General features: G+C 36.2%; 2 protein-coding genes across 3 annotated transcripts; one reads left to right on the top strand and one right to left on the bottom strand.

Moving 5' to 3' along the window:
• Positions 1-29539: 29539 nt before the first annotated feature.
• On the top strand, positions 29540-53144 carry irs2b (insulin receptor substrate 2b). Its single transcript, XM_056464752.1, has 2 exons — positions 29540-32914; positions 49099-53144. The coding sequence occupies exons 1-2, from the start codon at positions 29737-29739 to the stop codon at positions 49101-49103; spliced, it is 3183 nt and encodes a 1060-aa protein (XP_056320727.1). The 5' UTR covers positions 29540-29736; the 3' UTR covers positions 49104-53144.
• Positions 53145-67683: 14539 nt separating this feature from the next.
• zgc:153499 (uncharacterized protein LOC791752 homolog) lies at positions 67684-71491 on the bottom strand. 2 transcript variants are annotated; one of them, XM_056465380.1, is made up of 8 exons: positions 71455-71491; positions 71207-71281; positions 69012-69056; positions 68807-68936; positions 68610-68716; positions 68497-68541; positions 68295-68424; positions 67845-67950 (listed from the first exon to the last, which is right to left on the bottom strand). In XM_056465380.1, the coding sequence occupies exons 1-8, from the start codon at positions 71480-71482 to the stop codon at positions 67845-67847; spliced, it is 666 nt and encodes a 221-aa protein (XP_056321355.1). In that variant the 5' UTR covers positions 71483-71491. The 2 variants fall into 2 exon arrangements, with proteins under 2 accessions (XP_056321354.1, XP_056321355.1); XM_056465379.1 differs by lacking the exons at positions 71207-71281; positions 71455-71491 and adding an exon at positions 67684-67754 and having other exon boundaries at positions 67849-67950; positions 69012-69050.
• Positions 71492-72089: the final 598 nt, after the last annotated feature.

The raw sequence follows: 72089 nt of genomic DNA, 5'->3' as shown, positions 1-72089 counted from the left end.
AGACAGTGAAGGTAAAAATCTAAAAATTCACATTAAACTCTGTTTATTTGTATTGTCCCAGGTATGTTTGTAAGGCTTTTGTAGATGCTATATATTGAAATGGGAAAAACAAACCAACAATAAGTCATTGTATGAATGGTGTAATGTTTAAATTATCAAGGTAAAAGCAAGATAAAACTATGGGATTGGAGCGCACTTTTTCTTATGTTTGCATAAGGTCTAGGTGATCAGCATGACAAACTTCGTTTCTTGTGGACGTTTACTAGATGGATGTGTATCTGAAACCTACAGCAAAATGTACCCAAAGTAAAGCATTTCAGATTAGCAAATATGTAGACATCATCCTCTAGTGCAGTGGTCCTTAACCTCATGGCCGCTGACCGGTACCGGTCTGTGGATTAATTGGTACCAGGCCGCACAAGAAATAATTAATTATTTTCTGTTTTATTTACTATCTGAGTCTGAAATATCTTTTAATTTGAAAAATCTTTTTATTTAAAAAATGACCGTATTCTCTCGCTTACATCTCGGTCACTTGAGCACCCAAATTTAACCCAAAAGGAGCAAAATGAGTATAAAAACAGGCATCTTTCGAAAAGTTTCTTTGCTAAGGGGGAAAATTTCCAGTGAAGGACCCGCGAACTGCCAAGGAATAGATCAACAACCCATTTGTCAACTTATCAGGTGAATCCACCATGTCTGTGCAAGAAGATCATCTGCTGGAGTTCACATATCGCGCCTTTTCTAGAGTTAGCACAAGTTTGTTATTTCCAATGGAGGTGCCATCTAGACGCACTCAGTTGAATCAGTTGAGTCACCTGATAAGAACGGACCGATAAGCTTCAGCTTGCATGGAATAAATACATATCAGTAGACTAATTATCTCAGACAAACACAGAACACCCAAACACTGCAGTGCTTTTTAAATTTTCTCCATAAATAAAACTGGTATCAGAGTGACAGCAATGTTTCGTCAGCTTGTCATCCTCTGAGAAAACGGTTAATGGTTGCCTAGCAACCTATAGACCACCCACCCCCCCCCCCCACATTTAGTAATCATTTCAAAACAAATTGTCCAGTTAATGTTAAAAGGTTTTTCAAAAGCAAATGTTGCTATATGTTGGCTTATGAATGTATCGTTGCAGTTTGGAAATCAAAAAACTAGTTTGAGTGGTCCTAAAAGGTTATTTTGCCTCGTGTTTTTGCATTCTGGATTTTGCTGATGAGCCTTTTCCTGTTGAGCCTTTTCCTGCTAATATTTAAGAATATTGGCAGATTTTTGTCTTTTTGTTGGGAAAACAAAGTGAAGCTATTGCTTTTAACATTTCACTTTCCTTATTCCACATTGAAGTAGTTTATTTTATATTGTATTTGACTAAAGCTTTTTTCCATTCTTAGCGTTAAGAAACCTGTAATTTGCCTTTAATGGCAGATGTGTTCACTATTGTCAACCATTCTCTAGCAAATGATATATTAAATAAATTACTATTGAAATGTCAAGCAGCTAATTCATCTTAACTCAAGAGGCCTGTCTGTAAGAACATACATCATGCTGGATGGGCTTTATTCAAGTTTAATGTTAATTTTATTATCAGAACACTGATGCAAACTGAGTTTTATTCATGAGGTGAAGCTAAAGCACGAAATGTAGATGAGGGCAGGGTCTTAACAAGGCTCTTCACCCCTATAGTCCCCCTTCCCCCTCTGCTCTTCATTCCAGTGTTCTACAGCAAAAGCTTTTCATCTGTGCAGACCCCCAAACATATCTTACGCAATGGTACATCATTCAAAAATGCTTAAATAAACAATTAAAGGCAGAACATTATTGTTTAGATGTGTTTTATTTTCAAAACATGTAATTCCAAGTATCAAAGTTATTAACTAAAGCATGTGTTTAAAAAATGACAAAAAAGTGCAACGGTTTTCTGATATGTATAGTTTTATCTTTACACCTGACCCTGAATTTGCTAAATTTGAGTACTCTCATTCTCTATTGGATTATAATGTGTCTATACAAAGCACCATAATTCATGGACTGATTATAGCTAATAGTGTCATTCTAAAACAGTGGAAATCAGATTCTATTTCTCAATTTAAGACATGGTTAACTTACCTCGCTAAAATATTGCACATGGAAATAGTCCGTTATGGAATTATTGATAATCTTGATAAGTTTTACAATAAATAGCAACCATTTCTTGAACACCTAGACCAATATAATGCAGATTCTGAGCAGCAGTGTAATGCTTAATATGCTCACTACCCCTGTTGACTGCCTCTGTATTTTCATTGAAACCATTTATATGCCCTAATTGTTTTTTAATAATAACTTTTTTTTTTATTAATATAATTATTATTATTACCATTATTTTCCTTGTATTATCATGCTTTTTTCATGTATTTTTATTGTTGTTGTGTTGTTTGGTAATTATTCACTGGATTTATTAAACAGATAGTTCACCCAAAAATGACGTTTCTGCCATAATTTAATCAGACTTTACTTGATCCAAACCAGCTTGAGTTTGACTTCAGAACACAAAAGACAATACTTTAAAGCATGTTGGAAACCTGTAACCATTGGCGTCCATAATATTTGTTTTTTCTACTATGGAGGTCAATGGTTACCAAGTTAAATTCCTAATAAACTAGTTTGGATCAAGTAAAAGGTGAGTGAGTGATGGCAGAATTAAAATTAAATTCATTTTTCCCATTTATATCCATTTAAATATGGGTTTGAGTAAAATATTAACTTTTATCTTTAAATAAGGGTATGAAAGCATTTCTTCCTGATTTTAATTTGTCGTTTATATATATATATATATATATATATATATATATATATATATATATATATATATAATATTTATTTATATTTTTTATAATAAGAGATATTGCATCAGATATTGATTTCCTAACTCTTCTGAAGTTACACCATTAGTAATGTGTTGAATAAAATTAATATACACTGAAACCATTGCACAATTTTTATTTTATTTTATTTTTTTAAATCTCTAACTGCATAAAAATTAGAAATTACTAGTAGATGTCACAATTAAAGAGCCCCTATTACACATTAAAAAAGGGTCATATTTTGGTTTTGGGGAATCTTCAACAACAGTCTGATATGCATGCAAGGTCAAAAAACACTTTTATTGTCTTTTAATATGCATTTATTTTTACCTAATTATCCCAATGATTTGTTCAGTGATTCATTTGAGAATATAAAGAGTTAAGCAGGTACAGTACAAGCGGTTACAAGTAGCTAAACACAATTAAATACATAATTTGCAAGCTAGAGAAAACAAGGAGGCAACCATTTTAATCGCACTTATGTACACTTGTGAAATGAAGGCAGAAACTGATTGATGAACTGTGTACTGTAAAGTCCCATACATCAACAATCTTTCTGATACTTCCTTTAACAAACGGCCAACGAATTCCCCATTGTAAGCATGTAGATTGCTGAAGCACTCATCAGAAAAATGATGGGAACACAGCACAAGGCTGGGGCTATAATGCTGAGGTATTTTTGAAAAAATAAACTTGAACCTCTGACTCTTCACAGCCTCATATTTGGATAGGGAAAATAACACTAACTTTCTCTCACGCAGAGCACAGAGTCTATGCGACTTGATTCAGCCGGGATCTGCTACAGTGTTTGTCTTCCTCTTCCAGGGGTTTCAATTTTCCCGGGTCTGTGCACACAACAAATGTGCGGGGCTTGAGTTCCATATCGACGTCATGCCGACATGGCTAAAGACTCGTTACAGCAGTGATTCATTCGAACCACTATGTGTCGATTCTTTTATAGATGAATCAATAGTTTTAAATATGGTGCACTTTCAGATTTAAGCTTTAAGTTTCAACTTATATCCTGGGAAAAATCAATGAATAAATGCACTAAAATCATTCTGCAGCAGGATTAAGCCAATAGAAAACCAAAAAAATTTGCATTTAAACCATCAGAACCAGCTTAGACTGAATCCGCATTGAGCTCTAAATGCTTGTTTTGAGTGTTTGTGTGGTCACAGCATTAACATAGTTCCTTTAGCGAATGAGGTGCTAAAACAACACATGCAAATAAATAACACTATATTATTGGCTACAGTCAATTCATAAAGCAAATTTCCCCCCTGTGGTGTACATTGGCACATATTTCTGTGATAATCCGCTGTCCTAATAAATATTAATTCTGAACGTCGGGCTGTATATGTGAAGCAGCTACGTCTGTGCCAGAGCCCCACATTCATAAGCTTTGTGAACTCGCCATTTGTCATTTTTCATAATTATGCATTGTCTTTGGTCATGTGACTCCCACATTAAGGCAAGGCAAGGCAAGTTTATTTATATAGCACATTTCATACACAGTGGCAATTCAAAGTGCTTTACATAAACAGGAATAAAAGAAACAATTATAAGAGAAATAAAAACAAACAGAATAAAAATAAAATAAAATAAAAGCTGATAAAATGTGTTATAAAAGAGTTAAAAAGAAGAGAAAAACATAGTAGTTCGATCTGTCGGACGTAGCACAGTGCTCATTCAGTAAAGGCACAGCTAAACAGATGTGTTTTCAGTCTTGATTTGAATGTGCCTAATGTTGGAGCACATCTGATCATTTCTGGAAGCTGATTCCAGCAGCGAGGGGCGTAGTAGCTGAAAGCCGATTCACCCTGCTTTGACTGAACTCTTGGGATTTCTAATCTATTTGATCCTAAAGATCTGAGTGATCTGTTAGGTTTGTATTCAGTGAGCATATCTATAATGTATTGAGGTCCTAGGCCATTTAGTGATTTATAGACCAGTAATAATACTTTAAAATCTATTCTAAATGTGACTGGGAGCCAGTGTAAAGACCTGAGGACAGGTGTGATGTGCTCTGATTTCCTGGTTCTGGTCAGAATTCTGGCCGCAGCGTTCTGGATGAGCTGCAACTGTCTGACTGTCTTTTTGGAAAGGCCAGTGAGGAGGCCATTACAGTAATCCACCCTGCTGCTGATAAAAGCATGAACAAGTTTCTCTAAGTCTTCACTGGAAACAAAGCATCTAATTCTTGCAATGTTTTTGAGATGATAGTATGCTGATTTACTAACTGCTTTGACATGACTATTGAAACTCAGATCTGACTCCAGAGTCACACCAAGATTCTTGACCTTATTTTTTGTTGTTTGACCCTTAGAGCCAAGGTACGCATTCACCTTGAGAACCTCATCTCTGTTCCCAAACGCAATGACTTCAGTTTTCTCTTTGTTTAACTGAAGAAAGTTTTGGCACATCCAATTGTTAATTTCATCAATGCATTGGCAGAGGGTGTCAATGGGGCTGTAGTCATTAGGCAGTAAGGCTAGGTAGATCTGAGTGTCATCAGCATAGCTGTGGTAGGAGATTTGGTTCTTTCTCATTATTTGGCTCAGAGGGAGCATATAAAGGTTGAACAGGAGTGGTGCCAGAATCGAGCCTTGTGGGACTCCACATGTCATGGGTGTCCACCCTGACCTATGGTCACCTATACTGACATAGTATCCTCTCCCTTCAAGGTAAGATCTGAACCATTTGAGGACCGTCCCAGACAGCCCAACCCAGTTTTCCAGCCTATCCAGAAGTATGCTGTGATCGACAGTGTCAAATGCAGCACTGAGATCAAGCAGTACCAGCACTGTTAGTTTGCCTGAATCTGTATTTAGGCGGATGTCATTGATTATCTTTATAAGGGCGCTCTCTGTACTGTGATGTGGTCTGAAACCAGATTGAAAATTGTCCAAACACCCCTTGAAGTTTAAGAACTTGTTAACCTGGTTAAAAACAACTTTTTCAATGATTTTGCCAATGAAAGGGAGATTTGAGATGGGCCTGTAATTGCTCAATATGGTGTTATCTAGGTTGCTCTTCTTCAAGAGGGGTTTAACAACTGCAGTTTTAAGTGAGTTAGGAAAAATCCCCGAGAGAAGTGAAGCATTTACCACTTTTAGAAGATCCATTTCTAAGCAGGTAAATACCGTTTTAAAGAATGATGTGGGGAGCGTGTCGAGACTGCAGGTTGATGTTTTCATAATTTGCACGATCTCTTCTAAGATTTTGCCATTAATTGCCATGAAATCGGACATAATGTCTGATTTCTTAAGTTGTGGTTGAGCTAGTCTGACGTCGACACAATTTGGCTGATTGGATGAGCTGATTGCCTTTCTGATATTATTGATCTTGTCAGTAAAGAAATGAGCAAACTCATTACATTTGCTTTCAGAGAGTAGCTCACTGGGAATCCGACTGGGGGGGGTTGTGAGTTTCTCTATCGTTGCAAAGAGTTTACGAGCATTGTTTACGTTGCTGTTTATAAGGCTTGAAAAGAAAGTCTGCCTAGCAGTTTTTAGTTCCATATTAAAAGCACGAAGACTGTTTTTATAGATATTATAATGGACTACTAGTTTCGTCTTTCTCCACATACGCTCAGCTTTTCTGCACTGTCTTTTCATTATTTTAATTCTTGGGGACCTAGTCCAGGAACCCCTTTGGCTGCTAGTTATCTTCTTGGCTTTAACAGGAGCAATGTCATCTATGACATTCTTAACTTTAGAGTTAAACAAATCAAGAAGAGAATCAACAGAGTCTGCAGATATACTTGGTGCTAGCGATAAGGCCTTCATAAACTGCTCATTAGTGTTCTCATTTATGCATCTCTTTCTGACAGAGACAGATCTGTCTTTAATAGCTGGAGTGATCAATATATCAAAGAAAATACAGAAATGATCAGATAGTGCAACATCCTTAACAACAGTTGATGAAATGTGTAAACCCTTAGTTATAAGTAGATCAAGAGTGTGTCCACGATTGTGTGTGGGTCCTTGAACATGCTGAGTCAGATCAAAAGTGTTCAAAACAGTCATCAGTTCTTTTACAGCATTGATTTCTGGATTATCAATGTGAATATTAAAATCCCCAGCAATGGTAAAATAGTCAAATTCAGAGGTTACTATTGATAACAGCTCTGTAAAATCATCAATAAAAGCTGGAGAATATTTTGGAGGTCTGTAGATAATGATCAGTAAGATACGTGGAGCACCTTTTAGTGCTATACTCAGATATTCAAAAGACAAAAAGTCACCAAATGACACTTGTTTACACTCATAGACATCTTTAAACAGGGCAGCAATGCCTCCACCTCTCCTATTGGCTCTGCAAACACTCAAAAAGTCAAAGTTTAAAGGAGCTGTTTCATTCAGAACTGCTGCGCTACAGCTGTCATCTAGCCAAGTTTCATTTAAAAGCATAAAATCAAGGCAATTTGAGCTGATAAAATCATTGACTAAAAGTGACTTATTGTTGAGTGATCGGATGTTTAAAAGTGCTAACTTAACAGTTTTAGCTGTTTCTGCTACAGTAGTCTCAGATTTATATTTAATAGACACAAGATTTGAGTGATTTGCTATACGGCCTGAACAAGTCTTCGGTTTTCTGTCACGTAATACAACACATATATGTGTAGAGAAAGCTACAGGCACACTGGGTTCCTGCTTGTTCTGTAAACATCTGATAAAGACACTGTTATCTAAGCAGGCACCCGAGACACATCATGGAGAGCAGTTTTGTTCACCAGCTGAGGATGGTGCGTTGTTGTTTGGGCCCTGGCGGTGGGGCAAATGTCGGAGGGCTCTTCCACGTGGGCTCAGAGGTGGTTGTGGAGCAGGCCGCTTTTTGGTTGGTAACTGGGGGCTTGCGGCGATGGAGTGTGAAAGTTTAGTTCCAGCATGCACCAGTTCCTCCATCTTTTTTGAGAAACCCAAGAGAGGCGAGCAAGGTGATAATGGGAACGTGTCTGGCGACAGAGGCTGTGGCTCTGGAGATTCTGGGTGCTGAAATATGTTTTCCTGGGTGTTTTCCTGAGGATCATTTTTTAGTGACGAGACATGATGCTGTTCTGATGCGTCACAGTCTGTCTGTGTTGAGCAGAGGGCCAGCGATAGTGTCTCTATCAACAGTGGGTGTTTTGGCTGCGTGGCGTTATCACTGTCCTTGGGTGATGCGTCAGCCCCAAGTCCACTCGGGAGCTGATTTGAGGTCCTGTGGTCATCTGGACATTTGCTGGGTGTGTATGTGCCATTTGGATTGAGGTCAGTGGCACATACAGCTGATGGATGATGGAGGGAGAAGAAGATATTGTCCTTTAGTACCTTTGCACCAAGTTTGTTTGGGTGAAGGCCGTCTGATGTCAACAGTTGTCTTTGGTTCCAGAAGAGATTGAAGTTGTCAATAAAATTCAGTCCTTTCCTGTTACATGCTTTCTGCAGCCATACATTTAGACCAAGCAGCCGTGAAAACATGTTTGTCCCTCTTGCAGGGAGCGGTCCACTGATGAACGGCTGAATTTTCACTCTTTCAACTGTTTCCAAGAGCTCACAGAAATCTCTCTTGAGCAGTTCTGACTGTTCCTTCCGAATATCATTCTTCCCCACATGGATGATAATCCGTTTTGCAGTCTTGTGCTTCTTCAGAATTTCCTTAAGTTCTTTGTTTACATCAGAAACTGTTGCATGAGGGAAGCAGTATGTCATTGTAGATTTGCTCCTAAAATTCCTGATTATTGAATCTCCTACAACTAGTGTTCTTATCTCAGGTGCGATCGGAGCAGAATGCCGCTGTCTAGTCGGCCTTGAGCCTCTGTTCCATGCAGAGTTAGCTGCTGAGTCATGCGATCTCTGTCTGACTGCATTTGGGGATTCTTCACCCATATTACTCAATACTTCATATCTGTTCTGAAGCTGTATTTGAGTCCGAGCTGTATTTGGGGTAGAGGACGCTAATGCGGCAGCGTATGATCTGACCCCGTGAGTACCCTTTGGTCTCGCACCTTGTTTATGCCAATGCTCATTTTCAACAGCTTTAATCTGTTTTTCAGTGCTCGGAATAGTGGTAGGAATAGATTTATGGGACTCACCGGCTATTTGCTGTGAGCGTCCACAATGACGCTGCAGTTCTGGTTGGATCGCAAGTAACTTTGTTTCAAGAACTGCAATCTTTTGTAGAAGTTTGTGGCAGTTTGTACAGCAGTGAGAATCTGAATTAATCCGATCCAGAGGCATTTTCACAGCCGTGTTTTCCCGTCTCAGGAATGTGAGCAGCTGATAGCTGGTAGCGGGAGGATTGTTTAGACGATAATTCCCCTCTTGTTAGTAAAGCTATATTCCAGAAAGTTTGTAGAATCGATGCTGATCATCAAGTTGTGTCGTTTGAGCACTGTGCTGATAGGCTCAAGTTAAAATTAGGGTTTAAGATATAAAAGCAAGTGAGCAGAGAGCGGAGCAGTAGGCAAAGACGTCCGAACAGTAGCGAAGCAGGAAGCGAAAAAAAAACTAATTAATGCGTTTGATCTATAGATTTCATTGCTATAAGGACCCCGGGGGAAATGGAAGATAATTGCAGGGAAAGGACACCGGGAGAATAATAGCGAACAGTGCTTGTTTAACCTCAAAATCACTTCACAGGAATGACCTCCAGAATAGTGATTTATTACTCATTACTCCTCTGCAAAAGTAATATTATTGCCTTGCAGTTGTAGTTTCACTAAAATTACAAATGGTAGAATCTATAATAATCATCACAAACAAACCAAATTCAAACAATCAAAATTGGTAAGTTTTTTAATGGTTTCTTTAATGTGTTTGGGGATATATTTCATTAGAATTTATTGGTTTTATCATGCCATCAGCAAAAATAACCAGCAGAGACCCAAAGGGCTGTTACAGTTTCCATTAAAACCCATACAATCTCCAAAATATCCATTAAAATCATTACAAATCATATGGTGTTACTATTATTATGTTTTAAATCATTATATATTAAAAAAATAATTTCAAAATATATTATCATTTATTTTCTAACACTCGAGTTAGATTCAGTAAATTGCGAAAACTGACTTTGCACCTCTAATGCTAATGTTAGAGTATATTTATCCATTCACTTCCTATTTCTTTAGACAGATCATTATTTCTATTAATTTTCCACAGGTTTAGGAGATTTGATGAGCATTAAGTGGTTTCCAGTTTTTATGTTTTCTTTTTGGACAGTACTGTTATGTGGAAAATAATTCCATCATTTAATTATTCCAACATAGCAACTATGCAGTTTATTTATAAGGATAGTGCTTATTTAAAATATTTAGAATTTCAGAAATTCAGTGTGTCAGCGGTCATTAGCCTGTCATTGAGCAGAGCAAAGACGGTTGACAGTCTGCCACAAGATGGCGACAGAGTCCGCATAATACGTCCTTAGAGTAGGAAAAACTCACATTTCAGCTGATCAAATCCTTATTAAACAGGTAAGTGACATTCCAAGTTGATCTCTCTCTTTTATATGTTGTGGTGCTGTATATTTTTTACCATAGTAATCTGGTGGTGTTTACTTTGCTTTTGCTTTTTAGGGATTAATTATTGTGACATCCTGATTGCAACAGAGAAATACTGGGAAATCTCTGTAGACTGATAGCATTTCATGCCGTTCAGCCTTATAATCTTAAAATGTGAGAAAAATCAAACATTCAAATATTAGCTCTAAAGTGACGTTTGTAAATGTGCTACAGTTTCTGCTGTTCTGAAATCAGCTGCAGATGTAAATGAACAGCAGAGGAAAGTAGTTCCTTGTACAAAAAGATTTTTGACACTCTCTGTGTTTGAATTTCTTTTTTATATACGTGATTATACCATCAAACTGTTGTATAAAATCAATATCACACTTGTAGCAGTGCAATATGGCTGCATATCATCACTGGTGGAACACTAAGATGGGACACTAATGCACGCCTCCCACCAATGCCGATATACAGCCATATTGCACTGCTACTCGTGTGATATTGCTCATATATTGTGAGAATGTGTGAGTTTTTGATTTGACCTTTTTACAAAAATGTTGGCTGTTTTACAAGAATACTAAATGTTTACATGAGAGATGCTAATCAGGTGTAGCGATTATCTTATTTTAAAATGCTACAAATAACATATTTTTGCTTCATTTTATTACTAAAATCTACATTTGTTAGTAACTGAGAGTAGTTACAAATATTCCACAGTGATTTAAAGTGAGTTTTATGAAAAAAAAAAAAAAAAAACTGAGCAGAGCAGAGCATCATAATCTTATATTATTGTTCTCTTGTAACAGGATGCTAATATTTCCTTTAGCACAGATGCAATTATATTTCACGTTACTGTCAAAAAAAAAGGTCATCAAAATGTTTTGTTTTTGCTACAAGCAACTCATTTTGATTATATATAGGCTAAGACAGAAATTATTATTATTTATTTATGTTTTAGCTATTTGTAAACTGCCTTTTCATGGCAGTGAGTATTTGTATGAGTGAGGATGTCAGTTTTCAGAAAAGAAAAGTTGATGAAGAAAATGTGAGTTTTCAAAAATGATTGGACAGAGAGCTGTGTGTTTATTTTTCTCCAATCCAGAATAAAATTGTTCTTTATTTATATATAATGAGAGAGTTAAGTTGTGAAGATTGTGAATGTTTAATATGCCACGATAAAACAAAAGTTTACTGAATACAGACTACAGGAATATTTATCACATTGGACTGCTCTGTAGTTTGCACAATGTTACTTTTGACCTACTTCTGGTTGTGATTTTGTTTTTTTATTAAAAAAATTGCTGACATTTAAATTGTGTCACATGTCATTTTGCCCCTTTTTTACCTTTATTATTGTATTTTTTAATTGAAATAGGTATATACTGTTTTTGGTTGATTTTCTAGACCTTTGACATTGATCAAAATTCAGATTGGACCTTTAAATTTCCTGACTGAAGCATTAACATATCACCACAGCTAGATTTTTGCCCCTTAGGTTAAACAGACTTGCCTTCTGTCAGTTATTATAGCTGCATATATTAATTATCACATTAAACTAAGCTCACGTTTTGAATTCATAGTCCATGAATGGCAATATAATTTAACTTACACTTAAAAACAATCTTAAAAGAAAAATGTTGCTGATGTAAGCTACATGTTTAATTTGCAGGGCATAATGTAGAAAAATTTCCACAGTGTAATAATCACTACACTCTTTAGTACATTTAGAAGAGCTTTAACTCAGATAGCTTTACTCTACTTTTTTGGAAAGTAATGGTACTTTTACCTGAGGATGATTTTTCTGTTCTCTTTCCACTACTGGTTATAGAGCAAGAGTATTGATGTATTAATTAGAGAGCAACATAACAGCTACTCTTCTGATATTGCTTTATTATTATTATTATTTCAACAAAAAAGAACATATTATTTGTCTTAAAATGTAAATTAATGAACATTTGCAAAGAAGCCAAAGAAAAATGCTCATTTTAGAAAAAACATTTAGGAGATTTTTGGGATTCGAAACCCGTCAACATCCATGGTCCACTATGGAAGGCAGTAGCTATGTTACCATCCAACTATTTTATCCACATTTTTCAATATCGCATAAAGACATGCCAAGATGCATTTATTTATGCTTTTGAATCGCATTATAAGACCTTGATCTTTCTTCAGACAAAGTTTAAACCTTAAGAAGTTGGGAAAAGTGACTTTTATTAACATTTTCAATAGTTTAAAGTATATATATTGTCTGGGTTGAGGTTGTATATTATGCTTCAAATACTTGTAATAAACTGCCTGTACATTTTTAGTTATTTTACAGATTTATTTCTCTCTATAATATTTATTATACATTATATTATTTCAAACTACTAAAATGTCAATAAACGTCACTTTGTTAAAGTGTAAAGTTGAATTTTCAACATCAAAACTCGACATAGCAGACATCAAAGTCCCATAATATAGATTACAAATGTAAATAAATGGAAAACACAAAATACGGAAACTGTTAATTAACAGATATTGTTTTACAGCGCAGAATAATCTAGAGCCCAAAGGGCAGTCTTGTGCCTCTAAAAAAGCCACAGTGCATTCATTGCATATAAGGCACTATATAAGACATTTTATAAGGCACACAATGGCTTCTTCAAAAATTCCATTTTTCTTTTTGATATTTGGTCCCAGTTTACCAGGAAGTGAAAGTTTTGTTCTCTTTGACTCATTTGATGGAAACAGTGCTTTATTCACAAACCTTAAATGTGCTGTAAGTTTTTGACTCTTCTAAAGCATAAAAATACCATAATATGCCGATGTTTAAGAAACATGCTAAGTGAACATTCTTGTTAATTTGAAAACCACATATTTCATTCATTCAGTCAGGTAACGTTTTCAAAACATGCATCTGCGACCGAAATGCGACCTCTGGTGGATAGTAGCAGACTCCGAAATGGGGAGATTCAGAATTCCACATGAGGTGGTTATTAATTAGCAAATAATATAAATATTACAAACGTAAACATTAGGTGAGCATGTTACATTGTAACCCCGTGTCCTAACTACCCACTACATGACGAGATTTGCAGTAATAAGCACTTTGGCTGTTTGCACCAGATGAAACATGACAGAAATTTAAATATAGCCATTTAGAAGCACAGAATACTGCACTCACTGCACTCCAAAGAAATGGTGAGGTTTCCAATCTAATTAATACATATTAAACATCTTGACCATTAGTAAATGTACATGCTAAATCACTGATATGTGCTGGCTTACTCCAGGTCACAGTTCTAAAGTTTACTTTCAAACGGTTTATGTTATTTTCAAGATCTAAGGTGAACTATCTGCTGCTGCTTTCAGTAGTATGGCAATAAATGTCATGTGAACCCTGCTGAAAAATCCAGCTTAAACCAGCCTAGGTTGGTTGGCTGGTTTTAGCTGGTTGACCAGCCTGGTTTTAGAGGGGTTTTGGTCATTTCCAGGCTGGTTCCCAGCCATTTCCAGCCTGGTCTTAGCTGGTCAAGCTGGAAAATGACCAGCTAAATCCAGCTAAAGCCAACTTGACCAGCCTGGTTTAAGCTGGACATAGCTGGCCTTGGCTGGGCTCCCAGCCTGGCTAGGCTGGTTTACCTGGTTTTAGCTGGTCATTTTCCAGCCTGACCAGCTAAGACCAGGCTGGAAATGGCTGGGAACCAGCCTGGAAATGGCCAAAACCCCCCTAAAACCAGGCTGGTCAACCAGCTAAAACCAGCCAACCAGCTTTGGCTGGTTTAAGCTGTTTTTTTTTCAGTGGGGAAAAGACATTCGAACTCACATTTTTAGGATTTAATACAGAATACAGCACACAAGGTGTACTTGAGGTGATTGTTTATCCTGTTGTTCAGCTGCAAGAACTAGAAGCCATTTCTAAAATATAAATTTCAGGTGTTGGTTAAAACAAAAACTCCTTTTAGTATGGAAAATGTGTCTTCTATTGTGTGGCGTTGCTTTTCGTAAGAAAACAGTTTAACTCAGCCATAAATCGGCCTTTAGGCTCGACAGTCACACTGCTGTTGGTGTTGTCAATCTGGCAACCTGATCTTGCATATGTTTTGAACCAGGTGTGCAATACCTAGTTCAACCACTAGGTGTCAAACTTAAATACTGCACCTTTAAATGTGATGTTCCAGTTTTGCGTATAAGTTTATTCACATTTTCGGATGTAAACTGCTACCAGTTTATTCTATTAGTTTACTTTATGCTACAAAATATCTTTTGAATTCATCAGCAGAAATAATCCTCAAATTTGTTTGAAACAAGTGGAGGTCGAATAAATGATGACATAATTTAATAGATTTGGGTGAACTATCCCTTCCTGTATCACTTCCACCTCTTTCATATTTCCTTCCTTTCTGACCCTCTCGTTTTCATCCTATCCTTCCTGTCTCTCTGTAGATCGAACACGCACATCCTCCTACTCGTGCAAAAAACAGCCCAAAAGCAGCATGCGTATCTGTGTTGTGCTGAGATTAAGTCTGACGGCTGAAATCAATGATCTCTGCTTTACTCCAGCTCTCTGGCTGACTGAATGATTCATCCTCCCGTCATCCCTGGACTGAGTGGGAAGCAGAGGCGGAAGAGGATGTGGGTCTGTGTGTGTGGAGGAGAGAGGCAGGTGCACAGTTCCACACCCCCGCAAACAAGGAGGAAAGGCTGAGACCAATCAGAGTTCAGTCACTGACTAAAAAAAACAAAAAAAATGGAGGAAGAGACTGCACTGGTAACTGAGCACTTTATTCTAGAAATCAGAGTTTTACTACTGAACTTAAAAAAAAAAAAAAAACGTTACATAAATCGTGAACAATTTTACTGTTTTACTGTGCAATCGTGCTCTACTTTCTTTTGAAGGAGATTCGGTTGTTAGTGGGTGAAGCTTATGAAAGCGAAGAATGAATCATTATGGAATTCATGAATGGATATGTCAAAGCTTCAATAATATGTGTATACAGAGCTTGTTTAAGGAAGAGAAGTCAGAATTAGAACAAAAAAGTAGGTTACATTAACTGTTTCATTTAATTATTTGTGCATGCAGAAATGAGGTCTCAGATGATACGGATTAGGGATAGATAGATAGATAGATAGATAGATAGATAGATAGATAGATAGATAGATAGATAGATAGATAGATAGATAGATAGATAGACAGACAGACAGACAGACAGACAGACAGACAGACAGACAGACAGACAGACAGACAGACAGACAGACAGACAGACAGACAGACAGACATAAACAAATGAACAAAAACACTGATGGATGGATGGATGGATGGATGGATGGATGGATGGATGGATGGATGGGTGGGTGGGTGGATGGGTGGGTGGATGGATGGATGGATGGATGGATAGATAGATAGATAGATAGATAGATAGATAGATAGATAGATAGATAGATAGATAGATAGATGGATGGATGGATGGATGGATGGATGGATGGATGGATGGATGGATGGAAGGATGGATGCATGGATGGATGGATGGATGGATGGATGGATGGATGGATGAACACTGAACAGACAGACAGACAGACGTACAGACAGACAGACAGACAGCTAGATAGATAGATAGATAGATAGATAGATAGATAGATAGATAGATAGATAGATAGATAGATAGATAGATAGATAGATGGATGGATGGATGGATGGATGGATGGATGGATGGATGGATGGATGGATGCATGGATGGATGGATGGATGGATGGATGAACACTGAACAGACAGACAGACGTACAGACAGACAGACAGACAGCTAGATAGATATATATATAGATAGATAGATAGATAGATAGATAGATAGATAGATAGATAGATAGATAGATAGATAGATAGATAGATAGATAGATAGATAGATAGATAGATAGATAGATAGATAGATAGATAGATAAATTATAACAAATTAACAAAAAGATTAATGGATAGATAGATGGATGGATGGATGGATGGATGGATGGATGGATGGATGGATGGATGGATGGATGGATGGATGATGGATAAATGGATAAATGGATGGATGGATGGATGGACGGACGGATGGACATACAGACAGCTGGGTAGGTGGGTGTGTTTGTGGTTGGATGGATGGATGGATGGATGACTGGATGGATGACTGGATGGATGAACAGACAACCAGATAGATATTTTACCAAAATAATCATCAACCTCTAATGTCAAAAACAATCTAAAACTGAAAACTGTTGTTCTGTCTCTCTGTATTTTCTGCCCAAACACTATGAACGATCTCTAAGAGAATGCACCATGAAGTTGTTATTAAAGCTATACATCTCTAGAAGTGCACATCTCTGTAATGGGGCATGAATATTGATGCTACAGAGAGAAAGCCTGATGAGAGATGACATACACAGAATGCTTTAACAGCTGTGAAATTAAATCAGATTCATATTACATGATCATGAATTGAGCTCTTTGTTATTCTTTTCTCCATAACGCATAGCTGGATATAATCTAGTGAGGAGAAAACAGAAAGAACTGGATCAAAACAAGAAACTTTAAAAGTTTATTTGGGACTATGTCAGATATACCTACATTTATTTAAACAAACAAAAGAAAATTGTGCCACGTAAAACATTAAAAATCAAAGAAAATAAACACAGGTAAGTGTAATTGCTTTATTACAATGGTTTGTGGTCTTGTGCATTAAAATCTTTTTTAGACCCTGAATGTCAGTGTTAGAGTAATGTGGGACAAACCAGCAGCAATCCATTAAAAAGATGAATCTTGTCAAGTTTTATCTTTATCAATATCCATGGTCTGAGGTTAGAGAAGATCGTCTAAATGAACAGTACAGTGCAAGCTGTTATAGAATATCATAATTGTTTGATTGATTCTACATACATAGACTCACCGGCCACTTTATTAGGTACACCTTACTAGTACCAGGTTGGACCCTCTTTTGCCTTCAGAACTGCCTTAATCCTTCGTAGCATAGATTTAACAAGGTACTGGAAATATTCCTCAGAGATTTTGCTCCATATTGCCATGATAGCATCACGCAGTTCCTGCAGATTTGACGGCTGCACATCCATGATGTGTATCTCCAGTTCCACTACATCCTAAATGTGCTCTGTTGGATTGAGATCTGGGGACTGTGAAGGCTCTTTGAGTACAGTGAACTCATTGTTATGTTCAAGAAACCAGTCTGAGACGATTCGCGCTTTATGACATGGCATGTTATCCTGCTGGAAGTAGCCATCAGAAGATGGGTCATAAAGGGATGGACAGGGTCAACAACAATACTCAGGTAGGCTGTGGCGTTGACACAATGCTCAAATGGTACTAATGGGACAAAAGTGTGCCAAGAAAATATCCCCCACACCTTTACATCACCACCAGCAGCCTCAACCGTTAAAACAAGGCAGGACGGATCCATGTTGGCTTTCATGTTGTTGTTGCCAAATTCTGACCCTACCATAAAATGTCGCAGCAGAAATCAAGACTCATCAGGCAACGTTTTTCTAATTTTGGTGAGCCTGTGTGAACTGTAACCTCAGTTTCCTGTTCTTAGCTGAGAGGAGTGGCACCCGGTGTGGTCTTCTGCTGCTGTAGCCCATCTGCCTCAAGGTTCGATGTGTTGTACATTCAGAGAAGCTTTTCTACATACCTGAGTTGTAATGAGTGGTTATTTAAGTAACTGTTGCCCATCTGGCACCAACAACCATGCCATGTTCAAAGTCACTTAAATCACCTTTCTTCCCCATTCTGATGCTCGGTTTGACCTGCGGCAGATCGTCTTGACCATGCCTACATGCCTAAATGCATTGAGTTGCTGCAATGTGATTGGCTGATTAGAAATGAGCAGTTGGACAGGTGTACCTAATAAAGTGGCCGGTGAGTGTATAGTGTAATAGAGTATTGCATTCAGCTCTATTACAGATATCCCAGGTTTTATCCAATAAGCACAATAAAGGAAAAACTATGTGATGATAACTATTCTTTTGAAAGCTAGATATTTACTTAGATGTTATATCATAATTTGTAACATTTTTTTAAGTCTGGCATATGAGCAAAAAATAAATCATGTATTAGTTAATAACAGTTAAATACCAATAGCCTAAATCATGCATGAACATGAATCATTTAATCACATATTTAAAGAATATATTTAGGGATCACAATAAACCCCCCAAAATACTAATTAATTGTAATTTTACACAGTTATACTTTGTCACTTTCCTTCAGACTGCTACACTGTAAAAAAAAAAAAAAATCCTGGTTGCCAGGCTGAATCTAACTAACTTTATGAGTCTATTAAACTTATATTATGTTAAACTGGCTTAAAACAGCTTGCGTAACTTATAAAATAAAGTTAAAGCATGATTAACTTAGTCTAATAAGTTACAATGAATTAAAACATATGCTGTCATGACTAATTGATGGTGTAGGTTTTTACAATTATCAGCAACTAATTCTTTTAAATATCAGATCAGACTAACTATTTTAATTCATTATAGCCTATCTAAACAAACATGTTACGATGAATGACGATGGAACAGTATTTAACCCATTTTGCTTTCACAAAAGTAAATTAAAACATCTTTAATTATTCAATTTATTTATTTATTTTATTTTTATTTATTTATTTTGTAAATAAGCTCATTTTACAATAAGTCACCTAGAGCTAAACAGTTGGTTTTACCTGTTTTGAATCCATTCAGCCGGTCTCTGGGTCTGGCAGGAGCCCTTTTAGCTTAGCTTAGCATAAGTCATTAAATAAGATTAAACAATTAGCCTAGAAAATAGAGACTTAATTTTGTGTTGGTCTTAGTGCACGATGTACAGAAGAGTCAAATTTAAATAGGTAAAGTATTGAAACTCTTTGGTCAATTTTTAGTGAGATATATTGGTCTGATTCAGTGAGCTATGCTAAGCTAAGTGCTACCGCCTGACCCAGAGATCAACTGAATGGATCCAAAATACTTAAGCTCTACAATTTAACTCTAGATGAGTTGTAAAATAAGGCTATTTTTAAAGTGTTCCTTTACAGCAGATACTTAATATGCTTCATGTACATTTAACATTGCTTTTCCATATTCATTTTAAAGCAAAAACCAAAGCAGGTATTTGATATTATGTATTTATGAATTTTTTTTTTATAATTTTTTTTTGAAAATAAGCTCGTTTTATAACAAGTCACCTAGAGAAAAACTGTCGAGTTTTACCCGTTTTGAATCCGTTCAGCCGATTTCTGAGTATGACCCTTTTAGCTTAGCTTAACATATGGCATTAAGTCAGATTAGACCATTAGCCTGGAAAATAGTAATTTTTCATTTTCTTTTGGTCTTAGTACACGGTGTACAGAAGGGTCAAGCTTTAAATAGGAAAAGTATTGAAACTCTTTGGTCAATTTTGAGTGAGATCCTGGTCTAAATCTTATTCAGTGAGCTACTGTATGCTAAGCTAAGCTAAAAGTGCTACCACCAGAACCAGAGATCAACTGAATGGATCCAAAACGAGTAAAGCTCTACTATTTAATTCTAGATGAGTTGTAAAATGAAGCTATTTAAAAAAAATGTCGCTTTACAGCAGACACTTAACTTGCTTTTTCTATGATTTATGTGTATTTAACATTACTTTTCCGTATTAATTTTAAAGCAAATACCAAAATAGGCTATATTTGGTATTTGAGCCATACACAAACACTTATGTTTAACCATAAACAGCAAAGCAATTAAATGTATCCATCAAAATCGCTATAAAAAAAGTGATTCCAGTGCAGAAAATGCATGCAGGATCTCAGACCTCAACAGCATCACAGACAAATTGAGTGCTTTATTTGCATTACACCTGTAGTTTAATTTAAAATAGAAAACAAAGTGTGATGGCAGCAGTCCAGAATGATCAACTTTACACCCTCATAAATAAGAGTTTGATGGGCATTTAATTGACTTGTAAATTAATGGTTCATTGTGTGCATTTCAAGCTGATACATATGCATGCTTTAATAAATAACCTGCAAGGACCAGTAAGAGCAGATGGACCTGAGATGGGCCTTATGTTGAATGTGTGTGTGTGTTTATTTGTGTGACCAGCTTTGCATGTTTGTGAACATGCATAATGCAAAAGAATCATGCACCTTATTGCGATTTTATGAAGCTCTGATTTGCATTTTGCAAGACTTTATAGTTAAACACACACGCACACGTAAACACATGATCCGGCGGATCGCTCTGCTACTCCCTGTATTGTCAGGAGAAGTGTTTATACTCTGTACCTCTCTCTAGTTGCTGTCATTTACTGTAAAAACAACCATCCAGGCTTAGGTTGATCCCATTATACTGTCTGTTTTACATTTTGCTTGTTTCCTTCTTTGTCTTCTGCATTTGTCCTGCCTCGTTGTTGCAGCACAGTGTGGGCACGTTTCCCACTTAATAACAGACAAATGAATGTGACAAGTGCTGCTATTGTTCACAATGACCAGCTTGCCAAAATAGGCTTCGTATTTTTTCAACACTGAGCCCATCAGGGGATCTTGTCAACTTACTGCAAACACTGAAAAAGGAACATTGGACGTTAGAAACTGAAATAAATGTGTTTTTTATTATTAATCTAAGGATAACATTCAGTAAAAAAAAACTATTAAGGTTAGACTGACTAATCATTTGGTTTCTTTGGAAAAAAAGATCTACACTTTATCATACAAAAAGAAAACTAGAAATAACAATTCAGCTATTTTTATTATTGCTTAACTGTATTTCGTGATAATAAAATTTACTTTACAGTAAAATGTTTTTACCATAAAAATTTTAAAAGCCACTAACTTTAGCTACTAATTGCTGTACATTTAAAAAAAACTAACCGAAATGTGCAAGGATAATATCACTATGTAACTAATATTACAAATTATAGTCTGCCAGGTTTCTAAATATTAATGCAGTTGTTTACGTTTATTTGAACTGATTTGCTGGTACAGAAAAATCTGCTGGTACACAGAGGTACAGAAAATCCTGGATTCCACACAATTCTTTCATGTTGTGCCAACACAAATCAATTAACATAATAGTTTTTAAACAAATTTAAGTGTAACCTATTTTATTTTAACCTAAATTTAAGTGTAATCTAAACATAAAACAATTAAATTGACCAGAAAAATGTAAGAACTGGGTTAAGCTCATTTTAAATAAACAGTTTGACCAAGCAGCAAAGGTCATTTTTGAGTGTATGAATCTAGTTTTGAATGTGAGACCCACAGAAAGTGGCAAACCGCAAAACAAATCTGTTTTTGAAATTACCGGAGACAAAATCGGCATGTAATAAAATTGTACTCCAAATCCACCACCAAAGCCTCCACTGATGAACAGATGAGCTAACTTCATTGCTTGAAGTTTCAGATGTACAGATCGATACTGAAATATCAAGACCAGATCTTTTTTTTGCTCCACAAACAGCCAGTTTTAAATGTTTTGCCATTTCATGATTTGTTTACTCGTTTACACTTAATCTTTTTTGTTTGAAACAATTTTTATATGACTTTGCACCTTGGTGCACGGTCTAAGAGGGCTGTGCTTATGCTCTTAATGAGTTGTGAGTGTGTTTTGAGCATAACATGCATTAAACCAATCAGAGTCTCATCTCGTATTCCCTTTAGGAGTCAGTTATATCACGCCATGGTGCAACTTCTATTTACATGGCAGATTTTGTAAGTGGAAAAATTTAACGCTTTACGAGAAAAATGGTTAAAAAGACCATCTATAGCACGAGGATAAAGCACAAGCCTTCTCCATTCGGCCTCTTTACTTTCTCTTTACTTTACTTTCACTCTTTATTTTACCTCTTTACTTTAGTGGATAGGAAACGGTGTTGTGAGTGTTACACACTCCACCAAAGACATCCATTAGTCTACATATTTAATTTTGTTTGTTAAGCACAAAGGTTTGTTTTAAAATTATTTCTAAATTCAGTTTTCAGGAGTTCACACTTAGCTGATGATTGATTATGAAGCGTGTTTGGTATGCTCTCCAGAGAAAGAGCCCTGAGCTCATAAGCCTGAATTTTAATCAGTATCGGATTGGAAAGAAAATCGGTGGTATCGAACATCAGTATTTCAGAGTGAAGTAAGCAGCAATCTGATTGAGTGATAGTTAACATACATTGTGTTGGGCACACTGGCTGCATCCGAAATCACATACTTTCATACTATATAGTACGCTAAAAACAGCATGTGAGCCAAGTAGTAGGTCCGAATTAATAGAATTCGAAAATCAGTATGCAACAAGTACCCAGATGACCCACTATTTCCAGCGAGATTCTGAAGTGTAGATGGACGCTATGCTATCCCATGATGCACCATGATGAGTGAAGCAATGCAGATGAGTGAAGCAATGCAACTGACGCGTGTATGTCACGTGATCATGACAAAATGGTGGATGTAGTGCGTCCGAGATCCATTCATACTGCTCACATTCATATTATCTAGAGCGTATTTTCGTTCTTTTCATACTTCACCATGATGGTCATGTAGTAAATTAGAATTGAAATGCAGTACCTACTAAGTAGTAGGCGATTTCAGACGCACCCTCTGTGTTGTATTTTTCCCTTTTGCCATTTTTTCGTACACAATCAAAAAAAAATAAAAATCACAAGATGTTAAAAAACATTGTCATAAAACAAAAAGTGTGTTTTTAATTAAGACATATTTTTTTTAACTTTCAATGCAGTGTGTTTAGTTTAAAAAAAACTGTTTGTTTACTGTATAAGGTTATATGGTATATTACTTATACAATGCTGCATACTTTTGTCTACATTGTGTGCAATGACCTGTGTGGTAAGTAGTTCCTGTAAGACGTGTCTATTCTGGGAACTTACTATGACTACTATGCATACTACGAATGTTTACTACGAATGCACATCATGCATCAAACGTCAGCCGAGAAGTTGTTGAGAATGCACAGATTTATGCACTTTTGGAAGCTTAAAAAGGGCCACTGCGCACTATATTGACCTTTTTCTTCATGTACGCGCAGGCATTGGAATCTTTTTTTGCATGAGACTTCCCGTCTCATTCACTTTCATTCATTTTCAGACATTAAAAACAGCTTATTCTGCTGCTTGATGTTACTAACTGATATTTTCTTAGTATATTATTCTGATTTGTCTGTATATTCATGCAAACACGTGTTTGTAGAGCAAGTAGTTTCACCATTTTCTATTGTTTATTATTCCTGGTAAATTCTCCCATAGGCAACTGAACTGGAAGTTCTAAAACAATCACAAAAATGAGCACACTTCCGCATTGAAGAATAAGGTCAATAGCATGGGAAAGCCAGAATAACATTTAAATCTACTTCAAGACTGTGTTCGTCTGAAAAAAACAAAGTTATATACACAGAGGATGGCTTGAGGGTGAGTAAATTATGAGGTAATTTTCATTTTTGGGTGACCTATTCCTTTGACTTAACTGTGTCGAGCTGCTACACTGTAAAAAATGCATTAATTAGCAGTTTCCCTATTTTACTACTCATATGACTTTTATTCTCATTTTAGTTGTTTAATACAATATAGTGTATCAAAATGTATATATATATATATATATATATATATATATATATATATATATATATATATATATATATATATATATACTACTTGATAAAAGTCTTGTCGCCTATCCAGGTTTTAGGAACAACAAATAATAACTTGACTTCTAGTTGATCATTTGGTTTCAGAATTGGCTTATTTAAAATGCAAATGCCTCTAGATTACGCTTATTTTACCAAAATCATCTTGATCATGCCTTGATTTTTAATTATTTAATTAGAACAGTAAGCTCTGACTTTTCTTAGACAAAAGTCTTGTCACTTAACAGAAATAATGTAGAATATAAAGTCATGGTGCAGTGGAAAATAATTAATATTGTGTTTGACTCCCATGAGCTTGGATGACAGCATCCAAACATCTCTGCAATGACTCAAATAACTTATTAATAAAGTCATCTGGAATAGCAAAGAAAGCGTTCTTGCAGGACTCCCAGAGTTCATCAAGATTCTTTGGGTTCATCTTCAATGCCTCCTCCTTCATCTTACCCCAGACATGCTCAATAATATTCATGTCTGCTGGCTGGGCTGGCCAATCCTAAGCACCTAGACCTTTTTTGCTTTCAGGAATTTTGATGTGGAGGCTGAAGTATGAGAAGGAGCGCTATTCTGCTGAAGAATTTGCTCTCTCCTGTGGTTAGTAATGTAATGAGCAGCACAAATGTTTGGATACCCCAGGCTGTTGATATTGCCATCCACTCTGAAGATCTCTTGCATGCCCCCATACTGAATGTAACCTTAAACCATGATTTTCCTTCACTAAACTTGACTGATTTCTATGAGAATCTGAAAAAACTACCTTCTGCCACTTTTTCAAATGATCAACTAGAAGTCAAGGTATTATTTGTTGCTCTTACAACTGGGATCGATGACAATACTTTTGTCAGGTAGTGTATAAGTCGTTAAAAATCAGAAAAGTTACTGGCCTTTTTATTTCCAGGTTATTGAACTCAAATAATGACTTTTGCATCTTGTTCAAACTACTTATTTAAAATTAGTTGAAACACAAAATTTTTAACGTTTTTTAGGACAACTTATTTGTTTTATGTTCAATCTACTTAAATTTGTAAAAACTATTAAGTTAACTTAATCGATTTGGGTTGGAACAACATGAAGGAACTGTGTGCAACCCAGTATTTTTGCAGTAATTTACAACAACAATCCAGACAATTTGCTTCATACTATTAAAAATGTCAATAAAAGTCATCTTTTCAAACTCTTTCACATCAAAATTTGTTGGAGGAAAGATCCAATCCATATTCCAATTCTAAAGCATAAATAAATTGAAATAAAATTAATTATGAAATGTTAATGAAGCATATTAATACAAAAACATGAATTACAAAACACACAAAAAACGCTTATTCATATATTTTTTTCACAGTGTAGCATTGTTTATGTGCAGAGTTATACAACACAACACCATGTGTCGCATAAAAGCGAGAGGGGGGTGCAATTATAATTGTATACTTAATTAATTCCATCATGTCTCACTTGACATACCTGCTTCGCTCAAGCTTATGATTTGCTCATTATTAAAGGTGACATTATAAGTTACTGGACCAGTGACTCTGTTGATCTGAGTTACTCACAGGCAAAGACAGAGGTTAAGGCGTTTTGATTTCATTTCCACAGCCAAGCCAGTGAAATTAGTGGATTGTTGCCCTGATTGACCCATTCACAGCTCTTTATAATTGACCTTGCCAATGAACAAGGAGGTGATCCAAGGAGCTGAGGCAGCAAAAATTCTGTTTACTCTGAACATGTGAGGATGGAAAGGTCTTCTGTCCCTAAGGGAGCCAATAAGGCCATATGACAACATTTATAAGATGACACTCATGGGTTAAATTAGAAGAGACAACACACTGCCCACTGTTTAATTACAATGCATCCTAAATGTATTTTAAATGTTTACATTTTAAACTGATAAGATATTAATATTGATCATACAAGTTAGGAACAGTAAATAATGTACACTGCCTGACAAAAGTCTTCTCGATAATATCAGTTGTTAGAGCAGCAAATAATAACTTGACTTCTAGTTGATCATTTGGAAGAGTGGCAGAAGGTAGATTTTTCTGATGACTCATCTTGAACTGCATCCCAATCATCACAAATACTGCAGAAGATTGGAACCCGCATTGACCCAAGATTCTCACAGAAATCAATCAAGTTTGGTGAAGGGAAAATTATGGTTTGGGGTTACATTCAGTATGGGGGAGTACGAGAGATCTGCAGAGTGGATGGCAACATCAACAGCCTGAGGTATCAAGACATTTGTGCGGCTAATAAAATTCACGTATCCGTAATTATAAAATCGCAAAGGAAAACGGAACGTTTATGAGGGTAAAATTCCAAAATCTGCGATTAAAACAGACACAGATACGAAATATTTTTTGTCTGTTTGTATATGACTGATAAATTTACAATGGGTGTACTTTACAAACACGAAATACAGTTTCAGCACAGACACGAAGTCCTGATTACGAGTACGAATCAAACTGTGGCACTCCACTGTTAAAATTACGTCATCGCTGTCACAGGCATTAATAAACAAGCGAGAGTCGATCACAAGGGCGTGCCTGCTGGGCACTCAAGCTCCACACACACCATCTCAGGTAAGATGTTTGTTATTCCCTCTTTGAGAAATATTTTGTTAAACTTTGTTATAGTTAAACACCGTTAAGTGATTCACTGAGAAACTCTGCACTCGCTGCCTGTAACGTTAACTTACATTATCCACACTATCCTCGGCCCGTTCTTAATTTTGATTGTGTAAAATGTCCAAAAAACACAGCGAAAATGGACCTCATTAAGTCTCAACCTTTATTACAGCTCATGACAGACATTTCTCAAAGAGTGAATTACAAACATCTTACCTAAGATGGTGTTTGGTGAGCTTGAGTGCTCAGCAGGCGTGCCCTTGTGATCAATGACTCTCACTTGTTTATTAATGCCTGTAACAACGGTGACGTAATTTTGACAGTGGAGTGTTGCTGTTTGATTCGTACTCATAAACAGGACTCTCAAACCAATGGTTTGGACTTACAAACCATTTTGTGTTTGTAAAGTACACCCATCATAATTTTATCAGTCATATACAAACAGTCAAAGAAAATGTTGTATCTGTGTCTGTTCTAATCGCAGATTTTGGAATTGTACCATCGTAAAATTACGAGTATGTTCTGTTTACCTTTATGATTTTATAATTACAGATGCGTGAATTTTATTTACACACAAAATATTTATGACAGTGATTTGATTCCATACAGGAGAGGGCAAATTCTTCAGCAGGATAGCACTCCTTCTCATACTTCAGCCTCCACATCAAAGTTTCTGAAAGCAAAGGTGTTACAGTATTGGCCAGCCCAGTCGCCAAAAATGAACATTATTAAGCATGTCTGGGGTAAGATGAAGGACATTCTCGATGAACTCTGTGAGCCTGCCTTACATATAAGCCGCTTCCAATGATTAACTAGAAGTCAAGTTATTATTTGTTGTTCTAAAAACTTGAACTTGGATAGGCGACAAGACTCTTGTCAGGTAGCGAACAGCTCAGAAGAAATTTTTAAGGCCACTTTAAAGTTATTATAATTTTTTTCAGATTTTCCAATAATAGTTATGTGTTTAAATTAAAACATTAATATTAAGTATGTTCAATATATGATTTAGTAGTAAATATCAACACATTTTTAAATTTCAATATAGCTCCCAAATATTCAATGTGATTTTTCTGTAAATAAATGCTCCTATTTATTTATTCATTCATGTATGTCTTTATGTATGTATATGTATGTATATCAGGCCCATAGTTTGGGTTACCTTAGCTTATTGGGTTTTACAGTGTATGTATGTTGTCAAAATTATTAGCCCTGTGTTTTTTTCCTATTTTCAAATATTTCCCAAGTGAAATAAATTTTTACAGTATTACCTAAAATACTTTTAAATATAACAGAATTTTATATAACATATATTGAACACAATTTATATATAGGCTACTGTATAACAGAAATTTCTGGATGAATTGAAAAACAGAGCTCGTCCTGTATGCGTCAGCTGCTGTATTTTCTCCCTCAATCAGAAGAGGCATCTTATCCCGAAAGTGTGCTCTTATTGGGTAACGCACAACTAGAGACAGTAACTTCAGTTCATCAGAGAGGAGTGCAAGCATCTCTATCTGCGTACATATCCAGTCACTGACGTACTCAATCCTCAGCAGACCCGCATCGCAGCGTCATCACTGATACCCACCGAGAACTAGAGCAAAACTGATCCTCTGCGTTTTGCACATGAACATACTGACACACTTTCCCTCATATTATTTTATAATGGCTTTAATGCTTCCTTTTTGTTAGGCTATAAATGCGATATGGGGGTGATGTACGTTCATGTACTTCCTACAATGGATTGCTAAAATGTGAATTTGTCGTACACGTGCAGAGGTTACAGTTCCATTCATTTTATCAGGAGCGTTTTGTTTTGTTGAGTGTGTAGGTAGGTTGCACTGCCTATTACACTGTAAAGGAGGAGTGTGAGGAAAAGGCAGTGACCGGAAAGAATCTTCTAGTGGAAGGCAAACACACACACGCGCGCGCGCGCGCGCGCACACACACACATAAACACGCACACACACGCACACACACACACACACACACACACACGCGCGCGCCATAATATATTCTAGAACACTAGAGGCAGTCGCGTTACACAAGATGCATCCAGACTCCGTAAATATAGGCTAGAGCACCGGTTGCGTTACATAACGAGGATGCTCCGCAAACTTTTAGTTTTTTTTTTATATGCTCGTGGTTAAATGATTCGTCTTGAACTGAATGCGTCAATATAACAAGATCAAGGCATAATGTACAGAGCTTTACAGGAAGACTATAAGGTCACGCGCAATGCATATGCATTCAATGATGCGTCAGAGAAGAGATGATGCTAGTACTGACGTGATCTGGGTCGATGCCCTTGATAATTAAATATACAGAATAATAGCCTACTAACGGTAACACGATAAGAAGTAGCCTATTAGCGAAATCATGGTTTTAGGCTGAAAAATGAAATTTGCTATTTCAGTTATTCGCACTCACAATAATGTGCTATGATGCATAACCAACAGGAATTAAACGCATTCAATAACGTATCAAACATTTTATTGTACAATTTAATAAGAGAAATTAACATTAGACACACTGTATCAGATTACAAACGCATTGCTCCCCATAGTCAGTACTTACAAGTTGATCTAACCACCCAGCTGTTCACTAAAGAACCAAAGAATATCTGAGTATACCATTCAAAGCCATTTTATTCCGTGTTTTAGATGTCAAACGTGAAGCTGTATATAACAGAGCCTCTCAGCGACCTGCTCGCTCCGTGCGCAGCGATCCTCTGACAACTCTCCGACACCTTGGGATGTTCCAGCGGGGGCGGGGCGGTGAACAGGAGTAGAAGCTGATTGGTGCGTGGTAATGCCCTTCATACTTGGACCAATGAACCCAATGAGCTGTTAAAGGGGGAGGATTCGCAGGTACGCCTTCCCCCGAAGCTTGCACCGCCTAGTTTCTGTGTGTGTGTGCGTGTGCGTATTTTTTTCTTTCTATTTTTTTTGTAACCAAAGCTGGATGTGTAGGACGTCACATGTTGTTTTTCCTCTTCACTCCAGTCACTTAGCGATATGTGTTATTTACTGTTAAACCGCTCCACGCAGCGAACGCGCACTCCGTGCCGGGTACAGAAGAGAGTCTGACAGGATTATAACTGACTGACAGCACAAGTTGAGGAGGAAAAGTGAGAGTTTTTCTTCACAGCATATGAGAATGGCGAGTCCGCCGCCGACGGGAGGACAGCTGATTTCAGATATGACCGTGAAGAACAACAACCACGTTAAGAAATGCGGCTATCTGAGGAAACAGAAGCACGGACACAAGCGCTTTTTCGTGCTGAGGGAGCCGAGCGAGGGCTCTCGCGCCCGGCTGGAGTATTACGAGAGCGAGAAGAAATGGAAAAACAAGTCGGCTGCTAAACGAGTTATACCTTTGGACTCGTGCCTGAACATCAACAAGAGAGCCGATGCCAAACACAAACACCTGATCGCCCTTTACACGAAGGACGAGTATTTTGCCGTGGCTACCGAGAACGAGCAGGAGCAAGAGGACTGGTTCACGGTCTTAACGGATTTAATGAACGAGGGGAAAGTGAGCGACGGCTCCGCGTCTAATTCGGCGTCATCCCTCGTCGGCTTTGATGAGGCGAACTACGGCGTGATAACGCCCGTCACCGCTGCTTACAAGGAGGTTTGGCAGGTCAATTTGAAATCTAAAGGACTCGGACAGAGCAGGAACATAACAGGCGTTTACCGGCTGTGTTTATCCAGCCGGACCATCAGCTTCGTCAAACTCAACACGGAGAACGCATCGGTGATTTTACAGCTGATGAACATCCGCCGATGCGGACACTCGGACAGTTTCTTCTTCATCGAGGTGGGCCGCTCCGCGTCCATCGGACCCGGCGAATTATGGATGCAGGCGGACGACTCGGTTGTGGCGCAAAACATTCACGAGACCATTCTGGAGGCGATGAAGGCTATGAAAGAGATGTCAGAGTTCCGACCGCGCAGCAAAAGCCAGTCCTCAGGTACCAACCCCATCTCCGTGCCCACCAGGCGGCACTTTAACAACCTTCCGCCGAGTCAGACCGGGCTGCCGCGCCGCTCGCGCACTGACAGCATGGCAGCCACGTCTCCCGTGACGAAACTGACGTCCTGCAGGATCCGCACAGCGAGCGAGGGCGACGGCACTTTAGGCAGCCCAATCAGCCCGGGCGTGAACAGGACGCATTTGAGCCGCTCCAACACAGTGACAGCTCGCCCATGCAGAACATTTGAGTCTTCATCCTTGCAGCATAGCAAATCCATGAGCATGCCCGTGTCTCACTCCCCTCTCTCAGCTGCCAGCCCGGTCAGCCTGTCCTGCAGCAGTAATATAGAGAGCGGTCCTCGCCCATCCAGCTGCACAGCCTCTATATCTGGCTCCCCCAGTGATGCCGGCTTCATCTCCTGCGATGAGTGTGGCTCCAGTCCGGGTGATGTAAGACACCTTTTAGCAGCAAACCGAAGCAACACACCTGAGTCGCTTGCTGACACACCCCCCTCACAGGAGGGCAGTGACCTGTACGGATACATGATCATGGAGAGGCCAAGCAGCTTTGGCCAGCGAGGCACCCGGGCAGCAGGTGAGGAGATCTTAGGAGACCTGGAGAAAGCCTACAGGAAGAGGACGCACTCCCTCACCATGCCTTACCAGAAGAGGGTGCCATCACAAGTGTCCTCAGCCTCACTGGATGAGTACACACTGATGAGAGCCACGTACACAACTACTGGACATTCGGGGCGCAGCTCTCACACTGCATCTCCAAAGGTCACATACCCTGAGGATTATGGGGACATTGAAATTGGATCATTACTGAAAAGTTCCAGTGGTAATATAGGTGATGATGGCTACATGCCAATGACACCAGGTGTGGCTCCGCAAGGGGGGAAGGCTGACAACTACATGCCAATGAGCTCAATGTGTGTTTCAGCTCCAAAGCAGATAATCAACCCCAGGACGCACCCCCTGACTATAGCTAATGGGTACAGAACTAGCTCCCCCAGCAGCTGTTCTTTGGAGGACAGTGGCTACATGAGGATGCTGTGCGGCTCTAAGTTCTCAATTGACAGCTCAGATGGGAAACTGACAAATGGTGAGTACCTCAACATGTCTCCTGTAGATTCAGTCACACCACCAGACTACTACCTGAGCCCTGAGTCTCCCTGTCTCAGACAGCTTCACTCATTTAACTCTTTGCCCCGCTGTCATAAGCCCCAGCAGATGCAAAAGGATGTGGACAATGATCAGTATGTTGTCATGAACCCTCAAAGTCACAAGATTATAGAGGAGTCAGTAAAAACAGCATCCCCCCCTGCTCCATCTCCTCTAAGACAAAGCCGCACAGACAGCCTCATTCTCCGGCACAGGATCAGCCGGCCCACCCGCCTCTCTCTTGACACTCTAAGGACATTACCCAGTATGAATGAGCATCCCATTCCATCTGAGCCAAAAAGCCCTGGCGAGTACATAAACATAGACTTTGGACATGTTGCTGAAAGTTGCACCCCGCCTTCTACTGCTTCCTTCGAGAGCCCAGCCTCATCCCTGGGATCGTTCGCCGATCAGAGGACGTCCCCCCTCTCTGATTACATGAACCTTAATGTGAGTTCACAGTCACCCAAATCTGGAAATGCCGCCCCATCTGATCGCCTGGAGCCCCTTCCAGAATGCACATCATGCCCCACCCACACTGTGGAAGAGGAGGAAGATGAAAGGTACCAGCGCAAGGCACAGGTGGCACCAGCAGGCCCAGTTGATAAAGACGATTACACAGAGATGACGTTTAGCGTGTCTGCTTCCTCTCCACCGCCTCAGCCCTCAGAAGGTGGGCAGACTATCAGCCCATCCTCCTGCTTGCAGAGGCTGACTGTGGACGAAAATGCAGGAGCGCCTGCTGTGGAGGCATTTCTGCTGCATGCTACACCTCTGGCCTTGGTGGACCCTGATCGAGGTGCCAAGGTGATTCGGGCTGACCCCCAGGGACGCAGGCGGCACAGTTCAGAGACATTCTCCTCAACCACCACTGTAACACCCGTTTTTCCCTCCTTTGCACATGACACCAGGCGGCATGGTTCGGCCTCTGTGGAGAACGTGTCTGTTTCGGTGAGAAACGGCGAAGGATCGGATGAAGAGTACAACAGTCCCATGTGCAGGGAGACGTCAGCCGGCTTTCAGAATGGACTTAACTACATTGCCTTAAACTTGATGGATGGAGGACTTGCCAGCTGTGATTCTCTTGTCCGGTTCAAAGCTGCCAGCTGCTGTAAAGAGGGCATCAATGGAATACACACAAGTCCGTATGCCAGCCTTGGGTTCAAGGAGACGGCAACAACAGTAAAAGGTAAGCTTTTTGTAAATTTTTTTTCTTTATTAGTTAACGTTTACAGTCATATTTTATTTCACAAATGCTGTGCTCTTGTAGAAAGAGGATTTAGTTGTGTGAATTCCCTACAAAATGACATGACAGTTTGTTTTTGCTAAAACAACAACCGCACATTACTCGTGCACTAGATCAATGTGGCACATGACAGATTCCCCTCTTATGTGAGAGAGCTAATTGAGCAACTTGAGTGTCAGAATGATGGAAAAGCCTTTTTAAAAGCTGTGGCGCAGTTTTTATTCTGAGACCGATCGCTTTATTCATGCCTGCAAGAGCATTTGGGATGAAAACAGCTCAGGTTTTTAATCCTTTGTACTACAGCTGCTTATTCCTTAAAACGAACACTTTTGTTTGCAGGAGTGTTAGGATGTGGTCAGTTTGAGAGGATGTAAACGTGAAAGAGACAATTATTGTCAATTATTCAGCAGAGAATTAGGGAACATTCCCGATATTTGCATCATACTTTGACTTATTCTCAGAATCAGAATTAGTAATTTTTATCGTACTTGAGTGAACAGTAGCCCAGATCAAAACAAGTGAGTCAGTTGTTTATCAGTTTTCAGGTCGAGGGTTTCAAGGGCTGGAATGCAGAACGTGTGCAAAGGTCGTTCAGTGAGGTTAACGCCGGCTTGTTTTTCCAACCTGCCAGGTTTGACTCAGGGAACAACCCACCTTTAGTTTATCAAAATGACTTAAAAAACAAAGTTGTTTGTGCAACTCGGAGATAAACATGTCGGCTGATAGACTCACGCGGAAGTTACATGCAGAAATGAGTGGTACGATCCCAGCAAACATTTTTTCAGTTAATAGACATCTAGTAGACATCTAAATGTAGACAGTTTGGCAAATACTTGGGCTGAAAATCTAATAGACATCTAAGAATATCCCAAAACTAGACTAGTCTTTAAAAAGACAGATTAGACAGACTTTATATGTGTAGTCATTCATTTTTGTTTGTTTGATGACTAGTCTAGTTTTGGTCTATTCTTAGACGTCTATTAGATTTTCACTGGCAGCCCAAATTTATCCTTGATTCAGCCAAGACGACTATGTTTAGACTTCTTTTAAAAACAAAATATGCTTGCTGGGATAGGAGATGTTGTTGCCAACCATGCCTTTGAGTATGTGAGAAAGCTTTTAGAATGCACATAAGTGTTAAAAGAGTATAATACACCCTAGGGAGACTCTTACACTGACAAAAAGTCAAGGTGAAGGATTGCGCTCGGAAGACAGTGAATTATTATCTTTTGAATGACACTTTACAAAAGAGGGTAGAAGCAGAAGCCTATCAAAACAACACACACACTCACTACACAAGGCAAATAGGCGACATAAGAAACTCAATTATGATCTCTAGGGTGTGTGTGAGAGAGTGTTTGTGCTGGCTGAGCAGGTGTATCTGCTGTTCTCTGTTTACCTCCACAAGTGGACGAAGCAAAAAGACGTAGCCTCAGGCCACGGAAGTTCTAGAACAGTGGGAGGAGACCACAAAAACCCTTACACAAACATCATCACACACAGCCACCCAGCTCTGTGATTGGTCGCTGACAACATTCCAGCAAAACAAAAGATGAGCCACAGAGACAGACCACAGAGCTCTTATTTGTGTTGAACAGTCTGATAGTCTTCCTGATAGGAATCTGCGCCAGTATGAGACCCACTGAGCAGAGATGAGCGCACGGATAGGCTGCGCTGTGTTTACTACGCCAGCTTCTGTAATGCCACATTCCACTCCTTCCCTCCTTCCGTCACTTTTACTCAATGATTTGAATGGTACATTTGTGAATGAGGAGCAGGCACATACTTTGACAAACACAACTGCATATTTACACAGCGTGCCGGATGTTTGACTCAGGTTTATGATGGTGCGTCATCATTTTGGACTGATTAGTTATTTGTTTCAGTGTTTTTTACATCTGCGTCCTCACCAAAATACGTTACCAGTGTGTTGTAAATCAACCCGACCACCTCTGACCTGGCCTTGGATTTTAGAGAGCTATAGAGGTACACTCGAAAGCATAAAGAGCGCCATTGGCATTGAAGCTTTCGGCTGCCTTTTATTTCCTTAGATTGGATTCTTTCCATTTCTTCCTTCATAATAGCTCTAGAGAGGAGAGCAAACACTGTCTTATTAAAAATTTACTATTAGGACATCCCAAGAACTCATCTCAGAGAGCCATGCGTTTCTGCAAGGAGCTCCCCCCAAGAGAATAGTCTGTGTGAGAGGCCGGGCTAGCAGATGGTGGGGGCCAGGGTCGTGCACCTGCCATTCCAAGCAGTGCACAGTGGTTATCAGGCCCATCAGAGCCCTGACAATACACTAATGATTAGCGGCCATCTGCTGCCCCACACAACAGCCTAGAGAGATATAGGGAGATACAGTCATATAACAGTTGGGCAAAAGCTTGAAATAAAAGTGAAATTTATCTTTTATTTGGAGTCTCGAGTACCGCCCCTTCCCGTCTTTTGATAGACTTGATTTAATTGATAAGTACAGCAGTGAAAGCGGGATTGTGTCTATTAATTTGCCTTTTATTTGTAGAGAACAGACTCAAGTGACCATCCCCCATCACAACACACACCTATTCCATGAAATCCTAGTTTGCCATTCTCTCTTCCGTTATGTCTTTCTGATTTTCTTAGTTTTTTATATTTATCAATTATTAATGTCCACTGTTCTCTGTCATCCTAAGGCCACTGTTGCAGGGTCCCTTTCATCGCTGCTTGCAGCTTTAATATTCTATTATTATTATTATTATTATTATTATTATCATTATTATTATTATCAATGTCATTTTGTTTATTCCTTTCTATGTTTATCAGTAATCTTCACTCTATCCTTGCCTCTCTCTCTCACTCTCTCTCTTCCTCTTCATATCCTTGTTCATCTCTAAGTCTTGTTGTTGTTGACTTTGTAAGTACCTGTTATTGTCGCAGATTTTATAGTGTTAAACTGATCCAAGATGTTCTGTTGCACGATCTTACTGCTTCCCACTTTTAGCAGCACAGATAAGGCGGATTACACGCTGCCACAGATTAGACATTGTTGAGCAGCTTTGTTTGGTGACCAAGTAAATGACACACACACACAACCACACACCACACACAGGTGAATTCTACAATGCCTGCCACGTCCAGGCTATATTTCAATGGAATAAGACAAGGAATTTAGCTTTACTTAAACAACATATGACAATTCAAAAATAATAATAATAATAATAAATTTAAAAATCCACTGTGGCGACCCCTGATTAATAAGGGGACTAAGCCAAAAAGAAAATGAATAAATGAATGAATAAATAAATATAATTTTTTTATACCAACACTCGCATATTATATAATTATTCATGCAAAATGAAATAAAACTAGAAATAAATAATATTGCCAATTCATGTTTTTTTTTGTTTTTTTATAAAATGAGACATATTTTTAACATCTATAGTCATCTATAAAATTATAAATTATTGGATTTATTACTCTTATGAGAATTACTATGATGTCAATTATAATAAAAAAATCTGAATTATTAAACCCCCTGAATTCTTAGCCCCAGGAACCCCCCCCCCCCCCCCAATTTCTGTTTAATCTTATCATAATAGTTTAACATAATACTTTTAATTACTTATTTTTAATAACTGATTTATTTTATCTTTGCCATGATGGCAGTAAGTAATATTTTACAAGATATTTTTCAATATTATTATCTATTTATTTATTGTATTTTACTTACTATTTATTTTATTCTATTTATTTCTATATTTTATTTACTAATTATTTTATTTATTTTTTAATTAATTAATTAATTTTATTAAGTAATAATTTTATTTTATTTTATTTATTCTATTTATATTCTAATTATTTATTTATTTATTTTGTTTTTAAATTTATTTTCTATTTATTTTCTATTTTATTCAATTGTTATTTAAAAATCATAGCAACAACATCAGTTTGGTCCCAAAACATTTTAAACATTCATTTATTATGAATTGCTCATATTTTTCATTTTTAGTTACTCTAGTTAATTTCTATGTAATGTCTTAAACTTTACTTAACTTTGCATTATATGTTAACATCCTACAGAGTTTTTTCAACACATTTCTAAGCATAATATATAAATTATTATATATTATATATATAAATAATTTCTAATAACTGATTTATTTCATCTTTGCCATGATGACAGTACATAATATTTCATTGGATATTTTTCAAGACACTTCTATACAGCTTAAAATGACATTTAAAAGCTTAACTAGGTTAATTAGGTTAACTAGGCAAGTTAGGGTAATTAGGAAAGTTATTGTGTAACGATGGTTTGTTCTGTAGACTATAGAAAAAGAAAATAGCTTAAAGGGGCTAATAATTTTGACCTTAAAATGTTTTTTTTTTTAAATGTAAAACTGAAATAAAACAATTGAGACTTTTTCCAGAAGAAAAAAATATTATCAGACATACTGTGAAAATTTGCTTGCTCTATTAATCATTTGGGAAATATTAAAAAAATAAATAAATCAAAGGGGGTTTAATAATTCTGATTTCAAATGTATATATAAAACATCAAATTTTTTTATGTGTGTGTGTGTGTGCGTGTGTCCGTATGTGTGTGTGTTTAACATGTGGCAGTGAAAGAGTGGGATGTGGCTGGAAAACATCATCTGAAATTTGCATAAGATGCTCTTTAAGAACACGTGCCGTGTGTGGGAATAATTGCATGGCATGTGGCCTGATTCTGAATGAATGCTCCCTTTCTCCCCCGCTGAGCTAAGTGATCTGAATGCATGTGTGGCAGGGGGAGCAGAATACAGTATGTGGCGATGCTTCAAAGTCATCAAATGAATTTAAAAGGCTCCTTTGCCGCTGCTTTTTTTGGATTTGTTAAACAGGGGAAGACTGAGATCTGCTGAGCTCACACACTCTTATGCACACATTTTCTTATTCATGGACTGGCGTTTATTTCCATATGACTGCTGAGCCCTGTTGGCTTAGTTGGCTCTAGTGTTATGAGATTAGACCGTGACATTTGCACATGAAGATCATCACACTACGCATACAGTATAACCTTTCGCCCAGACATCTCTCTGCCTCTCTTCCCAATTCTAATGATGTCCAGACTGTCTGAGTATCTGTCATTGTAAAGTTAGAGTACCATTTGCTAATCAGCCAAAAAGCTGTGTGAACATCCTTCGCCGATACATTAACAGCTGTTGAAATTGCTTTAAAATAGTAATTTTTCCTCCTTATTTATTTATTTATTCATTTATTTTCTATTTTATTTATTGATTTATTTTTATTTTTTATTCTGTTTAATTTATTTTATTTACTATTTATTTTATTACTACATTTTTATAGTTTTATTTTATTTACTGTTTATTTTATTCTATTTATTTATTTAATTTACAAATTTTTTATTTTTAAATTTTTTAATTAATTAATTTATGTAGGTTATTACTGATTATTTTATAATATTTATTTTTATACTATTTATATTTTATTTACGTATTATATTTAATTTTTTACATTTATGTTCTATTTTTAAATTTTATTTATTTATTTGTTTGTTTATTTATATTTGGTTTTATTTATTGTTATACTATTTATTTTTTATTCTGTTTTATTTATTTTATTTACTATTTATTTTATTACAATTTTTTCTATTTGATTTATTTAATTATGTTTTATTTTATTTACTATTTACTTTATTCTATTTATTTATTTTATTCATAAATCATTTTATTGTAATAATTTTTTTATTCTATTTATATTTATCTATTTATTTTATTTTGTTTTTAAAATTTATTTTCTATTTTTTCTATTTATTTATTTATTTATTTATTTATTTATAATTACTTTTCATTTTATTTATATTTTATTCTTTTTTATTGATTGATTGATTGATTGATTGATTGATTGATTGATTGATTGATTGATTGATTGATTGATTGATTGATAGGGATGTACTGGATAATAATTGATCAAATCCGATTGCATTTAAACACAGAAATTTGTTTAAATCCTCGAGCGAGGCTCATGCATTAGCTCTTAAAGGGAACATAGTTTACCTCTTTTTTATGATTTAATAATAATATTATGGTTCTTCTGAGTGTGCCAGTTTAGGTTCAGTTTAAAACACAATTCAGATTGTTTTATTATAATGTGTTAAAAAGTGTCATGTTGGGGACGTGTCCACAGTTCGCTGATTTAGGGGTGTGTTGCTTCACATGTAAATTAGTTTCGGCTTCCCGCCAACGTAACAAGGGGGCGGGGCCATGAGCTCACCCGCTCTGCGTTTGCAACAGAGTCTGACAGGAAGACTGAGAGGATCCGCATTCAGTCGTACATGCACGACTTGACCACAGACCAAGCAGAGAGTACAAAATCATGTGTCTTTGTACAGTTTTACAGCCAACTGTGTGCTAGTTTCAAGTGCCGAGCTTGTACACCGAGACTAATAACCACGCACACTGAATTAACTTTGACTGAGGCACCGGATGCTCCGCTCCAAGCCGTGACACGGCACACCAGACACTCTCTGTGGTGCTGCAGAAACATGAAGTGTCCCGAATCGTTGCGCCACGCATTTTAGAATTCTAAACATAAGTTTCTATCAGGCTACACACAACAGCAATTCAAGTCTGCAGCGGTCCGCGGCACCCAGCCATCGACATGTGTGTACCCTGATAGAAACTTATGTTTAGAATTCTAAAACGCATGCTAGTTAAGATCACAGGGAGCTTCTGGGATTGCGAGAAATGCAAACGGCTAAAGTATAAGGTAGACTCAATGAGAAGTACACATTTGCAAACCTACCTAAAGATACAACCAAGAGCGATAATGTGGAGAATATTGCTCTTGTGTTGAGCCCAATGAGCCTTGCATCTAAAAATAGAGCAAGGGTGTTCCTTTAGTGATATCGCTTCGACTCACGCTGAAAATGGCGGACGTGAATCAACAAACTGAGGATATGATGACATGCCTGTCAATCAATATTGGTGGGCGGGGGGACCGCACTCCTATGTAAAGTTGTGGTCGATCTGAAAACAGCTTCAATTGCTCCACCGTTTTTTATGTTGTTAAATTGACAAAAAAAGTACTGGGTGTGCTTATAACACCCCAATATGACAGTCTATACACCATATATGCACATATGTCTGTCCAAACAGCTTGAAAAGTAGATTTTTTACCATAAACCATTTTTTACCTTTAAAGTAACAGTAACTATTAATCAAATAAAAGACTAAAAAAATCGCAACTCACTCCTAACTTTTAGATTGTTAATAAGAGTAATTTACATCATTACGACTTTAGTGTAGTTTTTTTTTTTCATTTGATTTCTTTTTGTAGGTCCCTACTTGAATACTAAAACCAAGAAAATATCAGAAAAATAATAACAATTTGTATCTTTGCTCAACTATTTATTTGTGCAGCTTTTAATTTGTCCTTTTTTTATTACTAACTTACATTTTCTCTTGTAATGTCTGCTTATTTACGTAATTTTTTTGTCATTCTTTTTGCTTGTATCCGAAAATTTCTGGAGTATAGACTAACATGATTCGACGTGAGTTTAATAGCTGCTCTAATGATTCATTTAATTTATTAAGGATCTTAAAAAAAATCAAAAGTTATTTGAGAAGCTATGGTGAACTATTGGGCTCATTTGGACAATTTATGTTTACTGACTATCTGTCAAGACTATATTTTAGCAACTTTTACAGTAGTCTAAATATATTATATGTTTTCAGTAGCTGCACCAATAATTAATATAATTTATTAAGGATCTTAAAAAAATTAATTAATTAATTAAATTAAAAGCTGTCTGTGAAGTTATTGGGCTCATTTTGACAATTTGACTCTACTGACAATTTACTCACCGAACTAAATGTTAGCAACTACTTTTACAGTAGTCCAAATTTATTGCAATGTATTATGCAGAAGTTAATATTATCAATGGTAATATTGTTGAAATGATTCCTGCTTGCTCAAACTCAACTGCTACAAATCACTGTCAGCACGAATATCGCTAAAGGGAGTGACATCGGAAGATCCTACAGAAAATGAATGGAAACATTGTTATTTCTGCCCCTCGGGTTAAAACTGATACCCTCTACTATGATATACGAGACTAGCATAGATAAATAAATTAGTAACACTAGCGCATGTTTACAGTGCAGTCAGTCACTCAGCTGCTTTTTTTCGTACTCTAAATACGTGTGTGTTTGTATATGTATATGAGAAAACAGTTGTGTGTTTTTATATATATATATATATATATATATATATATATATATATATATATATATATATATATATATATGTGTGCGTGCGTGCGTGCGTGCGTGCGTGCGTGCGTGTGCGTGTGTGTGTGTGTGTGTGTGAGAGAGAGAGAGAGAGAACACCAGACTCTTTCTAGCCCGGCTGGGGGGCTAAATTTAACCTGTGTGAAATAAATAAAAAATGAGTAGCAGGACAAATGTGCGTGTGCACAGGGGGCATTTTTTAAAGAATGGGAGGGGGAGGGGGGGGCTATGAGTTCACAGGCTGTTGACTTATGATGGTACAGCAGGGTCCGGATTACAGCTGCTTTAAATACCTGAACATCTCCAACAGGAAACAGCTTTATAACCGTAAATATGTTTAGGAAGCGATATGTTGCACTCGGCTACATAGATGTAAAGACTTTTATGGGCTCAGGGATCAGTCTGAGAGACAAAACCTGAGGGAGAGAGAGAGAGAGAGATGGGGGAGGGGATTTGGGGTCAAAGGGTCCAACAAGGGCTCACACTGCTGATCTCCATCTGCTCCTACTGATATTGACTGGGAATAACCACAATTAGCTTTTAGATTACTTTCAAGAGCTAGAAGTTTTGTTTATTGATTTATTTTTAAATGTTTTATATATTTATAGTTGAAGTGAGCATTGTTTTTGCTTAATTTAAAGCTAAACGTGCTAAGTTAAAACAGTTATGTCAGGTTATATAATGAGGAATTTTGTCATAATGGGTTATTGGTATGAATTGAGCTATTGTTGTCATTCATAAATGTTTAAAAATTATTATTAATTAATTAATTATAAAAATATTCATTATTATTATTAATTCATTATTATAATTTTTAATTAATTAAAAGTATTTGTATTATTTTAAATATTTATAATTAAAAATATTAAATAATGTTACATTAATAAAATGTATGCATTTAACGTTAAACTCATTTATTCATTTTCATTTTGGTTTAGTCCCTTTATTGATCAGAGGTTGCAACAGCAGAATGAACCGCCAATGTTAAACTAATTAATATAAAAATATGAATATATAAATTTACAACATTTGAAGTACTAATAAACTGTTAGTAAAGAAATGATAAATTTAAGATAAGCAGAAGTATTTCTAATAAAATTACAAAAAGCACACAAAATAAAAAACAAAAACTAAAAATATTGCTACAAATAATGTTAATAAATACAATAATGGTATATGTATATATTGCACTAATAGACCATTTCAATGTGGTCATGTCATGGGCCCAAGAACATTTGAAGAGTTCAGATGCAAAAACCTCTAGAATTTCTTCTAAAATTAAAATTTTTCTGAGACTCTTATATTTATGTTCACTAATTTAGAAAATTCAGATTATTGCATTTAAAATCTTTATTTCCTGCTTGTCATCAAACTATTTCATAACTTTAACTAGAGGCAATTCAATCATAACTTAATATTAAAACAGCTATCATTACAACATTATTTATCAGTATGTGGCTCTCTTTGCATTCTCAGTAGCTTTAGAAATAGATGTAAAACAGGAAATACGTTGGGACCATTGTTTTTGTTTACATGCTTCAAAATGGTCTCTCTCTCTCTCTCTCTCTCTCTCTCTCTCTCTCTCTCTCTCTCTCTCTCTCTCTCTCTCTATATATATATATATATATATATATATATATATATATATATATATATATATATATATATATATGTATATATATATATATATATATATATATATATATATATATATATATATATATATATTGGCAATAGAGATTGGTTCAAAATTATAGATATGCTCAATATTAAATGAATATTACATAAATATCATGTTTCATGAAGTTATTTGATACATTTCTTAAAAAAATATTGAAACTTAACTTTTGATTAGCAGTAAGCAAAACTCAGAAATTAATTTTTACAAGTTAAAAAGCGATTTTCTCATTAACCTTTTTTTAACCCTCAGATTCCATATTTTCAAATAGTAATATCTAAGCACAAATCTAGTCCTATCCTAACAAACCACACATCAACGGAAAGCTTGTTTATTCAGCTTTTAGGTGATTTTTTTTAATAAACAATTAATGCTTATATACAGTTAAAGTCAGAATTATTAGCCCCCTTTGAGTTTTTTCTTTTTTAAATATTTCCCAAATTATGTTTAACAGAGCAAGGAAATTTTCACAGTATGTCTGATAATATTTGTTCTTTTGGAGAAAGTATTATTTGATTTATTTTGGCTACAATAAAAGCAGTTTTTATTTTTTAAAAACATTTTAAGGTCAAAATTATTAGCCCCTTTAAGCTATATATTTTTTCCATAGTCTACAGAAGAAACCATCATTCTACAATAACTTGTCGAATTACCCTATCCTGTCTAGTTAACCTAATTAACCTTAAATGTCATTTTAAGTTGTGTCTTGAAAAATATCATGGCAAATGGTCATCATGTCAAAGATAAAATAAATCAGTTATTAGAAATGAGTTATTAAAACTATTATGTTTAGAAATGTGTTGAAAAAATCTTCTCTCTGTTAAACAGAAATTGGGGGAAAAATAAACAGGGGGGTTAATTAATGAGTTTAATAATTTGGACTTTAACTGTATATGTTCACAGTCACTTATCTGTAGTCTGCAGATTACAAAGACACTCACTTGGCATACCATAATTTTATATGTAGCACTTTAATGTGTAACAGAGCAGGACACTCTGAATAAACTCTATCAGGATCAGCTTTTGAAGAAAAGACAGATCAAATATATATACAAATCCTCCCTCTGCTCATTCATCTCTCTCTTTCTCCCTCTTTCTATCTCTCTGTCTCTGTTGAGTGCTTGTCCCATGACCTCATTGCTCTTTTTTTTTCCCCCTCGTTCATTGGCGCTGTTTTTTTTTTCTGCTTTTCCGGATCAGAATGGGACATCCATGGAATAGCCAAGCTTCCTCTTGCTTAATTAGCTCTGTGAAATTCAAGCTGTCTCTCTGACCTCCCCACACACACACACACACACACACACACACACTCACATGACTTTATGGCATCAGTGTGAATGTGAGAATCAGTGAGAGGGGGAAGAGATCTCTGTCTGTTTTGAGGCTATTAATACACATGACGGAAGAAGACCACCCGACATGGGGCTCTAAGAGGTCTGGGGTACTAATAGCCAAGCTCAAGTTCACACCAAGTTATCCGCTCATGTTTGAGGATGCAGTATAGCATCTTTGTTTTTTAAGTTTTTTTTTTTCGAGGTGATGTCTGAAGCTCTGGGTAAAGTAGGTCAGGTTATTTACTGTAATGTCATTTTTCAGTTCATGGTGGGATGAACCAACACAATCTCACAGCAATTCGTAACTTTTTGATTTAGTGGCTAATTCGTACGAATTTGTACGATCTAATTCGTACAATTTAGTACGATTTGCTTATCTCCCAATGACGGTTGGGTTTAGGGGCGGGGATAGGTGCCACGCCCCCTTTTTAAAATCGTACAATTTCGTACGACTGAACTCCTACGAATTCCTACGAATTAGCCACTAAACTGACAAAACGTAAAATACTTACGTTTTCTCGTGAGATCAGGCTGGATGAACCCATGGATACACATGACCTCCATTAGGCCACACTTACTGTACAAATTCTGGGTTCCACACAATTACTTCATGTCATCCCAACACAAATCAATTAAGTTAACTTAATTGATTTACAAATTTAAGTAAACTGAACATGAAACAATGAAGTTGTCCCAAAAAACCTTAAGAATTGTGTTTTTTTTTTTTACTAGAGCTGCACATTATGCCGTTTCAGCATGGATATTACAATGTGCGCATTTGCAGTAGTCACATCGCAGGATCTGCAATGATGAACTATTATTATAATTAAACAGGAAACACATTTGAAAACACTCATGATTTAAAACACTCATAACCATAAAGGTACCAAAACATTCATTATGTATACATTAACGGTATAGCAGAATATTTTAACGGTTTTAAAACCTTTACTTTTCCAAACCGTGGTATACCTTGAAAACGGTTATCATCCCATGCCTATGTAACGCAGTACTTGCCACAAAAAGTAACTAAGTAACGCAACTAGTTACTTTTTCTGGAAGTAACTTGATATGGTAATGCATTACTTTTAAAAGTAAATTTCCCCAACACTGGTAGGATCAGTGTTATACTTGTTGACATTGGTTCAGCACTCGCTTGAACCCATTAAACAAATTCAGTTACACACATATTCAATTTGACGATTACATTTTGAAGAAGAAATAAGACAAACTGTAAGCTTGTGATTGTCCACATTGGACCACATAAACTAGCCTAAATACTACCCTATAATATTGCACGATATTGGAAAAATCAAATATTGCGATATTTTGTTTTTCTGCGATGTACGTTGCGATGTGAACACAATTTCACCAGATGACTTGAATATGTCTATTTGGAAAGGCTGAATCATTTTAGATTGATTGAGATCCATTCTGTAGGGGAGTAAATCATGCATAAAATACAAAAAAAACAATCTACCATTAAAGATAAAAAAAAAACAAAAAAAAAAAAACGTGTTTTCTGAGGAGTCTAACCGTATTCAGGTACAGTAATTGAAGAATCGCATGCAAAATAATACTGTAATACTTTATATATTGAATAAATAATTTAATAAAAATAATCATTATAAGAGTTACAAATGGTACAATAGCTTACATTTAAATGCATTTAAAATTCTCATGCCGCAAAAACATACAAATAATAAACTATAATCCAGGGTCAACATTGCATATGCTGCAACATAACTATTGTGAATGATCACATTGCGATATCGATGCTGTGTATTGTGTAGCACTGCTAAATACTATTCAAACCACACTTTACGTACTTTTAGGGTTTTTCCAAATGATGTTTTGAAAAAACACTTGACCGCGCAGTTGTTGCTATCATAGATATAGTCTTTCTTTAATTGGTGTTTGGCTGTGAGGGAGTTTTCAGGGTGACGCCGCCTTGTAAACATGTTTTCCTCTGTGTTTTCCCACAGTCTCTGTAGTAAGAACAACAGGAAAACACCTACTCTTCTCTCTCTCTCTCTCTCTCTCTCTATCTCTTTCGCTTTCTGTCTTCACTGTTTGGCCATGAGCAAACAGATCTGTCAGCACTTAACTGGAAGAGTAATACCTCGCAATACCACACAGAGGGAGGTATCAAAAGATGAGGCACTTTTACGAGCGTGAAAGCGCTTGACCTCTCGCCTTGACTTTACCCATAGAACTCAATTTTACTGACGTCCATGGGAACAACTTCCATCCCAGTCGCAGTGGATGTTGTGATATCGGGCTCACATGCGGAAGTGTCGGGAATGCGTGCGGGTATAGTCCAGATAATGGCAGCGATTATGGTTGTGCTGTATAGCCGATGGCCGTGAATCAAGGGTTTGTTAAGTGTGTGTGAGAGCGAGTCTAGTTCTATGAAAACAGCTCTTGTTCCAGGCGGAAGAAAAGCAGGAGGAGGCGATGGGAAGGGGAGGGGGGGCGGCGCTAGCAAACAGCCCACGAAGGGTTTGTGTTCGCAGAGACTTCCGCCCCAGTGTGAGGCCTACATGCAAATGAAACCTCGCAAACAAGTACAGCGGGTGAAAGGTCAGGATAGCGATCTCGTCTTGTAAACAGAGCCTAGACACTAGCAAGAGAGAAGCAAACTGTCAAATGACTCTATGATGTTTACATTTCAAACATAAAGGTGGCATTTTTATGTGTTGTGAGAGATTGTTTACACTTAACTGGATGCAGCTTGCTTTTTGTATGGGCAACAGTTATGTAGACAGCTATTAACACATAAAAGCAATTGTTTTATTAATGCCAGAGGGGCAAATATCTTTCCAATAGACTACTTTTTAATGTAATTTTGTCTGTATGGAAAATATACTCAATTTTCAAGTATAATTGACTTTTTGGAGGTCTAACAAGTCAAACACTTTGAAAACAGTAGACTTTTTTGCATCTTCACAGCATCATTGTCCTGTTAACATATTCGGAGGCATCATATTATACAGTGAGGAAGGTGTTTTAAATTAAATAATTGGTTGTTTGGGCACATCAAATGATTGAAATATTGTTAATAATAAACTGACAGTTTGTTTTTGTGATATATATATATATATATATATATATATATATATATATATATATATATATATATATATATATATATATATATATATATATATATTTTACTTGATTTTACATTTTTGCATTTATGAGGGAAAAGCTTCGTTATGGATGTGACATCTCTCTGTTATGGATGTGACGGATGTGAAATTGCCACTTGTGTGACTTTGGTAAATCAAAGTAAAAATCAAATTTAAAAACACTGACAGAGACATTTTTGAGTATTTTTAAAGCACTGTAAAATACAAGCCTACACAAAAAAACGCAGAATCAGTTTTGCTATTTTGGCGAAAACCTAATTGGAATTGCTCATATATATATATTGTATATTGTATGTGTGTGTGTGTGTGTGTGTGTGTATATATATATATATATATATATATATATATATATATATATATATATATATATATATATATATATATATATAAATATATCCCAGATTGTAGTTTAATTATTAATGGCCATGTTCTATCAAAGAAGTTAATTTGTTTTAGGTAAATCATGGCCATGTTGTACTAAATCATTTCCTCATTTCAGCTATGGTAACCAAAATCCAACATCTGGTAGACATCATAATGGTAACGTTCATACATTATCAACGTCATTAGATGTTGATATTTAGTTGATTTTATGCTTGGACATTGATGTCGGCATGAAGTTGGGTTCTGATGTCAACCTAATTTTCATTTCCAAACAAAATGCAACGTATCCATGATGTAGGGGTGCAACATCAATCTGACGTCATGTTGCCGTTCTGTGCCTGCTGGGATACTATTATTTGTTATTTTGTTAATTACCTTATTTTTTTATTCAACGTTTCTGTGAATCAAGCCTGGTCTCACAAGGAAATGTAGGTATTTTATGTTTTGTCAGTTTAGTGGCAAATTCGTTCAGTCGTACGAAAATGTATATTTTTAAAAAGAAGGTGTGGCACCAACCCCACCCTTTAACCCAACCATCATTGGGGGATAAGCAAATCGTACTAAATTGTATGAATGAGATCATAAGAATTCATACAAATTAGCCACTAAATCAAAATGTTACAAACTGCCGTGAGATAGCGGTGGTGAATCCTTATGCATCTCTAAGCATATTCAAGTTACAAATCCATATATTTTTACACGCAGACACACACACACACACAAAGAAAAAACAATATTCACTGATTTCACACATTTCCAAAGTCCTTAAAGATCCAATACAAGTAAATCTTTTTTAACTGAAAAAATGCAAACAGTTCCATGTTAAATAACAGTTTACATGCAAATTCCACAACAGCTAACACTGTGTTGAGTATGTGTTGTACTCCAGTGCTCTTTCCGTCAGCTGCATAATGCTAAATGTCAGCGAGTGTTTCCCTCGTCTGTCTCCGAGCACCTGCCACTTCTGTTGCTCGCAGCGAAAGAGCACACATTCCTTACTTGGTAAAGGAAAAAACGAAGGGGAGCCTGTAACCTTTTATCCCCCCGCTAGCCAGTTTCATTCCTCATGTATAAATCAAATACGGATGGTCATGGAAAAAAAAAAAAAACACATGAAAACACTCTAGACACAGAGAAATATGATAATATTTCAGAAAAATGCCCAAACATTAGTGAATGCCCATAAAAGGCTGTTACATTGTGTGACGGATCTCAGGGAACATTGTGTTTTATTGGTTTCTCTTGTCTGGATATTTATAGACATCACATTAATCCGCCTCTATCTCTCTCTCTCTCCTTTCAGACTAAACAGAGCCAGTCTCTTCATTGAAGCCTTCTTCTTCTGCATCTGGACGAGGGGAAGAAAGGAGGCGCTCGTGTGGACAGATGGACCACGACGTCACTACTGCTGCTGCTACTACAACTTCAGCCCTCGGCTGAACTTTGACCTCTCAGAATTCATTCGCACAGACACTTGACCCCAGTGCGAGGCCTACCGAAGATTCAGATACAGAGGCAGGAGCTCCTGTCCATCTGTTACTCACTACAATCTCTTCCCTCGACTTTTGTGTTTGTTATGGACCTTTTTATTTCCACTGGTTTTGTTACGAGGACTTCGAGTGGCCAGTGTCCCCACCTCCTGAAAAACAACCTGTGAACCAAACATCTGATATGCATGCACGCACACCTACAGTCGCTTATTTATTCACCCAATTGGTGGTGAGCGTTCATGTATGCGCGGGTGGTTGCAACACTGCACAGAGGTGGCATTTCAATTTACGCAACAATTTGAAAATAGGAAAAAAGCAGTCACTTGAATACCCTACCTCAGAACGAGCCAGGTTATGACTTACAAATATATATATATAAATATATATATATATACAGAGAGAGAGAAAGAGAGAGAAATTAATTTATTTTTGCAAGTGAATGTTTTTAGAAAAAAAATATATAAAAAATACAAGCAGACACCAATCCAAAGCCTTACTAACTGTACTGTCAAACAGTGTTTCTTGGAGGACCTGCATACACTCACAACATAAAGAGTATCAAAGTGAACTGTTTGCCATGCTAACTGAATGTCTAGCACTGCGGTGCAGGAAGCTCTTGCGCTGCGCTCAAAGATCTATTAATGTTATTTTGCAGATGTTTAATATAATGCTATTTAATCTGAGCTGGTACCGGAAACCGATGGCCGCCCTGTGGCCATCCCCGCACATATGCAAAGCAGGCTTCCAGAGTTATCAGTTTTGGAAGGAAGCCACATGCGATTAACACACCAACCGCTAGATGAATGATGTCTGTGCCTCAGGTCAGAGAAGCCAAGCCTAGGCACGCTAGCACATTTTAACTCACTGTCTTTAAACCTTAAAGGGATGGTTCGCCCAAAAATGTACATTCACTCACCCTCAAGTGCTTGCAGACCTTTATGAGTTTCTTTCCTCGGTTTAGCCGTTAGCTATGTTTCCATTCAAATATGCAAATTAGACTGATTTGCGTCGAGTGATCGGCATGACCCAAGGCGCCTGCCTTGCGTGTAGTCATGCACGCTAGCTGGCAGTAGGTATTTATGTTCCTCTGTGTCGTGTTTCTTCGTGTTTTGTTTTGTTTTGTTGTGTTTCATTTCTGTACGCTACCTTAATCTACAAGTAGCTAAAACTCGCTTATTTAGAGGCGGGAACTGACTAACGTGCAACAACATTAATCATAAGGTAAACACAAAACAACAGTTTACATCTAGAGCTTCTTCATGGGACTTGACGTTTAAACACTCACTCCAATGGGTTCACGCGGCTCTCAGCCCCGCCCACACTTGTCACAGCTACCAAGCTGACCAATCACAGAGCTTGCGCTATGCGTCTTTGCGACATGTGGTTACATTTTTTGAGAGGTGTGCGTAAATGTCGGCATCAGCCAAGTGCTATGCGACCACCAGAGCATATGCATACGCGCGCGCTTGACGCAGAAGTATCAATCAGCCTTTATACGCAAAACATGAATATTGCATAAAATTTTAGGCAAAGTTTTTATTCAATTATCAAAGAGAACAAAACTGTCTCATAAATTGGAGGCAAATATGAAATTTGAAAAAAAAAGGAAGTTTGCTGCAGTACAAAAAGCCACCATGGGCCTTCTTACATAATAAATTACTGGCGTAATGAAGATGAAACGTAATGAACGCACAATGTCTTTTGGTGGCATGAGCGCAGCCACTAAAAACAGTACTGGGTGGTAAAATTACTGGACTACTTTGATGACAAACTTTGGCTAAGGGATTTCAGAATGGCCAAAACAAACTTTAAGATGCTGCGCAATTTATCGGTCCGCTGGTTTATTCGTTAATTCCATTGCGCCTCACTTACAACATGAAAGCAGATTGCTATTGCATTGTATTATGGACTGTTAACATATCGCGTCTTAACATATCGCGTCTGCAGCAAGTTTGTAATTTCCAATGGAGGTGCGTGGCACGACATGCATAATCCAGACACACCTAGTTGAAAACATCTTAACTTTTCAGAATGTCGTAAGCACATTGCGAGTCATGTGACAAGAACTGACCAATCAGCTTCATATTTTGTATGAAATATACAGATTTCAGTAGACTAATTATTTTAGACAAACACAGAACACCCAAACACTGACGTACTTTTTCTGTTTCTCCATAAATAAAACTTGTATCAGAGCTGCAGCAATGTTTTGTCAGCTTGTCATCCTTTTATAAAATGCTTGGTGGTCGATTCGCTAAGACAAAAGAGCGCAAGTGCAAATCGCGTTGAAAATGGTGACGAAAGCAACGCAAAATCACTTTTTTTTATTTCAAATTTTAATTACATTGTTTTATTTTATATTTGAATTTAAAAAAATTTAATATATATTTTTTAAATGAACATTTTAATTTTATTTATTTTTTCTAATTTCCGAAATTTTATTCGGTAAATGTGTTCCCATCATAGTTTATACAATTTTTTATTATCCAATAAAAAGTTTATCCTACTCATAACTCGCATCTTGGTGATTCCATTAAGCATTTTTAACGCAACATATAGCTATAGAATAGCTACTGATGTCCATAATAGTAAAAAAGATACATACCATAGAAGTCTGTGGGTTATCCTTTTTTTTGTTCAACGGAAGAAAGAAACTCAAAAAGGTTTGAAACAACTGTAGAGTGACAAAAATGTAATCTTTGGGTGAACTGTCAGTTTAACAACCCAAAAGCCTCTGCTGACTTTCCCGACTCTCATGCATTGCTCCCAAAAAACAACAACGCAGGCTTCCCTTTGCCTTACATCTGCAGCCGTGGAAGAGTGATGATTCAGGGACGTCTCAGAAGGCCTGACACCATTAATGCTGCTCCCTATACCGTCAGACAGGGGTAGACCCGTCAGAACCAATGCTTTGTCTTGCACTTACAAACTCCCTAGATTGTAACACAAGACACTTTTGAATGTAGAGTATTCTGGAGAAGAAACAGCACGGACTAAGCATCCACAAACAGACTAATCGAGAGTCGTTCAGTTCAACAACACATACACACAACACACTCAACGTGACTTAAGTATATGAAAACGTTTGCCTAGAAAGCTGTATATAGTGTACATAGAGATTGCAACTGATGTTTTTAAGTTAAAGATTATAATGGATGTCTTTTTTTTTTGGTTTTTTGTAAATTAATAAATATATATGTATGGTACGTGTTTGAATGACACTTCCCCCCAAACAACTAAAGCACTAATGAAGGTACTTGCCAAAGGCTGAACTTTTTAGCCTGGCATATTTTTTCTTTTTCTAATTCTTCAGTATGTTTAAAAAATAGATGTACACTGTACGAGAAATGCCACTTCAAGGATATTTGATAACGATGTATAAAAAGAAAAGCAAATTCATTGAATACTTGATATTTCAGACAAATAGGTACAATTCTCCAACGGCATATGCAATATTTACATGTTTTTATAAAGATTAGTTTACAGAAAGGAACCAAATGTATAAATACTGTTAATATATTTAAAAACCTTTTTGCTGTACACAGTTTTCTGCCAATTTTAAATGGAAAAGTGTTTTTATTGCCTCTTCTGTTTTTTGCTATTGAATTCTAACAGTAATTTCAGCAGCATTCCGATGCGAACGCTGTTTCTCAGTAAGGAAAGCTTGAAATATTTCAATGCCTGAGCGAGTTTTTTGTTGCTGTTTTTTTCTGTGTCTTCCATTGTAAATACTTCATATTCTTTGCATTGTGATGCTACTTAGAAATGATAATTTAAACTTAGTGTATTTAGCATTGCTTTAGAAACTGTACTGATTCTGAATAGCCACATGCAATAAAAATGTAACATTATTTAAGAAGCTTTGAGCCTCTGCTTGTGTCTGTTTCATAGCTTATGAATTGTGCAGCTTCCTGAGAACAACCTGGCTCAGTCAGACAGCAGATGTCTTCATTCATCATCTGAGCAATGTCCCAGACACTACACACAGATACACACACACTACAATTTAACCCTAATAAGGCATCTGTAAGAAATAACATTTCATGAATGAATAAGAATAATTGTGTATGGCAATCTTAATATTTATATGATTATATACAATTTTAATATTGACTTCAAACATATTGTATCTTTTTTCTCTAATTTTATGCCAAGTACAGTTTATTGTTTATACAGAGATAGAATTTTTATAAACACTTTTCAACAAACCCTAAATACACTGCCTAAAATATTGACAGCAATGATAATAAAAAATAGTAAAAGACACACAAAAAAATAATAAAATAATAATAATAATAATAAGACAGCAAAATTATACACTACCTGACAAATGTCTTGTCACCTATCAAAGTTTTATGAAACAACATATAATAACTTGACTTCTAGATCATTTGGTATCAGAAGTGGCTTATATGAAAGGCAAAGGCCTCTAGATTACGCTTATTATTACAAAAGTCGTGTCACTTAACAGAAATAATGTACAGTATAGAATATAAAGTCATGGTGCAGTGGAAACAGAATTAATATTGTGTTTGACTCCTATGAGCTTGGACGACTGCATCCATACATCTCTACAATGACTCAAACAACTTACTAATTAAGTCATCTGGAATGGCAAAGAAAGCGTTCTTGCAGGACTCCCAGAGTTCATCAAGATTCTTTAGATTCATCTTCAATGCCTCCTCCTTCATCTTACCAATGTTGATGTGAAGGCTGAAGTATGCGAAGCAGCACTATCCTGCTGAAGAATTTGCCCTCTCCTGTGGTTTGTAATGTAATGGGCCGCACAAGTGTCTTGATACCTCTGGCTGTTGATGTTGCCATCCACTCTGCAGATCTCTCGCACGCCCCCATACTGAATGTAACCCTAAACCATGATTTTTCCTTAACCAAACTTGACTGATTTGTGTGAGACTCTTGGGTCCATGAGGGTTCCAATAGGTATTTGTGATGATTGGGATACAGTTCAACAGATGATTCATCAGAAAAATCTATCACTTTTCCAAATGATCAACTAAAAATCAAGTTATTATTTGTTGCTCTTACAATAAGGATGGATGACAAGACTTTTGTCAGGTAGTGTATGAAATAAAAGAGTAAAACAAAAGCACAAGCACAAGTAATAGTGGTGTGCGATCCTACAATTGTAGGCTAGCGTAGACTAAGCATGAGGGTCCGGACAGAGAGAGAAAAGTAAATAACGAGGGAAGGAAAGGGAAATAACAGTTACATACAAGATAAGTCACATTAGTCCTGATGAAGTACATTTGTAGTGGAGAAATATAATAATAAGGGTTGCCAAACATATGAAAATTTGCTAGAACCTCTAATTGAATATTATTTTTTTCCAAGTGTAGATATAACATCAGATCTTGAAGCCAGTGTGATGCTTTAGGTGGATTTAAAGATTTCCAATACAATAAAATTTGTCTTTGAGATAGTAAAGATGCAAAGGCAATAATGTTTTGTTGTCTTTGAGTCAGACTTAATTCACCAGGTGGACGGCCAAACAATGCAAATTTCGAACATGGCTTAAGCTGTGCTTCTCACACTTAAGGCAATATATTGATTATGGTTGACCAGTAAGGAGTAAGCTTAGGGCACATCCAAAACATGTGAGACAACTCTGCTACGCCTGTGTGCTACCTATACAGATCTTTTAAGAGTAGAGTTAAAAGAGGCTGTCCGTGATCTACTTAGATGTATTCAATGTAACACTTTAAATTGTATTAAACTCAGTCAAGCACAAGATGTGCTACCGTTCACTCTGCTTAGGGCATTGCTCCAAGATTCCGCTGAAAACACTACTCCTAGTTCAGCGACTTACGATACATTTTTTTGCAAGTTTTACAAGTTTTTACCATGGTATTGCTGCATTTACAAAATTAAGAGCTTATTTTTATTTCAAGTCATAATTATATACAGAAAATACTTTTATTACACAAATAAATGTCAACAGAATTTTTTTTTTATTATTATTATCATTCAAACTATACTGCACTGTTTTTTTTTTTTTCAATTAATTCATATTTATGAACAAAATTCAGTCCCTAAATTTGTTATGAACAAAAGTTATATATATAGGAGGGCATAGATATTTTTTTTAAATCTAGATTAATCTCACTGTAATCTTGGAATTAATCTAGATTAATCTAGATTAAAATGGCTCATTTGAATTCTGCTGAAGGGATTCACAATATGTGTGCTACCCAAATAATGACTAAAAGTAAGTATCTGAGAATGGGTTTCTCAAGCCAGGTGGCGCATTAGACCAGGGGCTCATCTCCTGTTTCCAAAATGATTCACAAACTGCTTGAGAAACTGTTCTACTATGGAAATTGGTGATGAAAATAAATGATGTTCAATCAGATGTACTTGTGTTTACTAACTGTTTATTCAGTTAAACATGAATTTTTAACTGTAGGCCTGCATAAGCTCCAAACAGCGATTTTTGAGTACCTTAAACTAAAGTCATAACTGAACTGAACAGAAACGGAAATAAGATGTGGAGTATGCATATATTAGTGGCATTACAGAAGTAAACACCTCAATCAAACTATTACCGTCATGTAGGACTTTTCGCCATATTTTCCGACAAGATCTACACATGCGGCTGTCAATAAAGGACCACACACACACACAAACACATCACAAAATGCAGAACTTTTTTCTTTCCTTTCGGCGTGCGCTATTAAACAACCAGTCCTAACTCCTTATTTGCGTCTAATACCCCAGTTTGTCACAGGGGCATGAATGAAATGTTCATGAGTGAATGTGAAACTTGATTCAGAAGGGCACTTTTCTTGTCAGACAGCTCACCGTTTGACTTTCATTCACAGTCATTCATTTTAAAAAGCACCTGGTCCATTTTATTTGTATATGTTTTCCTCTAATGCATAAACTCTACAGGTGCCTGATCGTTAGATGTGGAGCTAACATTAATCAGATATACTCTAGTGAACCGCGTTCATGTTAGCACGTCACGTTTGATGTAGTAATTTCACAGTAGGAATACACACAGGTTCGAAGACTTGTTCTCGCCACCTACAGTGCAATTTGACCAGGTATACATCCGTGCTAAAATATCAAGGCGAAAGTCATCGTAGCTTCCGTAGAATAGACACAGCTCCCAACCCAACTTTGAGAATAGATTAACGGTGAAATTTTTTTATGGCCCAATAAGAGTCGCCCGATAACGCAGCACGTTAACGGCGATAATGTATATATACACAACAATTCTGTCTGGTTCTCGAATCGCACTCTTACAGCCTCTTCACCCTTGTGTACTACTCCACATAGAGTGAAAGCAAATCAGTAAACTCACTATAATTTGACAAATATTGCAGCTGTTGGACAACATAAAGTACTTTTGAGGCTTTTTAGGGGAGAGTTGTAGATTGTAAATATGCAGTTTATTTATAAGGATAGTGCCTATTTTAAATATTTATAATTTCTGAGCGACAGTGAGTCAGCATCCATCAGCCTGTCATTGATGTGAGCAAAATCACTTTTGTTTTGTCATAATTTTAGACATTACACTAGAGAATCATTCAAACACTAGTTCGAAAATGATTAGATTAGATTAGATTAGATTCAACTTAATTGTCATCACACATGTACAAGTACAAGGCAACGAAATGCAAGTAAGTTGAACCCCCCCGACTGTACACAAACATGACAATTCCAGGGGAAGACAGGACACAGAAGGTGGAACAGGAAATAAGATACGATAATAGCATAATAATAAAGCAAGATAATAAGCAATGTGAGATCAGGGAGAAAAAAAAAGCCCCAGCAATCTAGCACGAAAAAAAAAAATGATGTTGGTGAATTAGCAATTCTGCTGTTCTGACGTCACCTGCAGATGTGAAGGACTGACGAATAAAAGTAGTAGTTTTAGACTCTCCGTTTGATTTTCTTTTTAATATGAACAATTATGCAGTCAAACTGTTGTAAACGCATTTCTAATAACTGATCTATTTTATCTTTGCCATGATGACAGAAAATAATATTTGACTAGATATTTTTCAAGACACTTCTATACAGCTTAAAGTGACATTTAAAGGCTTAACTAGGTTAATTAAGTTAACTGGGCAGGTTAGGGTATTTAGGCAAGTTATTGTATAATGATGGTTTGCTCTGTAGACTAACGGAAAAAAAATATTTTGACCTTAAAATGGCTCATAAAAAATTCAAAACTGCTTTTATTTTAGCCGAAATAAAACAAATAAGAAAAAAAAAAAACTGTGAAAATTTCCTTGCTCTGGTAAACATTATTAGGGAAATATTTTAAAAAGAAAAAAACATTCAAAGGGGGGCTATTAAGTCTGACTTCAACTATTTATATATATATATATATATATATATATATATATATATATATATATATATATATATATATATATATATATATATATATATATATAATATTTATAAGCTTAAATATATTTTTCAAACGTGTTTGGCATATTTTTTTACATTTTCTTGGTATTAACGAAAAAGTATATTGACATCTAAGGAATCGCATATGTGTAAAATGACCTGAACATGAAATATGTAACATTTATTAAAAGGTTGTTGTGAATGCTGTATTTTATGAGCATTAAGAGTTTTTAAAGTTTCATTCCCAGTTTTTTTCATTCTTTTTCAATTATCTTTAAATATTTTTCTAGGTCAAAACAGACCATGGAGAGCTCCGCGCATTAAGGGATGTAACTTTCGAGATGTCTGTGCGTGGTTAATTACACACAGACTAAACAAACAGCCTGAGATCACTATGACACTGATAATAGCTGCAGTCTGATCCGCTGCCTGACCCAGAATACACAACTGACTAAAGGGATTATGAATTTTCACGCCCAAAGCCATATGATGAGGGATTGTGAATTCTCAAGCCCCTGCTAATTAAAATGGTAATTAAGTCTGCAGTGGGTGAGATGGAATTGCTGGTCAGTGCCAGCGGGGTGGGGGTTGGCGATGGGCGACAAAAGGGGTCCAAATAAACAGGTCTGGGATCCCGCCTGCTGTCCTGCACTGTCTCAGCAGATGCAGGGCTTCCCTGGATCACAACGACCGCGCTTTCTGTGTCAGGACTCCCTGATCTGTTTGGGTCGGCCCGTCCTGACTGATTTGACTGATTTATGCATAATTGAGAGCTGAACTTTGAGCGCCGCTGACGTATTCATTCATGTGAACATTAGCAGTTTCTCACAACTTCAGAGTCAGTGACTCCTCCAACTGATTAACTGTGTGTGTTTGTTTGGTTGAGAGACATAAAACCCAAAAGCTAAGAGAAGACAGAGATCTTACACAGTAAAAAGCAATTTGTTGACTAAAAAAGCGAGTAAACCCAGCACTTTTAAAGCCATCAAAATCATTCCACATACAGTTGAAGTCAAAATTATTAGCCCTCTTATGAATTTTGTTTTCTTTTTTAACTTAAACCAAAATTTTTTTCACAGTATTTCCTATAATTTTTTTTCTTTTGGAGAAAGTCTTATTTATTTTATTTAGGCTAGAATAAAAGTAGTTTTACCTCTTTGTAAAACCATTTTAAGGTCAATATTACTAGCCCCCTTAAAAAAATTTTTTTTTTCGATTGTCTACAGAACAAACCCCTGTTATATAATGATTTGCCTAATTATCCTAACTTACTTTAAGTAACCTAGTTAAGCCTTTAAATTGCACTTTAAGCTGAATGCAAGTATCTTGAAAAAGACATTATGTATCACCATGGCAAAGATAAAAAATATCAGTTAGTAGAAATTAGTTTTGTGTTGAAAAAAAATCATCTTGCCATTAAACAGAAATTGGGGAAAAATATATACAGGAGGGCTAATAGTTCTAACTTCATCTGTAAATCGTGACTCATAAATCATACACCCATATTAAAGCCACACAGTGTCAAAATGACATCAACGGTGACATCAAAAACATGTCAAAAATGGCAGTCAATTTGATGTCCATTGGACATCCATACATTGATGCCCATTTGACCACCAAAATAATGACACAAAAAGTTATATAATACAAGAAACATTATATTAATCTGAAAGCTTCAAGTCCAAATGACAATTTTACACTTGATTTTGTATTCCTACAATGCATATAAACTACCTTGATAAAAAAAATTCAAAAAAAGTCAAAAAATTGGCATCAAAAACGTGTCAAAAATCGATTACAGGACAGTCCTGTAACTGATCTTTGACTATAGGTTTTTTAGTGCGTATGTCATTTTGATGTCATTTTTAAAAATGTTTTTAGTTATGTCATTTTGACAACAAGGTGCCCACTGGGTGAACACTAACCACATACAGTTCAAGTCAGAATCATTAACCCTCCCGAATGGGCTCTAATGCACATGTAGAGTTTTAAAGCCAACGATTAATCTTAATGTGACTATTTTCAATTTCACAAGGTTGCATTTACAGCATCGATGTTGTTAAATAAATACAATACTTTCCCTTAAATAGACCTAAGTATTCATTTAGTTGTTCAAGAGTAAAACTAAATGAAAGACTGTTGTAACCACTAGCGCTGTCAGTAGCAACAAAAGTCCGTTGAAAATACTGGAGTAAAATAAACTGTCATATCTTAAAGACATGGCGGGGGAAATAGAATTTAATGCAGTGCTTCTTGTCCAATCTGAGAACCACTTCATATCGTAAATCTAACAGGCAGTGAAGGTCGCTGATTTTTTTAAGAAATCAGATCTTAAACGTGACAATTTTGTAATGAAAAGACAGTTCACCAGAAGCCCTGGGGCTGCCTGGCTGAAAATTAAAAGTCTGTGTGCATATAACCCATTATAAGCCCCCCCTGTATTTTTTTTCCTCAATTTCTGTTTATTGGACAGAAGATTGTTTCAACACACTTCTAATCATAATAGTTTTCATTACTCATTTCTATTAACTGATTTATTTTATCTTTGCCATGATGACAGTAAATATAGTAATAGTAAATAGTAAAAATTTTACTAGGTATTTTTCAAGATACTGGTATTCAGCTTAAACTGTGATTTAAAGGCTTAACTAGGTTAATTAGGCAAGTTAGGGTAATAAGGCAAGTCATTGTAAAATGATAATTTGTTCTGTAGACAATTAAAAAATGTTGTTTAAAAAAATCAAAATTGCTATTATTCTAGCCAAAATAAAGCAAAAAAAAACTTTCTCCAAAAGAAAAAATATTACAGGAAATACTGTGAAAAATTCCTTGTACTGTTAAAAATCATTTGGGAAATATATATATATATATATATATATATATATATATATATATATATATAAAAAAAAAAAGATTTTACAGGAGGGCTAATCATTTTGACTTCAACTGTAAATAGCTGTAACTCTAAATCACTAAAACTTATAAACCATACACTTTTCTTACAATGTAATCATAACCACAGAACATCATCATTACTTTAATCATGTTCATATTTTTAAATAACATCCTGCAAGATTAAGATCTCACTTCTGTAAAAAAATCTAAATTAATTTAACATAGTAACTTCTCATAACCACATTTTTTTTTATTGTAAAATATACCTTTTCTTCAAGTAAAGCTGCTTTGAAATGATATGGATCATGGAAAGCGCGAAACAAATAAACGTAAATTGAGAAGCTGTGAATGAGATGGAAGGAAAGTGGCTGTCCTTAATCCCATCATCCATCACAGCCCTCATCAGCGACAAACAGCTCATTTGGATCAATTAAGAGCGCTAATTGATCTTATTAAATAATAAAAGGTAATGGATGATTGAAATCGCCCTGTAGAGTGAAGGAATTGAGGCTAAGGCTTGGTAAAGCAGAACTGACAGTGTTTACTGTAGTCACTGTAGCAAGTTTTACACATATTTTATTGTTCTCATACATGCACTCTGTAAATGCTTTGAAAGTGTTTAAAGATCTGACTGGATGGTGATACTCTGGATCTTTAGTTTTTGTTTGTTTGTTTGTTTTTTTGTGTAAGATAATTGCAAGACTTTATTACATCTTTTAATAAATTTGATAAAGCAAACTTAAATATACATATTTTAAAACTGGCAAACCACTTCAAGGTAATGTAAAACATAAAATGTTGTATGATTATATCTTATCCTTTTATATATTTGTATACATATTATATTATATATGTCTTTTTTTTTTTCATTTGAGCTTGGACACTAAATTAATTAAATATATTAATTTAAACCTAATTTAACCAATTTGTTATGTTTTATTTTACAAAAAGTACATTTAAAAACATTTTAATCTAATATTTGAAATTGTATTTTCACAAATAGGATTATCAGACACTGTTGAATAAATAAATAAACAAACAGTGACAAAAATCATCTAAAATAATGCTATAAAACAAAAATAAAATGTTCTAAAATAAACAACATTATTAGTATTTTAATGAAATAATGCTCTAAGTTTAATTTCATATACATATACATGCATTTTAGTGCTCAGCACCTTTTGTTTTTCTACATTTGTAACATGTTTAAATACAAAAGACAAGATTATTTCAGTTTCACTCAATGTAAAACAATATTGCTGCCTTAATTTTTTAGTTGAATCAAATTAACTTTTCAAGTCATCTCAACTTACATCAATAAAACTGACTAAAATATTAGGTTAAACTTTGTATAACTTGATTAAAACCTGATTAAATTATTCAAATTAGTTCAAGCAACATCAAATTATTTGTTGTCTTGATTTTTCATTATATCCAATACAACACAATCTTTAATAATAATAATAATAATAATAATAAAATAATAATTGTCCATAATTAAAATTACTAAAATAACAAAAAAAATATATTAAAAGAAAATAAGAAAACGGAGAGTGGTTCAATAACCATCAATCAATCAATCAACCAATCAAAAACAATTTTTTATTGAAAATTCATCCCAAAGTGATACCGTCACACTTTTTTCTCTTTGCCCTGGAAGAGTAAATCCCCAACACAGTAAAGCGTTTTAAAGCACCCCCGAGGGCTTCTTTCCTGGGGTCAAATCTATAAAACTCATTAGAGTAGCTGTGCTGATCTAGGGTCATTTTTAGTTGCATATTACAGCCCTCCGCCGCTTTTATTGAAGTGTGTGCGCTGATACTACTGTATCACGCTGCCGTAATGAGCTTTAATAATGAGAGTACAAGCCATCTGAGGGTTAAACTAATCATGTTAAGTGTATAAGACATGCTAAAGTGCGACATATTAGATTGGCATTATTCGCTTAGACGTAGTCCCTAAATGACCATACTGTACCTTAGAGCCAGTAGAACTAATGGCTCAGAAGAATTTAATGTTTCTGAACATTATAGTGTATTATGCTGTATATTATAGCATTTACCACACTTGAATGAACACAATGAATGCTAGAGCATACTGTTAAATTAACTACACAGTTAAAAAATATACAAATAAATATATATACACCTCAATTTAAATCTCAGAAGTTTGTTTATATATATATATATATATATATATATATATATATATATATATATATATATATATATATATATATATATATATATATATATATATATATATATATTTGCGTATTACTCTGCCCACATACAGCGACAAGCAGAGGACACTCTACAGACAAATATTGCTCCTGTTGGACAACATAATGTAGTTTTGAAACTTTTTTTAGTCGAGAATATGTTTGTTTAGTTTACAACTATGCAGTTAATTTATAAAGACAGTGCCTAGTTTTAAATATTTATAATTTCGGAGCATCGGATTCAGTGCATCAGCTGCCATCAGCCTGTCTGAGCAGACCAAAGAACGTGGCGGTTGACGTTCCGCCACAAGAAGTTGACAGAGACCGCATATAAAGTCCGTTCTTGATCTGTTGCTTAACAGTTTCTGTATTTTACTGTTCACAAATTATTTCCATTTATTTACAAACATGAATTGCATTATGGGACCTTAATCTCTGCTCTGTCAACTTTAGTTGTTGAAAATTCAACTCTACAGTTTAACAAAGTGACTTTTATTGACATTTTAGGAGTTAAATGTAAAATAATACACTACCTGACAAAAGTCTTGTTGCCTATCCAAGTTTAACAATATCAAATAATAATTTGACTTCTAGTTGATCATTTGGTATTAGAAGTAGCTTAAATGAAAGGCAAAGGCCTCTAGATTACGCCTATTTTACCTAAATAAAACATGATCATGTGTTGATTTTTAATTATTTATTTAGGACAGTAAAATGGTCTGACTTTGCTTAGACAAAAGTCTTGTCACTAAACAGAAATAATGTACAGTATAGAATATAAAGTCATGGTGCAGTGGAAACAGAATTAATATTGTGTTTGACTCCTATGAGCTTGGAGGACTGCATCTATACATCTCTGCAATGACTCAAATAACTTAATAATAAAGTCATCTAGAACGGCAAATAAAGCGTTCTTGCAGGACTCCCAGAGTTTATCAAGATTCTTTGGATTCATCTTTAATGCCTCCTCCATCTTACCCCAGATATGCTCAATAGTGTTCATGTCTGGTGACTGGGCTGGCCAATCCTGGAGCACCTTGACCTTCTTTGCTTTCAGGAACTCTGATGTGGAGGCTAAAGTATGAGAAGGAGCGCTATCCTGCTGAAGCATTTGCCCTCTTCTGTGGTTTGAAATGTTATAGGCAACCCAAATGTCGTGATACCTCAGGCTGTTGATGTTGCAGTCCACTCTGCAAATCTCTCGCACCCCCCCAAACTGAAATGTAACCCCAAACCATAATTTTTTCCTCAACAAACTTGACTGATTTATGTGAGAAACGTGGGTTCCAATAGGTCTTCTGCAGTATTTGTGATGATTGGGATGCAGATCAACAGATGATTCTTCAGAAAAATCTACCTTCTGCCATTTCTCCAAATGATCTACTAGAAATCAAGTTATTATTTGTTGCTCTTACAACTGAGATCGACGACAAGACATTTGTCAGGTAGTGTATATTGTATAATAAATAATATATAAAGGTAGAAATAAGTCTGTAAAAGAACAGAAAATGTACTGGTAGCTTATTACAAAGTTTTTGTACCATAATACACAGCATCAACCCAGACTATATATCATTTTAATCTATTTAAAATGTTAATAAGTCACTTTTCAAAGTTAAAAGTTTTTGTAGGAAAGGTTAAGGTACAATAATACAATTCAAAAGCATAAATAAATGGAAAACAATTAAAACACGAATCACAAAATACATAAAACTGATAATTAACAATTTTTTTAAACATATATAAATGACACATTATTGAATTGTATTTCCATTCCTTTTTATCTGAGCAGTATGAAAGTCTGTGCATGTGTTGCTCAGTAAGTAAGCTGGAATGTAAAAAACACAACGCAAAAAAAAAAAAAAAAATGAGAAGCCAAAAGTGTTTCTCAGCTGATTCATGTTGTTTGCCTGCAGCAAAAGTCTTTCAGCATTGCGTAAGCACTGGAATATTGTGTGTGTTTTTTTCCCTGCTGTTGTGAACTCGGGCTCAGCGGAGGGATTAGAGTCTCCCACCCTCCCTCTCTGGCTTTCTCTCTGTCTCTCACTTGCTGTTCCACAGGCCAGATCTGACCTGCAGAGACTCGCCAGACAGACAGATGAACTATCAAAGACCGTCTGTCTGTATGTCTGTCTGTCTGTCTGGCAAACAGATGCTGATGGGTCAGACAGATTAATGGGGTAGCTCCATACAAGCATTCGATGAACAATAACAGCTTGAGACATACAAAGACCTCATGAGACTGAAAACAGATAAACACAAACACCTGAGCACACCTGGGATGAGTCAATGTCAGGCTGGCCCACGTTCAGGGGTGAATCGCGTCCCCTTCCCCCAACTGCTCCTCTTCTTTTGCCTTTGTTGTTGTTGTTTTCTTCTTCCCCAGAACTCTCCACCACAGCAGCAGGTGGAGGGAGGGAGGGAGGAATGGAGGGGTGGGATTTAGACAAGCCACGCCCCCACAGCTCACCTGCCTCAGCGTGTAAACAACATGACTTTATTCTCTTGTGTTTGTGACGGGGTGCAGACTCAGTTTATATAAGTGAATCATGGGAATACAGGTGAGAACAGAAACTAGCATGACCTGAAAGAGTAAAAATGGCTCACACTGAGGACAGAGGTGTGCTGTATTTAAAGGGATAGTTCAACCAAAAAAGATGCAGAACCACTATGGGTCAGTCATCCTTTTCAGTGAAAGGTTCACATCTAGGGTTTCCATGCCTGTTGATTTAAAATTACAATCAGAACTCCCAGTTTTCTGTAAAGCTGAAAGAATGGTTGAAATCTTTAAAGCAATGTGAACATTAAGTATTATTCTTTCAGGTTGGTCAGGTTACATTTCTCTTTAGTATGTAGATTCACCTACATTTTAGGGTTGTGGCTCTGTATATATACACACTGTATATGTTTGTTGCATTGTGGGGACGAGAGCTGCAAATTAGCTTTATGCTAGAGGCCTTATGTATGCGACATCAGTTGTGTTTGTATAACAATGTTTTTTACCAGTCTTTGTGTGCTTTTATACCTTTTTTTGTTGTTTAAGACAAATGATGATATTTTAAAGAATAATAGCACCCATTTACTCTTATAATAAGGGGGGAAAGGCATAAATAAGGGAAAGGCTTTTTTCAAAATATATGTTATTCAACGAAAGAGAAACAGTATTTCATTTTTGGCTGATTCATTCTTTTACCTCAGATTATACTTACAAGACACTTTACTGCGATCAGGTGCGCACTCTTATTGTACTCACTATATGCATAAGAACTTGACAACTAATAACAGTAATGTAGTAGCATTCTTAGAACATAAAATTTTAGTGGAAATTTAGGTTTCGAGAATGTTGTAAGAACGTTATTCTAACCATAAGAAACATTCTAGCACCATCAAGCAAACTGGACATTTCAATGTTCTTAGAACCATCTATTTTGGGGAAAATGTAGGCTGAGACTGTTGTAAGAATGTTATTCTAAGCCTTTAAAAAAAAAAAAAAAAAAAAAAAAAAAAAAAAAAAACACATTCTAGCAACCTGTAAACCAGATATTTCAGCGTTTTCCAATGTAACATAACATTAGGAAAATGTTCTCATAACAAATTTATCTGGAATATGACCTCATTTACTAGTCTTTGAGTAGTTTTAAACCTTTGAGGTGTTTTTTTTTTTTTTTTTTGAACACAAATGATATTTTGAAGAACAGCAACAACAGGCTTTGAATAACTGAAATGTGTAAATGGCAGTTTTTCAGATTTGAGTGAATGATGCCTTTACCTTTTTTTGTTGGCTCATTTACATGACATTAAGTGTTTGTACTTTAAGCGCACCAAAACAGAGTTTGAGTTTAACCATAAAGGTCAAAAACCTTTTAAAAGTTTAATTCATTGCATTGATATTTATAAGCAATTCAGAGGGAGAAAAGGGGCAGTATTAAATATGACTAGACATACACATACATATATATGAGAAAAAAATTAATAAATAAAACAACAAAATAGCAATTCATCACATTTCAAATTTCTGTTCAGAGAGGTCATGTTTTGATCTTCGATTGGTCTCATGCAATCCTGTGATGCAATTTCACAGGTCAGAGTTTACCTAGCTTGAACTTTCCAACACAGCAAACTGAGAAACTTGTCACACGAGCTTGTGTTTCCGGCCAGATGCAGTCACATGCGTACGAATAGAAGACTATGGAGAGAAAAGTCCAGTGTGACTGCAGCTTTATTCACAAAATAAAATGCACGTCTATGCAAAATATCACTTGCATGCATGAACCTGAAGTGCTTACTGAAACTGTAAATATTTTTTAAGTCTACTATTGGCAAATTACTATTTTGGATCTCAGATACAAGCAGCCAAAATGTGGCAGGGCACACCCTTATGGATAGGGTGAGGAGCTCTGAGTAGAGCCACTGCTCCTCCACATTGAGAGAAGTCAGCTGAAGTGGCTCAGGCATCGGTTTCAGATGCCTCCTGGATGCCTACCTAAGGAGGTGTTCCAGGTATGTACAACTGGGTGGAGGCCTCAGGGAAGACCCAGGACAGTCCCTCCAGAATAAGTCTCTCAGCTGACCTGGGAACACCTCCAGATCCCCTCCCAGACCTGGAGGAAGTGTCTGGGGTTTTCTTCTAAGACTGCTGCCCCTGCGACCCAGGCCCGGAAAAGCAGTAGAACACACAACTTTTTTTTTTTTTTTTTTTTTTTAAGGGAACTTTACACGTTGGTCCTATAGGAAAGTGGTTTAGAAACAGATTTAACCAGACCAACACCTCACTTTCACTTTAAAATGCACTTATTAAAAAGAATTCACAACTGGTTTGAATGAACTCTAGCTAATAAAAGCGCTTATATACTAATCAAAACAAATTTACTGGTTCAATAAAATCTTAAATGAAAAAAAGGTTTATTTGGTTGTGCAATCAACATGGAAAAGCTGACAGAAAATTGAAGCCTCAATCCAGATCAATTCATGCTGGGAAAAAAAAATAATAATAATAAATTTAAAATCTAGACAACACTAGGGTGAAATGAAAAGACCAAATTGATTGCACTACATGGTAACTTACACACAGTAGTAGACAATCCACAGGTACTTGCGGGTTTTTACACATGGATCGGAGAAGACATCATTGGAAGCTGATATGGTGCACTTATTTCTCCCTTCACATCTATACACCACAAAAAAAAAAAAAAAAAAGTCAACTTGAGTAAAACTGGATCGTTAATTCTTATTGCATATTATGGCTTGTAAATTGACCCTTAAATCACATGTCCAGATCAAAACCCTTGGAAGAGTTCAATGAAAGAGCGTTAGACATCATTTTAAAGTGTAGCTAGTGTTATCAAACCCCGGACATCACTACTCATTTATTACCATTAACAGACAGAACGAAAACATAGATTTTCATATGGAATAGTGACTTGAGCTCAATCATGGTTCCCCATGATTTATCATAGTACCCAAAATCTAGGAAGTTACCTAAAATGTTAACGCAATTTGCTCAATCTATACCTGTCTGACACTATAGCCAGTGAGTTCGGTGAACGGCAGTCATTGTTTTGGTGTCTATGTCTTGTAGGGCAAGTGGTTTCATCTGTACGTCCATAGTTTGCAGCAATTATCTTAATCTTGGTACGCCCACCTACGGGAAGCAAAAAGCATATTTAAGGCAAAAGCATAGGACCTGATATTGAAGAGGAGAATTGCTGCTTACCACACGTCAATGTACTTTGGCCACCTTCACAAGTCACACTAATCTCTGGAAGACAGAGAAAGGTTACATGTTTGTGCACGGAGACCAACTGGAAAAAAGATAAAGATACATACTTGCTGGGATGCAAGTGTAGGTGGTGATGTAGTACTTAAAGGCATGAATACATGGATCACTTGCAAGTATGTCCTTGCTTACTACACAGTCTGACAGTCCATTACACCTGTTTGAGGACAACAAAATCAATTTCCATCAAAAATCGTTGACAAGACTAGTTACACCCATAATATTAAGTCAAATGGCATGTTCATACCATTTACCGACTGGGGGAGTATCCCTTGAACACTGAAGAGTAAGCATGAAATTTTGTGGCCTCGCAGGTCCACAAGTGTCAGTGCTTCGGCGACCAAATGTTGCTGATCTTACAGAGATCACACCAGTACCTGTTATTATAAAGAAAAATAGATAATTACTCGAAAGAATAAAATGCAGCAAAAGTGATCATAACTACAACTCACCGCAACGTAGATGAAGGTCAGAATTCACGCATGTCATTTGGGTGTCTGAAAATATTAATACAATTCAGACATTTTTAAACTAGCTGATTTCTCACCAGAGATTGAGCTTCAAACAAAGTTTAACAGACACACTTCTAGCCATATACACTCTTGAACACTTGAAGTATTTGAGTTTGAGGAGAACACTAAAGGTCCAATACCAATTCTATTTTTGTACCCCTACCCCTTGAAACGGAGTGTGAAGGGCTTCAAAGTTTACCCCTAAGAAATGGTACACCACTACAACATATGTCATCATGATCTCTTGAGATTGACAATGGTGACTGCTGTAGTTCTCAGGTTGCGTTATTTTTTTGGAATTTAATCTTCAGGGAAGAAAAAAAAATAAAAATAAAAAAAAACCCATAGAAAGGAATGCATCATGTTATCAATGATAACGTGGCAATAAGATCATAACTATACAGTGCATTCACACCGGGGCCATATCCATCCATGTAAACATTATACCAAACACTGTCAAAAAGGTTTTTCACAGCCACTAGACTTTTCTGACAGGGTATTAGAGTGTCATCGAGTGACTATGTTGTGGGTCTTCTGTACAGGAGTTATTAAATATTATTGAAAGCGAAATTAATGGTTTTTTAGCGTTTAAAAAAAAAAAAAAAAAAAAAAAAAAAAAAGCATGGTAAAACACTAACGCTGTTATGAATTTATTAACACGTGCTTGTTCGTTGCATTATTTTCTCCATAATTTAAAATTTCTGCAAATCAGTTTAAGCGAAATACCAAGTAGTCAAGAATCACTTCCAAAAACAGTTTTTTTTTTTTTTTTTTGTCACTTTATTTTGATAGTCTGTTTGTTAAATTTAAGTTAAAGTTGCATCTATATGTCAACTAATTCTCAGATTTTAAGTAGACTGTTTGATTGGGGTTAGTCCAAGTTGACATGTACTTGCAAAGTTTCTTAGTCTGTTAAGTGTCTGTTGAAGGAGCAGTATCAACAGATATTAAGCAGAAAGTCTACTAATATGCAAACGGACCATCAAAATGAAGGATTACATTTTAAGTTTAAGCTTTTACGATTACAAATTTACATGAAATTGTACAGATCGGTCATTGTGACGAAGCATAGAAAAACGATTAAATCTAGTGACAAGTGTAAGGGTCCATCTATTAGTCCTATGGAATCAACAGCATGGGTGAAAATTAAATGTGGAAGCCTTTTTAGCACATGTGAAAAGAAAATGTTAATTTATTTTAATTTGTTTTGTAGCTCTGAATTATAACCAGACTTCAATTCATAGTAATTTAAATTCATCCAACTCAGGATCATCACCTTAAAACGTTGCAATTAGGTCTAATTTGGATTGATTAACCTAATAAATCCTTATTTTTTAGTTAATGGTTCATAATTTACCCGAAGTTGTTTAGAGTCAGTATGCTGGCCAGTTACAGCTGCACACAGGGCACATCCTCGCCAGTTCTGGTTCTTAGATAGAAGAGAAGCTAATTTCCTTTAAAAGTAATAATAGGCTTCCCCATGCTTGCTCATACTTGGTATGATATAATTTAGGGGCTAAATCAAACCAAGTCAGTGATTGTCAGAAATCAACAGGTCTCTAACGCTGTGCCTACGCTCCATCCATTGAGCCTGAATGTATGACTAATCCTGGTCATAGGCTGTGGAAACATCAGCCTAAACAAATCTACTATTTAAGTGATTTCAAGAGATATTAAGAGTTAAAGAATTTTACATTTATTTGTCAGGCAAAGACTTTCCATTCCAATTCACATAATTAAACAAAATAAGCCAATCAAGATTATACAATATCAATTACTCAAAGATACATTTAAGAGTTAAATACCCGACCATGTAGAAATGCATTGCAGCATATAAATTCTGATGCAGAGAAATCAAACATGAATATAGAGCCACCAGATACACCATATTAAGAACTTAAACATTCTGTGTGGAGCTGCTCTGGTGGAGAAGGTAAAGGCCAGGGCAAAGAGTACAGCTCAGGATGCATGATCGAGACAACTGGTATCCTAGCTGATCTTCTCAGATTAGAAAGTTTGTTTTAGTGCCTGACCATTCTCATGGTCTTGTCTCATGTGGAGTTCCATAACAGTTTTAGGGTTTAATATTATGGAGAGCTATAGCCATACTCACTGAAGTAAATCAAGAAACTTACATTGATTCAACTCAGTGGTGTAGTTTACAACTGCAAATTTTGTAGATGTCAGCAAACTGCAGTGCATCAGCACTACTAGAAGACAAAAAAAAAAAAAAAAAAAAACTAATTAAACACCTTCACTGCTAAGCTCACAAAGAATCACATTATATTACCACAAATAAACAATTTGAAGGGAACTTCTCAGGTCCGTCATTCAGCTACACAGTAAAACTCACTTTTCTCATTATATTAATAAAGAAACTCACAGAAAAGCACAACACCAACAAAGCCCATGGTTGTGCTGTCTCCATCAACAGTGTGTTTTGTCTTTACTGAATCACATTTATAGGCCAGTGCTGTGAGTGTTAATGAGTGACACCTATGCACCACACCTGTCTGCAGTCCTAGAGGATAACAAGGAATGACTGAAGCTGCGGTCACACTGGGCTTTGTGTGTGCGAAATTCTGTTGTGCCGCGCAGCGAAAAGAGGCGGGATTAAACAAGATGATTAGACATTAAAAAAAGCGAGCACTTGCTCCATATTTTAAATTTCTGTCCAGAGAGGTCATGTTTTGATCCTCGATTGGTCTCACGCAGTCAAGTGATGCGATTTCACAGGTCAGAGTTCACCAAGCTTGAACTTTGCACCGCAGCAACCTGCGAAACTCGACGCATGACCTTGCGTTTCCGGTCTGACGCATTCGCGTGCGTATGAATGGAAGTCTATGGGAGGAAAAGTCAAGTGTGACCGCAGCTTAAAGATGAAGACGACACTAGACTGGGTTTATTAAGTTAGAACTCATAATTTTTTAATATGGCAGGACTGATGAGTTTAAAGTCATTGAAAACTAAAATAAATTTGTATTTTAACACAAATCATGGTCAATATGGAATATGAAT

The sequence above is a fragment of the Danio aesculapii genome, chromosome 9, assembly GCF_903798145.1.
Source record: "Danio aesculapii chromosome 9, fDanAes4.1, whole genome shotgun sequence".
Taxonomy (NCBI): Eukaryota; Metazoa; Chordata; class Actinopteri; order Cypriniformes; family Danionidae; genus Danio; species Danio aesculapii.
The sequence above is the reverse complement of the archived record's forward strand: the minus strand, read 5'-3'. Positions and strand labels throughout refer to the sequence as shown.

Excerpts from the sequence above, each read along its gene's own strand:
- irs2b (XM_056464752.1), top strand. The coding sequence starts at position 29,737 with ATGAGAATGGCGAGTCCGCCGCCGACGGGAGGACAGCTGATTTCAGAT.
- zgc:153499 (XM_056465380.1), bottom strand. The coding sequence starts at position 71,482 with ATGGGCTTTGTTGGTGTTGTGCTTTTCT. Across the intron at positions 68,717-68,806 it reads ACTCCCCCAGTCGGTAAATG|GTGTAATGGACTGTCAGACT; the intron begins GTATGAACATGC and ends GTCCTCAAACAG. Across the intron at positions 68,542-68,609 it reads CTACACTTGCATCCCAGCAA|AGATTAGTGTGACTTGTGAA; the intron begins GTATGTATCTTT and ends TCTGTCTTCCAG.